At 45.3% G+C, this 56631-nt stretch overlaps 1 protein-coding gene across 4 annotated transcripts; it reads left to right on the top strand.

The window, feature by feature from the left end:
• Window positions 1-29466: 29466 nt before the first annotated feature.
• On the top strand, window positions 29467-51532 carry LOC115087169 (kynurenine 3-monooxygenase-like). Of its 4 annotated transcripts, none has more exons than XM_029594011.1 (6): window positions 29467-29522; window positions 37218-37300; window positions 46675-46776; window positions 47034-47093; window positions 49064-49241; window positions 51449-51532. In XM_029594011.1, exons 1-5 carry the CDS (start codon window positions 29498-29500, stop codon window positions 49223-49225), a joined length of 432 nt encoding a protein of 143 aa, XP_029449871.1. In that variant the 5' UTR covers window positions 29467-29497; the 3' UTR covers window positions 49226-49241; window positions 51449-51532. The 4 variants fall into 4 exon arrangements, with proteins under 4 accessions (XP_029449871.1, XP_029449872.1, XP_029449873.1 ...); XM_029594012.1 differs by having other exon boundaries at window positions 49064-49236; XM_029594013.1 differs by lacking the exon at window positions 51449-51532 and having other exon boundaries at window positions 48651-49360.
• Window positions 51533-56631: the final 5099 nt, after the last annotated feature.

Consider the following 56631-nt stretch of genomic DNA (forward strand, 5'->3'; position numbering starts at 1 on the left):
TAATTTGCATACCTTTCCTTAGTGAATCGCAGCCCAGGAGAGTGGCCTGGGCGCACGTCAGGAGAGCGGGCGCTTGCTGGCTCTCCTGCGCGGTTTACTGTATCGGCCCGTGTGTGAGCTGCAATGCAACTGCCTACCTGCCAGTTACCATGGTACCACACCCTCTCTCATATTGCCTTCTGAGACTGCCTCAAAGGGGTTATGTCCCATCAGGATAGGAAACCCCTCTCAGTAAAAAAAGGCTGTAGCTTCTTAAACCTCTTCTGCTCTTCCATTTTGGCTTGAGTACCCTGTCACCCTTAGCTGCAACAAACGCAATGATTTTGGTAAGTAAGAACAAACCAGACTGAAATTTAAAAGAGTATAATGAAAAACAAAATACACTGCACAGAGTATAAGAGTCATTATGGTAACGCAGTGTACAATAATCATTCAACAGTTTGTTTTTACAAGCTGTATTGAAGGAGTAGGCAGATGCTTCTGGAAGCAAGGGCAAGAAAATAAGTCTTCCTTCAGATTGACAGCCTCTTCTTAGCCTACCAGACCACCTCATCTCCTCCTCTCCTCCTCCCCCAGCATGCTCTCCAGCCTCGTGAGCCTCAGCAGGATTTTCCACCAGAAGCTTGTATAACAAAAGGAGCCTAGGGAAGAGGGGGATAAGAGTTCACTGGAGAATGGAGCCGTGTTAACATGTAAATATTGGCTCCTGTGCACGAGGGCCTGAGTCCTTTTAATAATGTTAACTATTGTACCGCAATACTTTAGATTGGGAGAGAATATTAGAAAAGGAGAATTCTTTTCAGGAAATTAAAATTTGACTCTGAGAAGTAGCACTTTGAGACATGATAGTCAAAATAAATATTTGTGCATTCCCACAATAGCTTTTATGTACAGTATAATTGTTCTTTCAAAACTGATAATTAAATCTAATTGCAAAATGTTTTACATGTTATCTACATGTGCCATAAAATCATATTTATAATTTTAAGATCTATAACAAAACAAGAAATCATTAGGCAAAAAAAGGGTCATTTTTCCCATTGATGGTTGGTTGGTTGGTTATAATAAACACTGATAAATTCCCATGAAAAAAAATAAAAATGAAGGTCCCTAAATATAATGCATACCATAATGAAAACCCCTCTTGTCTCAAAATGTGCACCATATGACAATATCCATAATTAAACACACATGAAAATAGTAAATTTGTAGTCAAACAATACATATTTTCCATGTTGCATAGCACTAACACCAAGCTTTCTGCAAGGAGGCCAGATTCTGAGTGCAGAAGTTTATACATGCAATAACAGTAAGTCTGCTGAGGACCAGTTTTTTTCTTGCAGGGGGCTAATGATCGTAACTTAACTACCTCTTCTTTCTAAATTTCTTGATTGGAAGGTAGAGTTTAAAAAACAAATATACTTGTTTTGTCTTCAATAAGACTAGAAAAAGTCAAAACTCCTCCTAAAATTTGTAACAAATCTTTACATTCACAATTTAATTAAGTTCCTATGATTCTTCATAGCAATTAACTCAAGTGTCTTTATGCACTATGCTTTCAGGAAACTATTCTACAGATGACATTTCACACACGGCTGTAATATTAGAGTGCAGAAGTTTTTCAGATGCTTTCTTCAACAAGTCATGGATCCTTATGGGCCTTGTGAGCCTGATGGTCTCAGGATACCTTTATCATGAAACTGAGACTGCTCTTCATCTTTCAACATGTTGTTATAGAGAGAATGTAAGATATTTTAGCAGCAACATGAAATGTAATACCCGCAGGGTGTTATGTAAATAACCAAAACAGATGAATATTTGTTCTCAGGAAACTAAATCAACCAAAACACTGACTAGGCAATGTCTTAACATAATTTAATAATTCTGGGGGCAATATTTAGTCTCACTGGCAGTTTGTAAAGTACCCCAAAACCTGCAAGCTGATGTTCAAAAAAACACTCTGTTTGAAAATACGAGTGTGCAGGGAATGCATGTCCTTTTGTTTCAGGGTACTTTTCACCTGCTTTGAAGCACATGTACACACGCTAAATTACTCACAAGGATTTCAAAATGAAATCCCCAATCACACCTGTGATCTAATCTCTCCCCATTTTCTTCCTTTGGTAAAAGTACATGCGTAATGAAACAGCATACGTACTTTTATACCCTCTGAGGGAGAAAAGGTAGTTTAGAAATTATGTTTTTCTCCTAGGACAAGCAGGATGGTAGTCCTCACACATGGGTGACATCATTGGATGGAGCCCAGCATGGAAAACTTATGTTAAAGTTTCTGGAGCTTTGACTAGGCATACTGAGCATGCCCAGCATGCCCTATACCACACGTCCACATGGGGTCCCTCTTCATCTCTTTCTTTCCATAGAGCTTTCACCTCGCGGTTAAGTGAGCTCTTGGCTTTTTCCTTAGAAAATTGCCTTTGGAAAACTTTCACGCTTCCATTGATGCAGGGTCCCTCTCGGTTCCTCCCTTAGGCTCCTTAGTCAGATTTTTCAGCATTTTTGGTAAGTTTATTTTCACTTCCGTTCCCTCCGTGGTGGTGGTGCCTCAGTGCCCACTGGCTTCGACCATCTGCTGTCACCACTTTTGTTTTATTCCCTTGTCATTCGTAATGGCCTCATCTGGTTTTTGTCAATGCCTCCAGTGCCAAGGACCATGTCCATCATGGATCCTCATGAGGTATGTGTCCTCTGCCTGGGAGCATCACATGTCATTTGGGGTTGCCTCATGTGCACCCAGTTGACCCCTAAAGGACATCACGCTCAACTCAATAAGATGGAGAAATTCTTCAGGTTGTGAAAGTACGAGCCATCGATGTCTGCATTGGCGGCATCTGCTCCGATGGAACTTGGAGCTGCACCAATGGACACCACGCCATCGACAGCGGTGGGGCCATCAGTTTCATTGATGCCACTGGCAGATAGGGACACTAGATTCCGGCCGATATCAGTTTTTTCCAGGCCAAGGGCGTCAGGTTCATCGTCTTTGACCTCGGCACTGGGGAAAGACCGGGCCAAGCACCAAGGGAAGCCAGGGAAACATTGGCACTGATCACCTTCAATGCATGATGCTGGGCTCGGGGAGGTGCTGGCTCATGCCATGATGCCCCTGAAGTGACCCCACAGTGAGGAGTGCCAATCCTCCCTTGATGCCGGGGGTCCATGATGGTCTCCACTGGTACTGGTGCCAGTTGCCGATCCAACTCAGGGATCCAAGAATGATCTGGCCACCCCTCCTGCCTCCTAGTCAGTGTTGACAGGAGCAACATTTGAGAAGGAGCTGGAGTGGTGAGTCCAGTGGTGGTGGAACAAGTGCTGCATGCATCATGCCAGTGGCACCGACAGTGCCAATGCCCATGTTTTCCGTTCTGGAACCGCTGTTGGAATGGCTCAATGTGCTTATTGTTGTGTTACCAACCCACCTGGCATTGGTTCCCGGAAGGCCCTCGATGCCTGGCTAGGCATCAATGCTTCCTCAACTGATACAGTGCTTGTTGCCAGTTCCTCCAAGGAGGAAGCTCCCTGTCCAGCTCCCTGTCCAGCTTTTCTGGGTCTGGCATCAGTGCTACTGGTGCCCATGCCTCTGGACAAGGGCCCCATCCCCTGAACTAGTGAGGATGAGACTCCGTAATACCCCTGGGGAGATGACACTGCAGATTCCCTCCTCCGAGGACTTGGAGGGTCTCCCCTCAGAACCTTCTCCTCCAGAGGAACAAAGAAAGTGTCCACTAGAGGACTTAACCTTCACAGGTTTTGTACGGGCAATGGCCAAGGTCATCCCATTTCAGTTATTGATGGAGGAGGACGCCATGCAACAGATGCTGGAATCCTCCAGTTCATGGAGGCTCCTAAGGAGATCATGGCATTCCTGGTGCATGAGATCCTTAAGGAGTTGCTGCTGAGGATCAGGGAACACCCCTCACATTACCTCTCGTGAACAGGAAGGCAGATGGGATTTACCTCGTCCAGAAGGCTACAAGATTTGAGGTGTATCAGCTGTCACATCAATCAGTGGTAGTTGAATTCACCCTCAAGAGGGATAAGTGCTCTCAGACTCACACCTCGGTGCCCCCAGGGAAAGATCACAGAGCAAAGGATGCTTTTGGGATGAAAGTATTCCAGGGAGCCATGCTCATTGCCCGCATTGTCTCCTACCAGTTCTACATGATCCAATACTCACAGAACCTCTGGAAGCAAATGCAGGAGGTGGCCAAGCAGATGCCTCAATAGCAGTAAGACCCCTTCAGGTCACTGGTACATAAGGGTCTAGAGTGCAGAAAACATGAGTTTCAACCAACCTACAATATTTTTGAGATGGCATCGAGAGTGTGCAGCGGGAATCAACACCTGCAGAAGGGCATGGTTGCAGGTCTAGGATCTCTGACTGGAGGTTCAGAAAAGACTCGCTGAATTGCTGTGTATGGAAAAGAATCTATTCAGAGATAAGGTAAGGGGTGTGGTAGCCCAGTTGCAGGTCCACCATGAGACCCTCAAACAACTCTCCGCTAGGACTTCAGACCCACCCTCCTCAGCAAGGAAGTCAGTTAGACATGGTCAGAGGAAGTCTTTTTACCACCAGAGGAAGTACTATCCTCTAGCCCCTCAATTCTATTCACAACAGGTGAGCTCCCAAAGCTGTCCCAGGCAGCAGTGAGCTCCCAAGCCCCAGCCGGCGCTCCAATCGAATCCCAGGACAGGGTTTTGACTGGATTGTATGGAGCATAAGCCAGTCACTTGTATCCAAGTTGCTGGATCCCCAAGCTGGGGGCAGGCTATGGTTCTTCACAGATCAGAGGCCCAGTATAACCTCAGACCAGTTGATTCTGTCCATCATCTGTCAAGGGTACCAATTAAACCTATTGTATGTCCACTAAATTGTCCTACATGCCCACTTTGGGGGCCAATAGTATCAGGAGGTACTGATAAGGAAGCTCTCCACCCTCTTAATGGCCAGAGCAGTCAAACCTGTCCCACCAAAGCAAAGAAGGCAGGGATTCTACTCCCAGTATGTCCTGATTCCAAAGAGAACAGGGATATTCCATCCCATCCTAGACCTGAGGACCGTGAACAAGATTCTAAACAGAGAAATGTTCAAGATGGTTTCTCTGGGCACCTTGATTCCCCTCTTGCAAAAAGTGGACTGGCTATGCTCCCTCAATTTGAAGGACAAAAACACTCACATCAAGATCTTCCCAAAGTCACAGGAAGTATCTCAGATTTGTAGTGGGAAAACAGCACTTCCAGTACAGAGTGTTGACATTCAGGCTCACATCAGGCCCATGTGTCTTCACAAAATGCCTGGCTGTAGTGGGGACGCACCTCCACAGGCAGGTAGTACATGTTTTCCCTTACCTGGACAATTGGCTGGTCAAGAGCTCATTTCAGGCAGGAGTCACTTGGTCCATGCACTTGACCATCTGGGTGTTGGAGTCACTAGGGTTGATCATCAACTACCTGAAATCTCATCTCAGCCCTCACGTTGATTGGACTTCATAGGAGCCCTTATAGACACGGCTCAGGCAAAAGCCTTCCTGCCACAGTCCAGGGCAGTTAAATTTACATCCATAGCTGTGGTGATTCAACAGAGCCAGCAGGTTTCAGCTCGGCACAAATTGAGGCTGTTGGGCCACATGGCTGAAACTGTCCATATTACTCCCATGGCACATTTGCACATGCGCAGAACCCAATGAACCCTAAGGTTGTAGTGGTACCAGGCCACACAGAGCTTCCAAAATTGCATCCGAATCACCTCGTCTCTCCAGCACTCTTTGTCCTTGTGGCGGGAACTCTCAAATTTGGAATGAGGAATATCCTTTCAAAGTCTCCCTAGCCAAATTACCCTTACCATGGATGCATCCACCCTGGGGTGGGAGCTCATGTGGGTGATCAGGTATGTGATGTGGGCTTTCAGAGATCAGTTGTCCAACAAAGTTTTCCTGATCCAAACAGACAACCAAGTAACTATTTTGTATGTCAACAAGCAGGGAGATGCAGGTTCATTCCTCCTGTGTAGGAAGTGATTCAGATCTGGTCCTGGGCCCTTTCCTACGGGATGGTGCTCAGGGCCATGTATCTGGCTGGAATGGAGAACGTGATAGCAGATAGGCTGAGTCATGCCTTCAGATACAATGGGTGGTCTCTGGACTGGGGGTAGTGTACCGGATCTTCCACCTCTGGGGGAGCCCAGATGTGAATCTGTTCATCTCCCTCTGCAACAGAAAGTAACTCAGTTCTGTTCCCTGTACAGAACAGTCAGCAAACCAGCCTCGGATGCCTTTGCCAACTATTGGGGCAAGGGTCTTCTGTACATATATATCCTCCGATTCCCTTAGTGGTGAAGACTCTCTTAAAGCTTTGCAAGGACAGAGGGACTATGATTCTCATAGTCCCTGATTGGCCGAGACAGGTCTGGTTTCCAATCCTTCAGGAGTTGTCCATTTGGAAACCATTCTGGGGACTTCCCCAGAGGTCATCACATAAGACTGAGGCAGGTTGCGACATCCCAACCTCCAGGCTCTGTTGCTCACAGCCTGGATGTTGAGAGGTTAATTCTACAACCACTTGATCTTTCTGAGGATGTGTCTTAGGTCATGGTGACTTCCAGAAATCCTTCCACTAGAAAGTCCTGGAGGCTGGCTTAAAAAACAACTCCATTAGAGTTCATCTCAGTGCAATTTTCACATACAACTGAAGCCTCCCCTAAGGCCTTCCGCTGTGTCTTGGAAGCTCAACATGGTACTAACTCAACTGATGAAAACTCCTTTTGAGCTACCTTGCTCCTTTGTACCTGACCTGGAAGGTCATAATTTTGGTGGCAGTCACCTCAGAGCACAGGGTCAGTGAGCTCCAGGCCTTAGTGGCTTATCCACCCTACACTAAGTTTTTCATGATAGGATGGTCTTAGGTATGCACCCTAAGTTCCTGCCTAAGGTGGTGATGGATTTCCATCTTAACTAGTCAATCATCCTGCCAACATTCTTTCCCAGGCCCCATTCATACCAAGGCAAACAAGCACTGCACAGTTTTGACTACAAGAGAGCCTTAGCCTTCTATCTGGAGCAGACAGAAGCCCATAGACAGTCCACCCAACTTTTTATTTCTTTTGATAGGAATAGGTTAGGTTGGGAGTTGCCGATGCCAAACAGACACTATCCAGTTGGCTAGCAGATTGCATCTCCTTCTGTGATGCCCAGGTGAGACTGCATCTTGGAGGTCAATCAAGGCTCATTCTGTCAGCGCCATGGCAACTATGGTGGCCCACTTGCAAGCAGTTCCCATGGAGGAGGTCTGCAAGGCTGTAACATGGAGTTCTCTCCACATATCCACATCTCATTACTGTCTTGATAAGGATGGCCGACGTGACAGTAGATTCAGCCAGTCTGTCCTCCAGAATCTCTTTGTGGTGTAAAAGTCAACTCTCCTTGCCTAGGATCCATTGTTTGGGTTCAGGCTGTCTTCCCATCTGTCACCAACAGCACTGTGGTTGTTGTGCCCTTTGGCACTTGTTTGGTGTCTGTTAGACCCTTTTGTGTTGGGGAGCATCGTGTGGCTAGGGATTAACCCATGCGTGAGGACTAACATCTTGCTTGTTTTAGGAGAAAGCAGAGTTTCTTACCTGTAACAGGATGTTAGTCCTCATGAAACCCGCCCACCGCCCCCCGGAGTTGGGTTTCTTCTTATATTTTTTATTTATTATAATTCTATGTTCTGAGATTGAAGAGGGACCTCACTTGGACGCATGGTAGAAGGCATGCTGGGCATGCTCATTGTGCCTAGTTAAAGTTCCAGAAACTTTGACATAAGTTTTCAGTGCCAGGCTCTATCCGATGATGTCACCCATATGTTCTATAACGCCTGTTACAGGTAAGCAACTCTATTTTACGCAGGTAAACATGTTTACCCATGTGAAAACCTATGAAAATTACAAGCCTCAAGCTGTGAATCATTCTCAGTATAATGCATGCAATGTACTTACAGAATTCATTTGACTTGTGTATGATCATCAACTAAATTATATCCAAATGTTCTGTATAATATATAATCACCTCTAGCCTGTATGGCCCAACAGATTATTTCAGTACAGAGTTTGCATGCCAGCTTCTGAAAAGGATACTAAAAAGATTTTATATAATATATATATATATATATATATTTATTTAGGATAGCAGGGTTTCAGCTGAAATCAAAAAAGTCAGATAACAGTGCTGCATCCCTTCAGCCCCCCCCCCTCCTCCACCCCACACACATCCTTGATATCAAGTGATACTTTCATATTCAACCATAAAACTAAATTATTTGAATGTCTCTCTATCATCACTGACCTCCTGATGTTATTGTTCCTTCCACCTCCTGGCAAATTCCATTCTCCAGATCTCTTTCTGCTACTCCTTTGCTTGTCTGGCACTCATGCTCCAATGCTCCTGCTCACTCTGATGTGTGAGACTCAGTCAATCTGAACTGACATGAACCACAAGGATGAGAATCATGCCAGATCAAATAGACAGAAAGCCACACAGCAGAGCGAGCTGGAGCTTTGGAGCATGAGGACGAACTGGAGCTAATGGCGGGAGTGGACCAAGATGCATCTAAGAGATCCCAGCAAGGCTGGCAGAACAGGAAAGATCACACTACTGCCTGTGTAACTCTCATTGGCAAGGAGAGGGTTTTCCTTTGAAAATTAACTTGCAGGCCCTTGAGTACAATGTACCCGCAGATGTGCAACCATCGCAGGGAGTATGCTTCCCATGCACATTTAACATTTCTCAATGTTGCCCCACACTTTTTTGCTGTGGAAATAAGTACCCACACTATTTTTTCCCATCATTGGGTGGGGGGGGGGGGCGGAGAAAAATTTCAAATTCTCTTATTCTTTCGGTATAAAAATACTGTTTTAATCATGGAAATGGCTTTCAAGGTTGCTCTCCCCATGTTTCAAATCATATCATGCTTAAACTTTAAATATATAGTATAATATGTCTAAATTTTATAGACAGCGCAGTTTGTAAGCCATGAAATATTTCACTGCAAAACATCAAACATTAAAGAATGAAAATAAATGACAAAAATATCATGAGCAGCACCAAAGATCCATTATACAAATAGCTGTCCAAGCCCAGTGCCCCTCAGTTACCGTATATCCGCCTCAAGATTATGATTGCATTTAAATTAATCTGTCAATCTGCTTTATATTGTAAGAGTTCCTAAACTAACATTTCTAGACTATTTTGTAATGGAAGAGTGCCTAAGCTAAAATAAGCTCTAAATTAGACTTCTAAAATGAGTCTGAGTATGGTCTCGAATGCCAGAAAGTAGGATCATTTCAGCCCTCGCAGCTACACAACCTTTGCTGCAAGTCACAGATCAATGTAGATGCTAAACTTGATATACTGGATGAGCCTAACTTCTAAACCTATCCACAGTAAAGCATTTACATGCATATGTGGGCATGTGGAGATTAATACTAGTATTTTATATAACTGTGCAATGGGAGCTGCACAGTTTAAAAAATACCTTGTAGTTCTTCCCAAAATTACACATGAATGTTTCAATGCATGAAAACACATGGGGCCAGATTTTAAATGTTACGCGCACGGCGCGCATAAGTGTACATCTGATTTTATAACATGCGTGCGCTGCCGCACACATGTTATAAAATCCGGGGTTGGCGCGCGCAAGGGGGTGCACACTTGTGCACCTTGCGAGAGCCGAGCCCAAGGGGAGCCCCGATGGCTTTCCCCGTTCCCTCCAAGGCCGCTCCGAAATCGGAGCGGCCTTGGAGGGAACTTTTTTTTAGCTCCTCCCATTTTTCCCTCCTTTCCCCTATCTAACCCACCCCCCAGCCCTACCTAAATCTCCCCCACCTTATTTTGCCGAGTTTCGCCTCTGGCAGGCGTAACTTGCGCACGCCGGCCAGCTGCCAGCGCATGAACCTCCAGCATGACTACTGTGCTGGAGAACTCAGGACCACCCCAGACCGCCACCCTGCCCCCGGACCATCCATTTTTGAAAGCCCCGGGACATACACGCGTCCCGGGGCTTGTGTGCGCAGGGATAGGTTTTCGGGGGTTACGCGCGTAACCCTTTGAAAATCTACCCCATACTTTATCATTTTTGTAAACATACATGTGTATAGTTCAGGTGCATAAAAAAATATAACAGATATGCATATTAACCCAAATCTATAAGCGGAGGCAGGTATTTTATAAAGTATGTGCATATAACATTTTGAAAATACTTGCGTGCATACGGCTCAACCTTCGATATGGGGTAAGCCCTGAAGCTGGAGCGGGTTGGCCCTGGAGCTGGTGCGGGTTGGCCCTGGAGACAGCTGGCTTGCTGGAAAGAAGACGATGGTGCACAACAAGGAAGGTTCAGAAAGACACCCACTGGCAACTCTAGGGACTAAAAGGTGTCCAAAAACAAACACAGAACAAGGACTAGCGAGGGCACCATGAAAACAGAAAAATGAACCAAACGGGTCAGGAGAAAACAAAGGCCAAGGCTAAGAACACAGAGAAACACAAGATTATTCACTAAGGCACACAGAAGAGTACAGATAAGGCTAGAAATAAAGTTACATACGATAAAGCTAGAAACAAAGGCAAGAAACTCAGAAAAGCAAGTGGCCATTATAATGGGGCCAGAAACAAGGAGCTAGAGCTATGGCTAAGGACAGATAAAGGCCACAACTAGGAATACTAGACTCCAAGCTGAAGCAGGGTACTCATGGGGACAGCCTTTTTCCTGAGGCAGTGCTGGGACATGGCCACAAGCAGGACCTCCAAGCCATAGGGCTTGGAGATCCTGCTGAAAGCGTAAACTGAGACTTGGAGGTCCAGCACTGGAAGTGTAAACTGAGCACAGTTTACGCTTCCAGTGCTACTTATCAGAAGCAGCATTGGAGCCGCTGTGAGCGGGTGAGTGAAGACCCGGCAGGGATGGGTTTTGGCTATCAGGGGATGGGTGGAATGGGGGGAGATGGGGGAGGGGTGAGTGTTTCTTTTGTGACTGTGGGGGGGGGGGGGGAATGGGTATGAAAGACCTTGAGCGTACCAATTGGAACATTATTATCAAACCAGGGAAAGGTTGCTGGGGGTGGGGGAGAAGAGGAATTGGTCATGTTTTGGGACTGAAGGGTGTTGGGCCTAAAGGAGCCATTTATATATAAAGTGGAGATGACTCACATTCAGGCCACAGACCCTTTGATTTCTTTTCTTTTCTTGGTGACACTGACAGCACTACTTAACAGTAGATTTCCTTATTGTCCACCCTCCAGTTATCAAGTCAAATTTGATCATGTTATCATCACTATTCCAATTGTGGATAATAAGCTGAAGTTCTCTGCTCGGTATGCAATGGCAGCCAAGAAAGCAAATAGAATGCTAGGAATTATTAGTAAAATAATGGAGAATAAAACAGAAAATATCATAATGCCTCTGTATCGCTCCATGGTGAGACTACACCTGAAGCACTGCATCTCACAAAAGATATAGCAGAATTAGAAATGTACAGAGAAGAGTGATCAACATGATAAAGGGGATGAAACATTTCCCCTATAAAGAAAGGCTAAATAGGTTAGATCTCTTCAACTTGGAGAAGAGATGGCTGAGAGGAGGTATCGTAGAGGTCTATAAAATAATGAGTGGAGTGAAATGGATAAATGTGAGTCAGTTGTTTACTCTTTCAAAATGTACAAAACTAGGTGACACACAATGAAGTTATTAGGTAAAATATTTAAGACAAGAGAAAATATTTTGTATACAATACTTAAACTCTGAGGATGTGGTAAAAGCTATTAGTGTAGATGGGTTTAAATATGTTTTAGACAAGTTGCTGGAAGAAAAGTCCCTAAACTATTATTATGTTTGACTTAGAGAAAGACACTGCTTATCCATGGGATAAACAGCATAGAATCTCTCAATCTTTTGGAATCCTGCCAGGTACTTGTGACCTGAATTGGCCACTGTTGGAAACAGGATACTAGGTTTAATGGATTTTTTGGTCTGACCCAATATGGCAAACTTATGTTTTATGTTTTCGGATATCTACACACAGATTGAACTGAAGCGACACATAGTCAGGCCAGCCTTTTTGACTCTGTTTCTAACAGTTTTTTTTGTGTGTACTGAAAGAGTCAATCAGCAGTGCACACACATGCTCTTTGTGTTGTGGGAGTCTCAGTTTAGTGGACCCTTGGGCCAACCTGCTGGAGACTAGGAAGAGATGGACAATGTCTCTGATGAACAGCGGGCCGGGAGGCAGATGTTCAGGCGGGATGTAGATGCTCTTCACCCTGGAAGCTGGTGCTTCCCCGGGAGGAGCCCGAAGGAGCCCAACCGCTGGGACTTAGGTGGCTTCACCCTTGGAAGCTGAAGCCCCCCCCGGGAGGAGCCCGTAGGGACCCAGCCGCTGGGACTTAGGCAGGTTGTGGATCAGGACAGGTAACTGGAACCAGACTAGGACAGTGGTGATACTGTAATGATTATGGGTTCTGGAACCAGGCAGGAACTGTAGCAAGACTCGGGTACTGGAACCAGGCAGGAACTGTAGCAGGACTCGGGTACTGGAACCAGGCAGGACAGCACAGGCAGGCAAGCAGGACTGTAGCAAGCGGGGAACCGAGCAGGTAGTGTAGCAAGCAGGCAGGAACCAAGCAGGTACTAAAGCAGGAACAGAGCGACGTAGCCAAGTGGGTCACTCCGGGGCGCAACGCAACAGGAAACCAGGATGCTAACCCGTTGCAAGGCAAGGGCTGGATGGCCATGGCCGGCTTATCAAGGCCGCAGCATCTGATGTCAGGAATTGGGCGGAGTCTGTACTGGCAGGAAACGGGCTACAAAGGCGCCCAAGTGACTCGTGCATGCGCCTAGGGACAGGGCGTCCACCGGACCTTCCCGGCGGCGCTGCCCCAGCGGGGCACCGCCAAACAGGCCACAGGCCAGGACTCCGGAGGCGGGAGCAGGTCCAGGAATCAAGAGGTAAGGGCGGTGCCTGTTTGGCATCAAGATAAGCAACTGAGCACAGTCCTGATGCAGGAAGACTTTGCCCAAATTGGTATCGAACCTTGCTCCTAAGAAGTTGAGTGTCTGAGAGGGAGTAAGGCTACTCTTGGCAAAATTGACAACCCATCCGAGAGAGTGGAAAAGATGCAAGTCTCTGTTGACTGGCCGCTGGCAAAGGTCCAGGGACTTTGCTCGAATGAGCCAGTCGTCCAGGTAGGGGTAGACTAGAATCCCCTCCCTTCGTAGGGATGCTGCCACCACCACCATAACATTGGTGAAGGTGCGTGCGGTCGCTAGGCTGAAGGGTACAGCCTGAAATTGAAAATGTTGACCGAGGATTTTGAAGCAAAGGAAGCGTTGATGTTCCTTGAGGATGGGGGATGTGGAGATAAGCCTCTGTCAAGTCCAAGGAGGCTAGGAATTCTCCACGGTGTACCGCCACTATTACGGAGCGTAACGTTTCCATCCTGAAATGTGGGATCCTGAGGGCCCTGTTGACCATCTTGAGATCCAGGATTGGACGGAAGGAGTCTTCCTTTTCGGGGAAGATGAAGTAGATGGAATAATGGCCTAACCCTTGCTCCTTCGGCACCTAAGTCCATGAGCCGGTCCTGATCTACTATATGTTGTTTCTTCACTGTGCCGCAGGGAGAGAAGAGAAACCTGTCCCTTAGGGGTCGAGCAAATTCTAAAGCATAGCCGTGCTGTAGAATATCCAAAACCCATCAGTCTGAGGTAATTTTGACCCACTCCTCGTAGAAGAGGGAGAGATGTCCCCCTATCCTGGGGGTCGAAGAGTGGGCCGGAAATTCTTCATTGGGAAGACTTGGTAGAGGCCCCCTGAGGGAGGCTGTCTCGAGCTGGTCTTCGACCGCTAAAGGAATGAAACCAGGACTGCGACCATGAGGAAGAAGGTCTTTGAGAGGCCGGTCTTGACTGTCAGAAACACTGCTGACCCCGGAATCAGCTTCTAGTAGAATTGAACATCCTGGAGGTCCGAGGACGATCCTCCGGCAGCTTATGCACTTTGTTCTCTCCCAGGGATTTGATGAGTTGTTCAAGATCCTCACCAAACAGTAATTTGCCTTTGAAGGGGAGAGATCCCAGCTGAGTCAGACGAAGAATCAGCCGACCAATTACGGAGCCAGAGGAGACGCCTGGCAGAGACTGCTGATACCATTGATCTGGCCAGAACGCGGAGTAAGTCATATAGCGCATCCACTCCATAAGCTATTACCACCTCTAGGCGTTCCGCCTGTTGTGCTTCTTCTTGTGGCAGGTCTTGAGCACTGAGCAGCTGTTGGACCCATCTGAAACCTGCTCACTGCATTAAAGAGCTGCACACTGTGGCTCTTACCCCCAAGGCTGATACCTCAAAAATCCTTTTGAGGTAGACTTCGAGCTTCCGATCCTGGACATCTCAGAGAGTGGCTCTACTTGTGACTGGGATGGTAGTCCTTTTTGAGACCGCCATTACTGGCACGTCTACCTTGGGGACCTTGAGGAGTTCTAGGAATTCCTCTGGGAGAGGACAGAGCTTGTCCATAGCCTTTCCTACTCTCAGACTAGACTCTGGCGAATCCCATTCTCTGGATAGCAATTGAAGGAGCATAGGATGAAATGGAAACGTTTTCGCTGGTGGATACATTCCGGCATGGACAGGGTCCCCTTTCACAGCCCCCAAACTGGTGCCAGGTGGATCATGTGGAGCCTCAATATCCAACTCTGCTAGGACATGGGGGATGAGAGGATCAAGTTCATCCCTCTGAAACAGGCATAAGACCCTAGGGTCATCCCCTTCCATGTGCATGTGAGAAGTCAGATCATCTTGGTCCTGGTCCAGCCCCAGAGCACCCTGGGAGAAGGATCCGGATGGGTAACCACCCTGACTTGGGAGGATCCCTGAGGAGATGCAGTGGACCCCTGAGGAACTGCAGCGGACTGCAGAGGATCTGTCAATCTAATCACCTTAGGAGGAGGGGGACCTGAAGATGCATCCTGATGCTGTTCCAAACTAGCCAAATAAGCATTGTGCAACAGAAGCACAAAATCCACTGAAAAAAGGCGGGGGGTGGAGGTCCCAAGTGAGGAATGGCAGGATGGTCCCCTGGCTTTGCCCCCTGGCCCGGGGGGTAACCAGATTTAAAACCGGTGGGGAAGGAGAAAAACCGCCGTCTGAATCCTCATTTGGCTGCCTAGGAGTGCCGGGCTCTGAAAACAAAATGACCGCCATGCCCATGGTAGACGGGATCGGGGGCTGGCCCTCCAGTGAGCAGTCGCATCTGGGATCGCAAAGCCTCGAGGGACCCTCCCCGCCAGGGAGGCAAATCGAACCAATTCCTTTGTGGGAGAGACGCGTCCCGGGCTCTCTGCAGGCAGCACATTGCGCTGAGCACGGTATGGGAGAAGGGAAAGTCTAGTAATACATGAGAAACACCCCCGGAGCCTGGCAGGAGCGGGTAAGAGAACGTCCGCTCAGAACACAACGACTTGGCTTTTTACAAAAAGCAGAGGAATGTCGCCTCTCTGCTAGCGCTGCCCTGAGGAAGGTGGCGTCTCAGGGCAGCGTGCCGTCGTGAGGGGGCAGGGATTGGACCACCAACATTCACCCCTGGAAGTCAGAGAAGCCTGAGAAGGAAAAGTACAAAAACTTACCAAATCTACTCTGAAAAATGCCAGGGAATACTGCTACCAGTTCTGCCTGCAAGTTTGGAAGTGACTGAGAAGCTAGAAACCATTTTTTTTTTTTTTTTTTTTTTTAAGACTTGATCCATTCAGACAGAGAAAGAATTGAAGAAGGAATGAGAGAGAGAATCTAAACTTCTATCCTGCTGTAGCTGAAATGGGGAACCGCATGTTCTGCAACCTTCATGTGCTGGAGTCAGAGAAATACTGAAGGGACGCAGAGGGTGCTCCAGGCTATAAGAGAGCACACTTCAAGCTTTTCTCTGACTCCATCTGCTGGAAGGGAGACACAACCCACTGTCTGGACTGATCTGGGTACTTATAGGGAATCTTGTTTAAAACAGCTAATGATTTAACACCACAAATCATATTATACATAGCTACCTTAGCCACTCTAGCGAGAGAGTCATTAACCACAATAGGGGCCAAGAGTGGAAGCCAGTTCAAGCCATAAGAAATTGAAATTGGGAAAGAATGTGCCACATCCCTCTGTTATTCTCTCTTTTGTTCTGAAGCAGGTGAAAAAGACAGGAGAGTAATCAGAAGCTGGTGTTTAGGCAGGGACAAGGACTAGAGATGTGCATTAGGGTCAATTGAAATAGGAAATGAGAATGAAATTTCCTATTTTGTTTGTGTTGTTTTCAAAACGAAATGATTTAAATTCCAAAAAAATTTCAGCAGAATCTCATTTTGTTTTGAAAATGGAAAAAAAGGTCAACTACCAGGTCTGGAGGCTGGAACCTTGCCTATGGGATAGGCCGAAACCCAAAGCAGAGGCCAAGGCTTCTGTGCCTGAGCACAATGCTGGTGCTTTGACCTAGGCCTAGGCCCAAAGCCAGGGCTTCAACTACTTATAGGCCATAGCCCAATGCAGGGGCCAGGACCTCTGCCTGATTGCATCACCAAGATCTCAGCTTAGGCCCAGGCCCAATGCTGGGGATTCAGCTGAGACATGAGCAAAGGCCAAGGCTTGAAAAAAATTCCTAGGTCGGGAAATTTTCTGACTGCCACTTACCTTTCTCTGTTGAGGATCTGATGCCGCGAACAGGTCCATGCCTAAAGTTGGGGCTTGACTCAAAGGCCAGGTCCAGAGACTGGGTTCCAATGCCTCAGCTGGACTCCCTTTGGCTCCAGAACTGGCTTGTCTCTTTTTCCTACACATCTTCCGACTCCACGGCTTACTTGAACACATTCTCTCTGACTGAGGAGTACAATTTACTACAAGGTTCTGGAGAAGCCTATGCAAGAAATTTGGGATTTCATTGGATTTCTCTACAGCATATCATCCACAAACTAATGGACAGATGGAAAGAACCATTTAATCCTCAAAGGATTTCTAAGGGCTTATGTGAATGAACAGCAGGATGCTTCTTCAATATGCAGAATTTTGCAATAATAATCAGAGAAACTCTTCAAGTCTTCCAGATCTTATATTTCAGACACTCAAAGGGTTCACTTCCCATACCGGTGACAGTTACGTGTCTAGCAGCTGATGTAGTGGGCCAAACTCTTAAGGAACTGTGGCAAAGGACCCACCAACTTCTCACCTTGGTTGCTGAAAGTTACAGGAAGCAAGCTGACAAAAGACGCTGGCCACCACTTCATCTCAAGCCAGGAGATTTGGTATGGCTAAATATGCGCAATCTTTGACTAGAACATCCATCTACGTTTTCACCTCATTTCGTCAGCCCATTTCCAGTCACTCATTAGAGTGAGCCAGTTATATATCAAAGGAAGCTGCCTCCTTCCCTCAAGGTCCATAACATTTTCCTCTACTTTGTCTTAGTCCTCACAATCTCTTCCTAAACTGACTGAGTAGGATGTGACAGACAATGAGAAAATATGCTAAAGGCAGTAGATGAGGGGTTTTCAGGGTATCCCTTGCTTTGCACACTTGCTGCACCTGGAAATGAGGGATGCTTTGGGACTGGGGCCCAAAGACAATGAAAATTTATTCCTGAAGGACCTTAAAGAGTAGTGCAGGAAAATAGTGGGGCATTTCCATTGAAGCATGAAGGCTAGGCAGCATCTCCGTGAGAAGCAGGAAGAATTGGGATGCCTCATAAGCATATAGTTCAAATTGTTGACCCCCCTTGGAATTCCACTTATCTGATGCTGCAGAGGTTAGTGGAGAAGCAAACACCCCTTCATGATCTGGAAACAGAGATAGGGGTAGATTGCCCCTGGGGCATCATGATTGGGTAGTGATGAGGCAGCTCATACAAATCCTGAAGCTCTTCAAGTATACCACAGGTAATCTGAAAGCCAGAAGTACCACCTTGGGCAGGTTCATCCCTATAGTAAATATTCTGAAGGAAATGTTAAAAGGATTTCCATGAGCAAGAGGGAATGGAAGCAGAGGTGTTACTGTCTGTGGACTTCTTGCAACAGCAGATACAATTAAGATTGAAATCTTGATAGAAAACAATAAGTGTATGCTTGCCACAGTTTGTAATCTATAGGTTAAAGTGAGAGCCACTCAAATTCATTTTCACTCAACGCACAATAAAGCTCTGGAATTTGTTGCCAGAGGTGTGGTTAGTGCAGTTAGTGTAGCTGGGTTCAAAAAAAGTTTGGATAAGTTCTTGGAGGAGAAGTCCATTAACTGCTATTAATCAAGTTTACTTAGGGGCGGATTTTCAGAGCCTGCTCGCGTAAATCTGCCCAAAACCGGGCGGATTTACGCGAGCAGGGCCCTGCGCGCCGGTAAGCCTATTTTACATAGGCCTACCGGCGCGCGCAGAGCCCTGGGACTGCGTAAGTCCCGGGGTTTTCGGAGGGGGCGTGTCAGGGGGCGTGTCGGGGGGCGGGCCCGAACCGCGCAGCGTTTTCGGGGCGTGTCGGGAGCGTTCTGAGGGCAGGCCCGGGGGCGTGGCTACGGCCCGGGGCGGCCCGGGGGCATGGCCGCGCCTCTGGACCGCCCCCAGGTCGCGTCCCGGCGCGCAGGAGGCCCGCTGACGCGCGGGGATTTACGCTCCCAGAGGGAGGCGTAAATCCCCGAAAGGTAAGGGGGGGTTTAGACAGGGCCGGGCGGGTGGGTTAGGTAGGGGAAGGGAGGGGAAGGTGAGGGGAGGGCAAAGGAAAGTTCCCTCCGAGGCCGCTCCGATTTCGGAGCGGCCTTGGAGGGAACGGGGTAGGCTGCGCGGCTCGGCGCGCGCCGGCTATACGAAATCGATAGCCTTGCGCGCGCCGATCCAGGATTTTAGCGGATACGCGCGGCTCCGCGCGTATCTACTAAAATCCAGCGTACTTTTGTTTGCGCCTGGAGCGCAAACAAAAGTAGGCTATTCGCGCTCGTTTAAAATCCGCCCCATAGGGAATAGCCACTACTATTAATTGCATCAGTAGCATAGGATCTTCTTAGGTTTGGGTAATTGCCAGGTTCTTGTGGCCTGGTTTGGCCTCTGTTGGAAACAGGATGCTGGGCTTGATGGATCCTTGGTCTGACCAGCATGGCAATTTCTTATGTTCTTATGTCACCCTCCAGTCACAGCATCTCACATACATGTTAGCTAGGGTTCATGAATAGGAGAGCCAGAGGTAGAGGTACAGTGGGGATGGAGTAAAGGAAAGAGTGGCCACCCCAGAGAACACATGAGCATGAGCAGCACTCTGTCAGCTACTACTTCCTCCTCCACCTCAATACACAAAACACATATTGCCCCCCACAGAACCATCTCTCCTGACACTGGCCATAGCTAAAGCAGTTGGCAAGACAGACCCTTGCCCACACCCAGCAAAAGAAACTCCAGCATAAGTTTCTATTACACATTATCTAACAGAGCCCATCAAATTGTGTGCCCAATATGCCAGTGGAAAGAAATCCACTGGTATATTGGGCACACAATTCCATAGTATGACCAGACCTGGACAAGGTGGCTCAGCATATTATCTTTTCTGCCTACTAACCAGCATGTCTAGTAATTGTGTCTTCTCAATAGCAGGGGATATCATGAGACCTCATCATTCAAGTCTGGTGCCAGACTTGATGGAAATTTGATCTTTTGAAAATTAATCTACCTTTGCTGGGTTTTCCAAAATTTCTATGAGCATGGCAAGACAATTGGAAGATTGGGCATCCAAATTGCAGATGAAATTTAATGTGGACAAGTGCAAAGTGATGCATATAGGAAAAAAGTAACCCTTGCTGTAGTTACACACTGTTATGTTCTATCTTAGGAGTTACCACCCAGGAAAGAGATCTAGGCGTCAAAGTAGATAATACATTAAAATTGTCAGCTCAGTGTGCTGTGGCAATCAAAAAAACCAAACAATGTTAGGAATTAGAAAGAAGGGAATGGCAAATAAAAGGATGGATGTCATAATACCTCTGTATCACTCCATGGTGAGACTGCATCTTGAATACTGTGGAAATTCTGGTCACCGAATCTCAAACAGGATATAGCTGCACTGCAGAAAGTGCAGAGAAGGGCGACCAAAATGGTAAGGGGCATGGAACGGCTGCCCTATGTGGAAAGTCTAAAGAAGGTAGGGCTGTTCGGTTTGGAGAAGAGAGACTGGGGTGTATATGATAGAAGTCTCCAAAATCATAAAAGGACTTGAACAAGTTAATGTAAATAGGTTATTTACTCTCTCAGATAATAGAAGGACCAGGGGGCACTCCATGAAGTTAGCAAGTAGCTCATTTAAAACAATCGAAGATTTTTTTTTAACTCAGCTCATAAGCTCTGGTCATTTGCTAGATTAAGTGGTTACAGCAGTTAGTGTAACTGTTTTAAAAAAGGTTTGGATAAGTTCCTAGTGGAAAAATCCATAAAATGCTATTATGGTAATTAATAAGCAATAGTAGCTTGTGATTTATTTAATGTTTGAGTACTTGACAGATACTTATGACTTGGATTGGCCACTGTTGAAAACAGGATACTGGGCTTGATGGATCCTTGGTCTGACCCAGTATGGCATATCTTATATTCTTATGTTCTTATACGCACATATGGCATGAAATGGCTATACTTGTGTACTATGCACATAATCTTATATGGATGCACGCATGTGCATGCAAATTCATCTGTACCTCATAAGTGGGGGGATTTTAGTAGACACACCCGCCAAAGCAATTACCAGTTTTTCCAGTTCATTCCCTGTTTGCCCAGGTAAGGGATAGGACTTCCTAACCCCCTATTTAAATAGCCTCCATTTTACCCTGTTAGCACCAACCTTAACACCCTGCTAACTAGTGAGAATTTTTTATTGCTTACACACCATCCATTGCAGTAGTAAAGTTACATGACAGCGGAACCTGGCGCTCACTTGTGCACATAAATACTTATGCGCGGAGTCACGTGATGTGGTGAGCCGGGGAAGACGCGACTTCCACGGCTCCGTGCAACCCGCTGCCCATCTACCCCATCTTATCCGGTTTTACGCTTCCCACTCGGCGCCCACAGCAACGGTAGAACGCCGCTTATGTCCATTGTTAAATATATGCAGCGTTCCTCACCCGCGATGGCTGCGAGGAGCAGTAAAAAAGATAAAGACAAAGACCCGCGGGACAGATGCTAAAATGGCGGCCGGCAGCGAAAACTAGCGGAGATCAGCAAGATACAGGGCTCACCCTTGCAGCAATCGAGGGGGTGATCCGTACAGCACTCGATGATAAATTAGCAGGCATTCATGCTCAACTTACTGAAGTAAGTGCCGCAATCGGAGAAATTACCCCCGCGTCTCGATCAGAGCAGAAAGTCGGATCAGCTCTTTGGAAGATGATGTTACAGCCTCGCTACAGACTGTGGAGAAGCAAAGGAAAACTCATAGCTGACCTGACGGAGAAACTTGATGATATCGAAAACCGGGCACGGCGCTCAAAATCTGAGATTCTTGGGGTTCCCTGAATCAATCGACGATAAAGATCTTGCGGGCCTGCTTGAAACAATGGCTGCCTGAAGCATTAGCCCTCCCGACTCTACAAGGGAAACTTATTGTAGAACGCGCACACCGCCTGGGGGCCAAAACGAACCTCGGATACTCGGCCACGGCTGGTTATCGCAAAAACTGCTAAATTATGCCCAGAAAAGTGATATTTGGCGGGCATATCGGAGCCACCCTGATCTTACCTATAATAATCAGAAAATCAGGATTTTCCAAGACTACTCCGTGAGGGTTTCGGAACAACGGCGCAGATTTTCGCCAATCTGCACGCAATACTACAACAAACAAATCAAATTCTCCTTACTATACCCGGCCACATTGAAGGTCTGGCACAAAGAGACCCAACATACATTTACAACCCCGGAAGCGGCTCAAGCATATCTGGTGGCCATACCGGACTAAGAAGGGGACATCAGCTCTAAAGCTTTAAAGGGAGCCTGACTGCGTTACTGTTTGTGTTGGTTATTATCCAGCGATTCTGGCTTTACAAGGGCCTAACCTCCTACCCACTTGATGTTCTATATGTGGTAATAGGGATCCGGCTCTTTTCGACAGCGGATAAGACACCATGGTGCGGCGCTACTGGGCTTATATTATGATTTTTTTTTTATATACTCATGGAGTCTGTATCCCTACCCTACAATGGGATGTCTATTTACCCGGACCCAGCCCGACCACGCACATCTACCATCGATGGTATTTACATTTGTGAGCGTACTTTATGTATCTGTCGGGCATGGTGCTCGAGCACAGGACACGTGCCTCCATAACTCCCGAGAGGAGTTTTTCTTTACAGACAATGCAGGGGAGGTTGGAGGAAGTTGGGGGACGGGTTACAGGGAAGGGGGGGTGGAGGGTGGGGGGGAGGGAGGCATCGCGAAGAACTGGGGATCATGCGGTGGGTAGGGAGCAAGAATCTTTCATATTGTTTTTTCAACTTCAGCTCATGCAATGTTTGTATGTGATAGGGTGTGTGTGTGAAATTGTTGACTTTTGGTACTCTATGCAGTTTGTGTCCGGAGAGACAGAGGGGGGAGGGCTAGCTGGGGGCCCTGCCTCTATCTATAGACGATTCTATAACTGTGTTTATGATCTTCTACTATTAATGGGCTATGGCTAAACTTATATCCTGGAATGTCAATGGTCTGGGGTCACCAGTAAAGCGGAAGAAAGTATTATCGCACCTTAAGCATTTGCGGGCTGACGTGGCGTGCATTCAGGAGACACACCTTACAGATCCGGAAAACCTTAAGTTACGCCGGGAATGGGTGGGTTCTTGTGTGCACGCTGCGGCGGTTCAGCGAAAAGCAGGAGTAGCAATCCTGATTCATAAAAATGCTAACCTCCAGGTCACGAAAACCATACCTGACCCAGGGGGACGCTATATTATTCTTATTGGTGTGTGGAACCAGCATCCTATTACCATTTGTAATACTTATGCCCCAAACGAATACAGCCATGAGTTCTTTGTGCAGCTTAGTACCCTGCTCCATGTCCATGCCCAGGGAACCCTTTATTTGGTGGGAGATTTCAATTGTGTACATGATACCCTGGTGGATAAACAACCTCCTCAGACCCCCACTAAGAGGCAACAGAAAAAAGGGATCGAGTTCTTGTGTCTTCAACTGGGGACTCCTTGATGTTTGGCAGCGCACTCCATCCAACCGAAAAAGACTACACCCACATATCACGCTCCCACGGGACACTGTCCCGTATCGATTATATATTATTATCTCATGACCATTTCTTTGAAATCGCTTCGGCGGATATTGAGCCCCAGGCTATATCTGACCATGCTCCCATTTCTATACTCTTCCATTCTCATACCTCAGCCTATAAAGATAAGCTATGGCGCTTCCCCGGGTACCTTAAAGATGACACTCACTTTCAATCTTTTTTAAGAGAGAAATGGGCATCTTATGCTGCTAATAACAAACAGCATATGAACACCCCACACCTTTTTTGGGAGGCGGGGAAAGCCGTAATACGAGGGGAAATCATCGCATATACCCACTTCCGTAATAAACAGCTGACAAAAGGGATCCTCCATCTAGAGGGCTTGCTTAAACAGGCGAAGGACATTATGATCAACGGAACTCAGAACAAAGCAGGAAAGAATATTATGGTATCCTGGGACGTCTGAATACCCTTCTTGGTACTAGAGCCCAACTTACTTGCAAAGGGACAACAAAACTTCTTTCGGTTTGGGAATAAACCCAGCCGCTTACTCGCTAACTTGACAAAAGCTCGTAGATTGAAAACCCATATCCATAGTTTGAAAACCTCCACAGGGGCGATAGTGACTAAGGCGAGAGACATTAACGACATTTTTCGTCAATTTTTCACTACACTCTATACGGCTGAACAGCCAGAGCATGTTGGGGCAGAGGACGTCTTTTTTCAAAATTTAATCCTTCCTACACTCACGTCTTCTCAGATTACATTCCTGAATCAACCTATCCAACCTTACGAATTAACACAGGCGATTACCGCAGCTCATCCTGGGAAATCTCCTGGTCCGGATGGCCTCCCTTATGATTTTTACAAAATATTACTTTCTCCCATTAGTACACCCCTGCTGGAATATTACAAAACTGGGCTCGAACAGATGCGCTTTCCAACTGCCTTCACTGAAGCCTTTATTACGGTTCTCCCTAAACCGGGTAAAGACCCACTACTTCCCCTCGTCTTATCGACCCATTACTCTATTGAATTGTGATTTAAAACTTCTGGCGAAGGTACTAGCTACCCGACTGAATGTCTTTTGCCGCATTTGGTTTCTCCCTACCAGGCAGGTTTTGTCAGGGGCGGAAGCCTAACGCAAATATTATTAAACTGCTCACTGCCATGAAATTTTGTCAACAACAAGATATACCAGCTTTAGTGGCAGGACTAGATGCGGAAAAAGCCTTCGACAGGGTCGCATGGCCATACCTATTTAATGTCCTACAGAGATTCGGCCTACGGGGCGATTTTCTACATTATCTCCTTTTGTTATATGATAATCCCACCTCGCGTGTCTTGGCCAATGGCTGCTTATCTGGAGCCATCCCGATTCAGAGAGGAGTCCGACAGGGGTGTCCCCTCTCCCCTCTATTGTATATTCTCTCTTTAGATCCCCTTCTGCGGACCCTAGAGGCCTGCGGGGAGGTGAAGGGCTTTGGAGGCCCAAACCACGTTTTTAAAATTGCTGCTTTTGCAGATGACTTGCTAGTCTTTCTCACGAGCCCACCTCACTCGCTTCCACACGTATTGAATATTTTGACCCAATTTGGCGCCTTCGCTGGTCTTAAGATAAATCATGAGAAATCCGAGGCCATAGATGTCACGGGAGCACTTCGTACTGCCTGGCCGGGAGCGTTTCCGTTCCGATGGGTGACGGACACACTAACATATTTGGGTATGAGGGTTCCAATGCGGATGGGTGATCTTTACAGAGTAAATGTCCAACCTCTTCTGCTCCACACAGAATCAACGTTACGCCACTGGTCCTCCCTCCCATTGTCTTTGATGGGCCGCATTCACCTTTATAGGATGGTCCTCGTCCCAAAGTGGATATATATGCTACAATTGGTTCCCATTTGGATTACCAAACGGGACCATCATCGGTTACAGAGGGCTTTGCGGCTTTTTCTCTGGCGTGGTAGGAAGGCCCGTATCCCTCTGGAGACACTTATGAACCGACAAAAAGGGGGAGGCCTGGGATGTCCAAACCTCCTTATGTACAACTTAGCGTGTTCTCTACGCTATGTTAAAGATTGGCTCTTTGCTACCTCCACATTGGTCCCTAGCCCATGTCTTTTGGAGTGGTATGGAGTGCGCACCCTTAACCCTTTATTGCAGTTAGACAGCCGGATGCTGCCTCACTCTCTTACGCAACAACCCCTCTTGTACGTCTGCCGGAAAGCTTGGCTCCTATTATGTAAACTATGCCAAATACCGAGTCGATTAACTTCCCTTCTCACACTCACAGGTCATGATCTATTCCCTCCTGGGCAGGATAAAGGGACCTTCTTTCGCTGGAATCAAAAGGGGCTTCGTTTTCTCTCTGATTTGTATGATCCGGGGACTGGGACTCTGCTTACCTTTACGGCCCTTAAACTGAAATTTGCCCTTCAGGATTCGGATCAGTATGCTTACATACAGATTGCACACTTTTTACGGACTATGCGGTCTCGCATAGCCCACTCCCCTGCAGTTCACAGTCTCAGCGATCTGGTCTACGGGAGGAAAAATACAAAAGCTTCTATCTCTTATTATTACAAAGAGATGGTGTGCTTAGCGCCCCTACAGAGTTTGGAACCTTTATATACCAGATGGGTGGCATGGCCGTTATTTTCCTTAACCCAGGCAGAATTTCAAAAATGTTTTGATGACATACCCTTTGTTTCTGAAAATGTATTACTCCGCGAGACTTATTATAAATTTCTTTGGCAGAGCCACATCACACCACTTCGAGCCAAGCGCATGCATATCACACAGTCCTCGTGTTGCCCTAAATGTGGAGAGGAGGATAGTGGTTATTTTCACTGTTTTTGGGATTGCCGGCACATTACACATTTTTGGAGACAGGTGTGTAGGGCATGTACGACCTTTCTTCATATCAAGTTGCCGCTTACCCCTAATCTCTGGCTTTTTGGTCGAGACACACCTCCTTACTTATCCCTCCCTCCGGCAAGTGAACTTTTTCTTAAGAAAGCGGGGCTTGTGGGGAAACAAGTGATCTTGGCTCACTGGCTTGATCCTCAACCCCCTAGTCATGATCACTGGTTTCATAAAATGATGTGGCTCTGCTCTATGGAATATGCTATTGCCAAGGACACTATTATACGGAAATCTATAACCACATCCCATGTGTGGGCGGGGTTCACGTCATCCCTCGCTCCACACCCTGGACCTTATCATGATCCCTGGAGTCTGGACCAGACCCCAGACCGGGATACTGCCTCATTTACGGACACTGAGAATGCTCTTCTGGATTCATAGTTGACTATATTGGAGGGGAGCGTGTCGTTTTCCCCTCTACATACCTGGACACCCCCCTTTACGGATTGCATGAGCGGAGTGGGATTGGGGGGGGGGGTCGGGGAGGGAGTTTAAAACTGGGAATGTTATTTGCAGTTTGTACTGTTTTTTGGTTGAAAAAATGAATAAATACAAATTCAAAAAAAAAAAACAAAAAAACCCCAAAACAGACCAAACTATGTGCTTATCAATAAATTAACAGCAAGATATAAGAATGGCAAAAGCCATGCATTTACATGAATAAAACACATTTCTATACATGTAACTGAGTTTTTGAAAATTGCTGGGCATAAAAGTGCACATAGAAGCTATTCACACAGCAAAGAGGCATTCCCGGGGGGCATAGTTGAGGGCAGGAATAGCATACACGTGAATACATTAGATTTCTGAAAGCATGCGTGTAAAGCTACTCACACACATTAACAATCTGCTAAGGAGTGGGCGGAAATGTTTGCGTGTAAGTCATGCTGGGTGCTGTGTGTAGCACCAACTTTGAAAGTGGTCTTGTGCGCAAGCCTCTTTGAAAATGTTGGCTACGTTGTGCATGTGTTCTGAACACAGAAACCTTAGCCCTGTGTGAACTACTGAAAATTATTCTCCCCATTGCAAATTCCTATGAGTTCTGATGTAGCTCTTGAAAAGACTATGGCTAATAAAAATATGATATTTCCTGTATAGCAATCTATACAAATAAAATATCCTGTGATTTTAATTTGTATGTACAATGCTTCAATAAGAGAATTTTAAATGGTGTCAAATCCACTCTTTTCTGACTTTTCTACATTTTATTGTATTTTTTTTCTTTTCTGTTGTGATAATCTGTCCCTGGCAGCTTTTTGATATGTATCTAACCTCAGGGACAGATTTTCAAAGGGGTACGAGTGTAACATATGTGCGTACCCCCGAAAACCTGCCCCAAGCTTCCCCTGCCCGCGCCGGGCCTATGTTGAATAGGCTCGGTGGCACGCGCAAGCCCCGGGACGCGCGTAAGTCCCGGGGCTTTGCTAGGGGGGCGTGTCGGGGGCGGCGCGACGTTCTGGGGGCGTTCTGGGGGAGCGTGTCAGGGGGCATGGTGCTGGCTCGGGGGCATTCCGGGGGCGTGGCCGAGGCCTCCGGACCAGTCCCCGGGTCGGGTGATGGCGCGCGCAATCTACCTTTGCCTTGGGCAGGCGTAACTTATCAAACAAAGGTGGGGGGGTTTAGATAGGGCTGGGGGAGTGGGTTAGGTAGGGGAAGGGAGTGGAAGGTGCGGGGGGGTGGAAGGAAAGTTCTCCCCGAGGCCGCTCCGATTTCGGAGCGGCCTCGGAGGGAACGGAGGCAGGCTGCGCGGCTTGGCGCGCACAGGCTGCGGATTTTGCGCAGCCTTGCGCACGCGATCCTGGATTTTAATAGATACATGCGGCTACGCATGTATCTATTAAAATCCGGTGTACTCTTGTTTGCGCCGGTCGCGCGAACAAAAGTACAACCGGGCGTACATTTAAAAAATCTGCCCCTCAGCTTTCATGCTGAAAAACCAATTGATTAAAGCCATGGTCCCCAGCTTTGGGGAGGCATCAGGGGGTGTTTTTAGCTATAAATCCCATGCCCTGAATCTTCTGTCAGTGCCCCAAGTCCCAGATCTACTCTCTCATGCCTCATTTAAACTTGTTCCTGTGGGAACTCTGAACCATTTATCTGGCTAGTCAAAACTAGATAAATGTAGGAATTATGTTATTTTGTTATCTGTCTGATAAAGCTTTTAAAAAGAACCTAAGGGGGTTATTTTCTAATGTTATCGCACGCATGCAATAGCTAGCTCGGGGCGGAGTTGGCCCCGGAAGAAGAGGAGTCAGGGTGGCCCCAGGGACGACTCTGCAAAGACTTCTCTGAATAACTAGTTATTTGGCGCGGCGCCGGCAGCGATCGCACCGCCATGGTGCGATCGCTCCCGGCTATCGCAGGACCGCCCCCCCCCCCCCCATTAACGCGGGATTCAGAGAGCCCGGTGGTGTTGGTGAATCCTGGCCTAAGTTTGAAATATTATCTTGAAACATGCTCTGCAAAGACATCTATTCCATCCATTCTTATGATGTCCTAGATACCTTGGAGATCATGCTTTACTGTATCTAAAAAGTCTTTAATAATTTTCAGGATCTACCAAATACAGTTTTGACTGCAAATTGTCTTCAAGTTCCAGTTTGAGGTGAAGCCCAGTGAGAGCAGATCTTTGCTAAATGAAGCTGCCAGAATTGGATTTTCAGTGGGAATGTGCATCATAGATTGTTGTTTCCCAATTTCATCTTCACTTTAGGAACCTCAGAGTCCTACTAGTTTTAAATATTCATCTGTTCCAAGATGTTTTTAAGTGTGGCGACAAAGATGTCAGTAAAGCCCACTTGAGTTTTTGTCAAATTTACAATAACCTTTATTTCCTCCAAGATGGAATATAAACATGAAATCAGTAATATTGGCACTCTTCATCTATTATTAGAAGTACAGCTGTTTGTGGCAGCTGGAAAGAAAATGTGTAAGCAATTTGCAGCAATTATTTCAAACTGTGCTATTCAGGTCTGATTCATGATACTCTACTCTGTTCATGCAACTTAATAATTGTGGGAGACAAAAGTCATTTTTTAATAGTGTAAACTATGGCCCCTAAGAAGGCTGTAATAATGCTGCTATTCACAGCTAGTGAAAAGACTACAGGACTAAATCACATTTTTTGATCCCACAGCTGCTAGGGGTTCATTCTAAACTGCTTTCTTATGTAATAGAGTTAGTGATATAAAATGGCTAAATAAATAAATAGTGGTTGCATATCTAGAGGTGGCTTATGATATAATAAGGATTCTGCATATGTCTTTCAGGGCTTTGAAGACTGCATTGTCTTTGCAGAGTTAATGGACCAGTACCAGAATGATTTCCGTAAGCAAATCAAGAACCTTGTTTCAGACCAACTTCCAATATATATACGAAAGTTACTTGTAAGAATAATGCATATAGACAATTTTTTGATTTTTGAAAAATAGATCAATTACTTTTTTTACAGATGCCTACAATAGGCATTATATAACTTACTTCCAACTTTCTGTTCCGTTCTGTTTTAATTATGCTCTTGCATTGTCCTAGTAGCAGAATTGCTAATGAATAATGATCCTCCACCATTCCATAACACAAAAGAGGAAGACTGGAGATATTATTGTATTGTGGCTTGAACTACTAAGGATATCTCTGTTTTAGAATTAATTTTGTGTTCTTGATATTCAGTGACGATACTTTGTACCTGAAAGTACTGATTAGAGAGATGTGCAAACAATTTGAAGTTAAACTGAAGCAAGTAGGATTTTAGCTTGATTCAAGTTTGATTGCATTTCAGATTTTTCCCAGATTCATAGAGAAGTCTTCAGATGGGATAGGAAATGGTGTATCATGGATTGGTGGTCACTGGTTAATGTTATGTTTTGTAGGGTTTGGGTGGACCCTTGGACACTGTGGCAGCTGACCATGTCCACGGGGGGAAGACCCGTGAGGGGCCACAGGTCAGGCTCAGCTCCGGACACACAAACACAGATTATATATTTTATTAGACAGTTTATGAAGCCACCAGAGGTGGTGGTAGTGAGTAGAAGATGGAGCCCGGCTATTCCTCAGGGCGCTGGAATAGCGGCTTCTCTGGTAACAGTGCTGTAGGAAGAAGAACTGAGAAAATGAGTGCACTGAGATATTCACAGAATCTCCAGTATGGAGAAGCCCCGAGATAGGGAGAGCTGGCCCTCGAGGAGCGAGTACCAGATCCCTGGGCACAGAGACTCGTTGGCAAGTACTCACGCAGCAGTTCTCCGTGGAAGATGGCACTGGCGCTGGAACGGAGGCAGGCCCTCGAGGAGCGAGTACCTGGTTCCAGGGAAACAGCTCTGAGGAGTAGATGGTAATTGTATTCACAGATGGTATCTGTAGCGAATTCTTCCAAGTAGAAGAGGAGATGGACACAGGCAGCGAGTCAGGGAACATGGGTCCTCGAGGATCGAGTACCGGTTCCTGATAGCGACCTGAAAGAAGCAGAGAGGCCCCTGAAGAGTAGGTACCTTATTAACAGCAAAGAGTCCAATTAGAAGTTGGAGGCAGAGTAGCTGGGTACGGAGAGCGAATCCCATCCGTAAGAATCACCCTTGCTAACTCCACGGCTAGCAATAAACAACAGGCTTAAATATCCGGACAGCCTGACGTCATCACAGGGGGACGCCCCTGAGGTTCGCGCCATAGAGGAAATAAGAGTGAGGGCCGTGCGGCGCGCGCGCCCTAAGGTACCTGAGGAGCATGGCGGGAGGCAGCGCCCAAGCCGGTCCGGGGACGCCGGAGAGGACGGCGGGCAGACGCCGCGGCAGCCAGACATCCACAGAGAGCAGGAGTCGTCGCAGAAAAAGAAAGGTAGGCGGAGTGAAGCCGTCAGGCCATGACGGTTGCAACAGTTAAAGGATAGGACTAAACTGTCAGGTTTTCCAATGGTGAAAGGTAAATAGTAGGAGTGCCCCAAATCTGTACAGGGATCAGTGTTTAACATATTCATTGATCTGAAAAAGGGAAGCATCAAGTGACGTGATCACATTTGCAGATGACCCAAAAATATTCAAAGTACTGTAGATTTACAATCTCATCTTTGTCCTTTTTTCTTTTGCTGCCGTACCTGAAAAAGTCCCTTGTAGGGTTGTTGGAATTTTTTTTTTTTTTTTAAAGCTTGGGACAAATGCTGACAGGGCAAAAATTAAAACCAAAACATTATGACGGTAACTTTCAAACATGCGCGTGGGCATCCATATGCGCATGGTTCCTGGCGCGCACACATGGAAGCGCCGATTTTATAACCTACACACGCCGACGCACTTGTGTCATAAAATCTGCTACCCGCGTGCACGTGTGCCCGATTTTATATTGGCGCGCATCTGCGCACGAATGCTGACTTGCACACATAAGGGGGGGGAATTTTACAAGATGCGCGTCGCAATAGGCAACACAATAGGCCCTAAACCCCATTCCCTCCCAGTCCACTCCAATAGGAACTTCCTAAACCCCCTAACTAACCTGCTTCCCTTTACCCCGATCTGATATCTCAGATCGAATGTCGGTATATAAGAAATAACAAATAAATAAATAAATAAATAAATCGGCCTCGGCCCCTAAAACCACGCTACATTTTTTGCTTTGTTTTAAAACTTACCTGCTCTCCGGAGCAGTAGCAGGTTGCGCAGGCAGGTCGATTGCCAACGCACGCGGCAACGGCACTGTCCCAGCCCGGCCTAGACCCTGCCTCTGGCCCGCCCCTTTTTTCGGCATGACTTCTGCGCATACCAGGAGATATGTGCGTGACTGTGGGCCTTTGAAAATGCCGTGACGCCCACTCGGCCTGGCCATGCCCATATCTCCCAGTATAGGCTTTTTAAAATTAGGCCCTATATTTTATAAAGGACAGCTTCAAAGTTCTGCACACTTTGCTAGACTTTGGTAAACTAAAACAGAATTTATTGCTAAAGACATTAAAGGGAAATGGGAAGAAAGATTTGACGTAGTTGCCGCAATTAAATGAATGGCACACTCTGAAAAAAAAAAAAGACTCTCAAATTCTGGACAAAAAGCCCTCCAACTGATCTGGTTCATAAAAAAAGATAATTATTACCATCAATTTTAACTTGCATTTACATGGAAATCTCAAAACCCTCTCTCTCATCATCAAAAATAGCTTCCTTCTCTGTTGTGTGGCTCTAGCCACATCTGGGAAGATGGCTGTCTTATCAGCCAAAAAGAAAATATTAAGTTAAAAAACAACTTTAAGTTCCACATCTTATCTGGTTCAAGAGCGTAATTGATCAAAGGAGTTGCCCTAGTAGAAACTTCTAAGACTCTTGTAGACAAACAATTTGATCACTGCTCTCCCCAACTTCTTCTGGGTTGGGTGAATAATCCATCACCGATTCCCTCATAGGAAGATTTAAAAAACCTAGAGATCGGCAGGAAGAATCTCTTCAACTTATTCAATGGTGAAATCAAACTAACTTTAGGAAAATTCAAATATCTAAGTTTAGATCTCACATAATTATCACTATTTTCTAACCGGCAATGAATCCTGTCTCTATCCATAATCAATGATTGAAGACTTTTCTGGGGAACATAAGAACATAAGAAATGCCATACTGGGTCAGACCAAGGGTCCATCAAGCCCAGCATCCTGTTTCCAACAGTGGCCAATCCAGGCCATAAGAACCTGGCAAGTACCCAAAAACTAGGTCTATTCCATGTTACTATTGCTAATGGCAGTGGCTATTCTCTAAGTGAACTTAATAGCAGGTAATGGACTTCCCCTCCAATAACTTATCCAATCCTTTTTTAAACACAGCTATACTAACTGCACTAACCACATCCTCTGGCAACAAATTCCAGAGTTTAATTGTGCGTTGAGCTCTGAGAGATAGAGATGGTAACTCACAGATGTTATAAGGCAGCTGAGTCTTCCTGGCAGAAGTGGAGTCCATGTAGCGAGTCCAGGAACATGGGCCTTCGAGGAGCGAGTACCAGTTCCAGACTGCAACCTGAAAGATAAGAAAGAGAGAGAGGCCCCCTTAGGAGCGGGTACCCCAAATAGAGTAGGTCCAAAGGAGGCAGAGTTGCAAGGTATGGAGAGCGAATCCCATCCGTTCGGAAACCTTTGCTAACTCGATTAGCTAGCAATCGTGTAGGCCTTTTGTATCCTGGATGCGTGGCGTCATCACAGGGGGACACCCCTGAGGTTCGCGCCACTGAAGGTACTTGAAACAGGGCCACGCGGCACGCGCACCCTAAGGCAGCTGAACAGCATGGCGGGAGGCAGCGCCCAAGCCGGTCCGGGGACACCGGAGAGGATGGCAGGCAGACACCATGGCAGCCAAACGTCCATCAACCGCAGGAGGAGTCGCCAGAGAGGTAAGGAGGGCAGAGTGGAGACGTCGGGCAGCGACAGTCATAACAGTACCCCCCTTCAAAGGGCGGTCTCCTCTGCAATTCTAATTCTTTTAAATTCTCCTCATGAGTCTTAAAAGTTTGATCATGAACAAGAAGCTGACCTTTAAGATTCCCATGGCCAGACAGAGCCACGTTGATCTTACTAGACAATGATCTTTCCAATTCAGAGATGGCCTCTTTAAATGTGTCTAAGGTAATTAAAGATGGTTTAACAGGGAGAGAGTCATGTGGAAACTGAGGCTCCCAGGGCATCACTCACAGGATGCCCTTCCAGATTGAACAAGGCCTCTACTTGACCTACCACCTTCCCATCCACAGGGCCAGAAACGGTCATGTCAGTCACAAAACTCCCATCCCGCTGGGCCTCATGCTGTTATGCCACAGGTAGGAGGGGTCTCCATAGTAGTGTAGTGCCAACTTTGACTTGGTGTTAAACAACAACTACTTCAGGCACGGTGGAGCTGACTCATCCCAAATTTGGAGGAGAGCCAGCAATAGGACTGAGTCCCTGCAGAAGTGGCACTAACAGAGCCAAGCTGAAAACTTCCTGATCCCATAGCAGGCAAAATATTTTATATGGAGGGTTGGGTAGAGATGGCTAAAGTAGTAGTTCCGGATGGGAGAGACCTTATACTCCCTTTCCTCTTCTTCCCCATATCTCAACAGTCAAGAAATCTTGTAAGGGAAAAGACGCACTGCAAGATGTTAAAGTCCAATTCTGTATCCAGGGGCATGCCCTTTTGGCATGCAGCTTCATGCAACAGGCCTCAGATTTTGTACAAGAACTTGACTTCTTTAGATAATGTCAAATGCCATGGCTGATTCATACACAGTCAGGAGGAAGGAAGACAGCCAATCCAGGATAGCAGCTCAGATGTCAACCTACCTATTTTATAAACATACGCATGTGTATTTTATGTGTGAAAAAATCATAAAACACTTATACATAAAACCCTTGATTTATATGCAGAGTGGGGTATATTTTAAAGTGTATGCATATACCATTTTCAACATACTTATTGGCACGGGTACCTGAAACAACATTTCAGTTCTCCAGTTCACCTAGACAGTCTAGCACTTTAACCTGAACCCCCACATTACTCAAAAAGCAACAAGGTAGGCAATCTAGAAAAGCCGTGAGCAAACATTAGAACGTAGATGCCGAAGAATGTCTTTTTCAATGTCTTTATTGGCTGGAGACGTATGAAAACAATAAAAACGCCCGACTCAGGCCGAGTTTCGCCACATCTGTGTGGCTGCCTCAGGGGCCACTGTGCCGGAGGCCTCGATCCCACCCCCGGACCGCCCTACCCTGCCCACTCCCCGCCCTATGCAAAATAGGCTTGATGCACACAGGAGCAGGTACTTGTGGTTATGCGCGTAATTCTTTTAAAATCCGCCCCACTATGTTTAGGCCAGGGAAGAGAATAATGTGTGCTTGGATGTGTGAATGAGGGAGAGAGAGGGTTAGTGAGTGTGTAAGAACCTGATGGGGGGAAAGAACCTGTGAGTGTGCGTTAATGAGGGGGACACATCCAGTGCGTGTGAGAGAAGCCTGTGTGTGTGTGAGAGAGTTGTTAGAGCCAGTGAATACATGAGAGCCTATATGAGAGAGAGCCAGTGAGTGTAAGAGAGCATGTGTGAGTAAATGTGAGAGATCCAGTGTGTGTGTGAGGGAAGGAGAGAGAGCCAAGTGTGAGAGAACCAGTGTGTGTCTATGGAAGAGAAAGCCAGTGAGTGTGAGAGCTTGTGTGTGTGTGTGTGAGCTTGTGAGTGTGTATGTGTCTGTATATTTGAGGGAGAGAGAGTCAGTGAATGTTTGAAAGCCTGTGTGCGTAAGGGAGAGAGAACCAGTGAATGTGTGAGAGCCTATGTTTGTGAAGGAAGGAGCGAGAGACAATGATTGTGTGAGAGAGATGAGTGTGCATGAGAGTTAAAAGTGTGAGAGAGAGAATGAATATGTAAATTAGGAAGTTTTTGTAGAGGAGAGAGGATAAGGTGTGCACCCTACTTCTCTACCACTAATCCACAACAATCTGAAGGTGACTGGAAATCAAACGTTCCCAGGTATGGAGAGTTTGAGTTATTTTTTACTCCTGTTTGTTTTAACTATTGTATGTTATTAGATGTGTCTGCTGTTTTGACATATTATATTGATGCTTGGTAAATTTTTTAAAATTTTAATATGTTATTAATTATTGGATGTTAGTTAATTCATTAACTATTTTGAAATATGTATTTGTATTGGTATGGTTTCAATATTATGGTTTTATTATTTGTTTTATGAGGAATGAAAATGTTTATTCTATTTTTGCTCTACATACAGAGGCTGGCTTGTTGCAGTTACCAGTTCAGTTTTTATCTGCACATTTTATTTATACTTTATGGTCTCTTTATTCTTTATTTGACAAGGGTCTGTCTATGTCTGCATGTGTAAGCAAGGTTAGGTATTCTGTTTGCATGTACTTTCTGTGCAAGGATCTATAGCAGCTTGGCTTGTTCTGCTCCCCTAATAGGAGGTGTATTGGTATTTTTGGACCTGGTATAATATTTGCAGTGTTGCCTTTTTTTAAGGTAGGTTTTTTATTTTTTGAGCTCTGGCAATGAGTGTGGTTTTGGTTTGGGAGGTGTCCTTTATTGTAATTGTAATTCAGTTTACGTATGGCTTTCTGGTGGCCAAGCCCACACCCAACACACATTACAATAGGCCTAATAGCATATACGTTCCAAGTGTCTTTTCTGGTTGGCACCACAGCAGTGCATGGAAATATAAAATTGATGTTGTGAGTGATATTTTTACCTCAGAAGACTGTAATTTGAATGTCCTTTTCCATGTAAAATTTGTTACAATAACTACAACATTTTTCATTGTGTGTGTGGGGCGAGCTGGGGGGACAGGATCACACAAGGCTGTAAGCTTTGCCTAGGCCCTAGGACATCTGATATCCTTTCACCAGTCTTGGGATGGCAGTGGTGGGTAAAGGAGTATGATATAAGATTAAAAAAAAAAAAAAGAAATGTTTTCCTAATGGTGGGGTTGGCAGTTAAGTAATTGTTGGCAGTTAAGTAATTTCTTGCTCATTCTAATGGAATGCTATTGGTATTTTTATATTTGGGATCATTTGGTCGCACCACACTTTGTGCAGTTTTCTAGTAATAAGGCAAGTAACAGAAGTTTAAAATAGTTGTGTGGAAGGACATAGGTGAAAATTTTTCTCTGCTCATCCAAGTATTTGTAATTTTGACAGATGAAAGTTGGCAACCCTAAAATCAGTGAGTATTTGAAATATATGTAAACGGCTAGACGCTGTCTTTAAGTTTTGAAATAGGAAAGTAATAGTGCTCATAAGTGGTGTATGTGCCTACAGTGACATCACAAATCACTCGCTGATTATGACATCACATCACCAAAGCTAAAAAAAAATTAGAAAGTCCTACTTAAAACGACTGCAAGATAATGACCTCGGGTGGTAGCTAATTACACAGCCGTGTGACAGCCTCCTTGGTCTCTTGCAGTACTGTAGCTCTTTAAAGAACGTATACACCAGTGATGGCTAATTGCTTTGTCTATTCTGTCTGGAAGCAGAATTTGAAAGTGTCTGGCATGTAACTGGTTCCCTTCCATTCCAGGGATTTGCCTTCCTGAATTTTCAAGACTTAGGGTACCAGATACTCACGCCATTTCGGACCTGGCCATGTATAATTATAAAGAGGTAAGGAGCAGTGCTTTGGTCGCATGTTATCGCAACCGTAATGGAATAAGGGGGAAGCTGGCCGAGAGGCTATTCTAACTGCCCTGCCCCCATGCAGGGGGAGGGAGGGGGAAAACTAGCTCTTATTAATATTCAGATTCTCCTGCTATCAAGTAAAAATGCAGAGACAATATACTTTTTGCCTTTGAGCGTTTCAGACAAAAAAGATGCTCGGTGCCAGCCAAGCCTGGCATGTTTTCTCATGGCTGAGGCTCGTCCAGGTGGGCAGGGAAGCCCTCCCCCCCACTCCCTGGTGTTGTGTATAAGATGCTTTCATCCATTAATAACAAATGTTGCACTCTTGCCTATAATGGGGACTTTGGGGGAAGGGGGTCCTCTCACCTGGAAAAAAAAATGGTAATTCGGCTACTCTGCACTATAACAAAGGATAAAAACCAAAATGATCGTGTTTGCTACATGCCCCACCCACAGAACTGTGATGTTACATGCGGGGATATCACAGTCACTTCTGTGGTTCTTATGAAGTCTCAAAAGTCGGATTATGGTATCACTATCGAAATCTACTAGGAAACCTCATTGGATGATAAATTTGATAGTTTCTGGCGCACACATCAGTCAAAGGAATTTGACTTCTGTATTGGAGAAAATACAATAAAACAGCATATTTGTTGTTGTTTTTTTTTAATTTTTAGCCCATACCTGTGATCTTATTGTGTTCTAAATGATATTAAAAATGCTATAAAGTACATCCAAGTACACAAAAATGCATACATTTATTGTAACAATTTAGGGCCTGATTTTCAAAGAGTTATGCAGGGGTTGCCTGAATAAATTTGGCATATATGCGCATACGTAGCAGTTACCTACGTATATGATGTTTTGCAAACATTACAAGTAAGCTCATACTTGGGGGTGTCGCATGCAAATGCTAGCAGAGGGGCGTTCTGGGGCAGGGCTCAGAAATATGTGCACAGTGCGGTACTTTGGAAGCAGTTTACATGCATACTTTATCGTACTTGTCTGTACATTTTTACACCTGCTGAGTTGCAGAACTGAAATCGCAATTTTTTTTTATCTGCAGTTTTTGGTTGAAAGGTCTGAGTTAAGTGATGCGGGGGTCAATCTGATGTGCTGAAGGGCCTAGATCAGGGATACCCAACCAAGGCCTGCAGGCTACATCCAGCCAACTGACACATTTTAACCATCCCGCTAAGTCCCAGCGAAATGCAATTACCGCAGCCTCTAAAGCATCTCTGATTGCCCATCCAAGTTCTCTTGTTTGTGGGCGGTGTCCGTCCCCCCCCCGCCGGTAGCTTCTGTCCCAGGTGCATGGTTTTCGTCCACTCTCCTCCTAACTCCTATTGGCCTGAGCAAGTAACGCATTAAGAGCAGATGTCAAAGCATGATGGGGAGGAGTGAGGAGGGAGGGGACAGTGGAAAGAGGCTATAAGGGGCTGCACAGTGCTGAGAGAAGTCGCTGCCGCCGGCATTACCATGGCTGAGATTTGGCTGCTGCTGCCACTGCTAGTATTAAGGGGAGCTGCTACCACTGCTGACCCTGAGAGATGTCACCATCTCCACCGCTAAGAGGAGCTGCTGCAGCCCCCCGAGGAGGAAGGGAAAGGGGGAGACCGGCATGCAGGAGATTCTGAGGAAGATCTGCTGCCACTAAGAATAAGAACTAGAGGGAATGATGTGCATCATGTAGGAAGAGGGAAAAAATCAAGCCACTAGGAGTGGGGTAAAAAGGGGATGCTACTGCTGCTGGTAGGGCCCCTGGTCTCCTGTGAGAGGTAGGGTCGCCAACTGAACTCAGGTCAACCGAACAGGCTGATCCAGTCCTGGCTTTGCCCCACCTCGTGATGAATTTTTAGTTCTGTGTCATTGGTTTGCCTATGAAGGTCAGCATTATAGGATCAGGCATGCAAGAGGACTAAACCAGGACTGGATCAGCACAACTGGTCAACCTGGCATCAGTTGGCAATGCTGGTGAGAGGGTAAGAGGAGGGGGAGGGAAGAGGTGATAGTCAAGGGAGGGGAAGGTTTAAAAGGGGAGAGGAGGTAAGTGACGTGGAAAGGAGAAGTATGTGAAAGGGAGGGAGTATACCACACATATATTTACACACACATTCCTACACCTCAGGGGGCAAATGCAGGGGGGGGGGAGGGTTCACTTGAGTGTGATAAGAGTTGCCATCTTCTAAGAAATCTAGAATCTAGAGTGTAGCAGATGACTTCTGCCATCTGCTGCACTCCTGGAACCCTGTTCCCTCCCCCTCCCTTTCCCAGCATTTCAGATCAACGAAAGGGCCAGTCAGGCTGCTCCCTACCCTCTGCTCAGCAAATTCTGAGGAGACACCCCCTCCCACGCTTCTGGCCATCTCGGTGATTTGAAATGTTCTAAAAGGTCCATCTCAATAAAGTTTGGGGACCCCTGTTCTAGGTAAACTGGTGGAGGTGTCGGTGAACTGGTGATTCCAAGTACAATTCCATGAAGTTAGCAAGTAGCACATTTAAGACTAATCGGAGAAAATTCTTTTTCACTCAACGCACAATAAAGCTCTGGAATTTGTTGCCAGAGGATGTGGTTAGTGCAGTTAGTGTAGCTGGGTTCAAAAAAGGTTTGGATAAGTTCTTGGAGGAGAAGTCCATTAATGGCTATTAATCAATTTTACTTAGGGAATAGCCACTGCTATTAATTGCATCAGTATTCACTAATCTCCAACCGACCTCTTCTCCCTTTTTATTCAATTCTCCAACTGTTCTCTATTACAAGGGAACCTTGTTCGGTGGTACTTGTACGGGGGTTTTATATAAGGATAACCAATTTGCAGTTATCCTTTTTGTTCACCCCCATCTATTATTCTTTTATTAATTCTGAAAACATTCACTTTTTTGTTTTTTAATTTTTCTATCTTTTTTCTTTTTCCTTTTAAATCCCTTCTCCCTGGCTGCTTGTCCGACCCTCTTGAGCTTTTATTTTATACTTATCAAGGTCGCCGCCTCTGTTGATGTTCATAGGTACGGAGCTGGATGGGCAGCTCCGTACCCATTTGCACATGTCCATTATAAAATTGTGCACATATGTATGCGCGTTCAACCTATTTCATAACATGTGCACATGTTATAAAATGACCGCGTCCTTTTGTGCAAGTCGGCATACGTGCGTACATGTGCACCTGTGCGCAGGTTTTAAAATTCACCTTTATGTATACTAATGCCCATAGTATGGGAAATAACATCCTGGAGCTAGAGCAATCATGGAAGAAGCTGATTTGGATGTAATGGCTGAGGTACATGGAAAGCAACAATGGGATATGATTATACCAGACTACAATCTATTTGGGAAGTACAGGATAGGAGGAAAAGGAGAAAGAGAGTAGAAGAGGCACTGTAGTTTAATCAGGAAAGAGAGAATGGAACATCTATTTAGGTTGGGATAACATACATACCTCCAATGCAGACAGAATAAATGGATAGAGATTTAATGGAGGATATTCACAAAATAGCTATGAAAGGGAAGGTACTATTGCTAGGGGATTTCAGTCTGCAAGGTGTTGATTGGGACATCCCAGCTGTGATGTCTTCTAGAAGCAGGGAATCCTGGATTTTCTGCAGGGAGAACTGCACCATCAACTGATAACAGAACCTACACAGGAATGGGTAGAGATGTGAATCGGGTGCCAGAATCGGTTCCAGTTTCGGTATCATGGACCCGTGGGAAATTCCGTTTCCCATGGTCCGGATGGTTTTTTTTTTCGGCTGTCCTGAGCCGGAAAAAAAACCCCCACCTTCCCGACCCCCCAAAATTTTACTAAAGTACCTGATGGTCCAGCGGGGGTCCCGGGAGTGATCTCCCGCTCTCGGGCCGTCGGCTGCCAGTAAACAAAATGGCGCCGTGGCCCTTTGCCCTTACCATGTGACGGGGGCTATCGGTGCCATTGGCCGGCCCCCGTCACATGGTAGGAGCAATGGACGGTCGATTCGTCCATTATTTTTATTTATTTATTTATTTATTTAGAGATTCTTATATACCACGGTACGTATAGATATACATCACCTCGGTTTACAGTAAACAATAAATTAGCAACAGGCTTTACATACAACAGGTAATACAGGAAGTAAACAAATAACAGCAACAGGCTTTACATAAATAACGGGTTTCAGAAGTACATAGTATAACTCCTTTAACTATAAAAACCAATGCATATTCTATTTCGACAACGAAGCAGGAGAGAAAATATGCCATTAACCTGTTAAAGGCCTAATCCAATGTCAAGTTAATGACATTGGATTAGGCAATGTCAAGTTAATGACATTGACATTAGTTACGTATGGTATTCGTTTCCCATTAAAGTTAAAAAAAAATCCATCCCAATCCTTTAAACTTAATTAACTACAACCCCCCACCCTCCTGACCCCACAAGACTTGCCAAAAGTCCCTGTTGGTCCAGCGGGGATCAAGGAGTAATCTTTTGCCCTCGGGCCGTCGGCTGCCAGTATTCAAAATGGCGCCAATAGCCTTTGCCCTTACTATGTCACAGGGGCTACCGGTGCCATTGGTCGGCCCCTGTCACATGGTAGGAGCACAAGATGGCTCCTACCCCTTACTGTATAAGGGGTAAAGCTAGCGTGTCGAAAACGCGCGGCCAAACCCGGGCTAACAGTGCGCTCCACCGGAGCCAGAATCGTCTACACTGTACTGTATCGGCCCGATAGTGATAGGAGGAAGTACAAAAGCGGCAGTGTGAGACTCATAAGTGAAGGAGAGGAATATATACTGGGTGACGAGGGAAAAGGCAGAATTGCTTAACAAATATTTCTGTTTGGTGTTCACAGTAGAAATGCCAGAAGCAGCTGGACCACATAAACTGTACAAAAATAGGATTGGAACTGACATACATTTCAAACGATTTTCAGAAGTCTGTGTTCATGAGAAGCTAACTAAACTAAAAGAAAATAAAGCAATAGGGATCCATCCAATGGTGTTAAGGGAACTTCGAGAACTTCAGGCAGCTCTGCGATCTGACCTTTTCAGTGCTTCTTTAGTCAGTAGTAGTTCCTGAGAACTGTAGACAGAAAGCTGTGGTTCCGCTTCACAAAAGTGGAAGTAAGGAGGGGGCTGGGAACTAGAGGCCAATTAGTCTGACCTCTGTGGTGAGTAAAGTAATGGAATTGCTGCTAAACAGAGGATAGTGCAGTTTCTGGAATCCAATGAATTATATGATGTGGGGCAGCATTGTTTTACCAGAGGAAGGTCTTGTCAGAAGAATCTGATCAGTTTCTTTGACTGGATGACCAGAGAGTTTGGATCCGGGAAGACGCTAGAAGTAGAGTACTTGGATTTCAATAAGGCCTTTGACACAGTTCCACATAGGCAACTTATAAATAAATTGAGCATCCTAGGTATGGGCCCTCAAGTGACTAACTGGGTTAGAAATTGGTTGTGGGAGGCAACAAAGGATAGTGGTAAATTGAGTCCACTCCAAGGTCAGGGGTTTTTACTAGTTGTGTGCCGCTGCAATCAGTCCTTGGACTGGTTCTTTTCAACATTTTCATCAGCAGTACTGTAAAAAGTCTATCGGGAATGATTTGACTTTTTGTGGATGATACCAAATCTGCAACAGGGCAGACACCCAGGAAGGTGTCTAGAGCAGGGGTGGGCAATTAATTTTCCCATGGGGCCGCATGAGAAATTGGGATGGTTTTAGAGGGCCGGACTAATATAATTAACTCAGTTCTCAATAGCCCTACTTATGAAAAGACAGCAGTTTACCACCAATGTATGTCCTCTGAGAAAACACAACAAATAAGACCGATACAAACGCTTACATGCTAGCAAAATATCTCATCTCGGTAACAGACACAGAACCGACATAACATACTCCCAGGATCTGTAGTAATGCACATAAACTAATCCGTACACAGTTACACCTGTATTATGGAATACACTCAAACAGGAGCAACCCTATCTATGAAAAGGCAACACTATAAATATTACATCAGACCCTAAACACCAATACACCTCTTATTAGGAAAACAGAACTAACAAGCAGCTATAGATCCCCAAACAGAAATAATTGTAAAACTATACTAATAAGCAGAATAAATGTTTCTAAACAGCTATGAACAGAATAACATCCAACAATTAAAAACTCATAAAAACTATTAAACATTCTCCAAACACCAATAAAATATTTCAAAAAAGACATCACACAATTAAAATGGCAGTCAAGAAAAATAAACTTAAAGCCACCTTTACTTACCCCCTCCAGCAGCTCTCCTACTCCCCTTCCCTGCAGGCCATGGCACACACCAGAAGCAGCAGTAGAAGCTAAGCTCTATACTTATGGACCTCTTCCTTAGTGCCCATGTCTCTCACACACACACCATACCAGTCATGCCCCCATGACCAGTTTCTGTCTCTCACATACCAATCATCTCCCAAACAGTCTTTGGCACACACACACCAGTCACCTTCCTGAACAGTTTCTCTCATGCCATACACACACACACACACACCCACCCACACACAGGCTTCCCACTCCCGTGTTCTACTTGCATATATGGTCTTCTCACTCTCATAATCACTTTCTCTGTCTCTCTCTCTCACACACACACACACTCACTCACCAGTCTCTCACTCCCATGCTTGTTCTCTCCACATGCACAGGCTTCTCATTCCCAAAATCACTTTCTTTCTCTCTCTCTCACACACACACACACACCAGTCTCTCACTCCCATGTTCTCTTTCAGATATACCGGCTTCTCCCTCCCATGATGTGTCTCACACACACCCGGGTTTCTCACTCCCATGCTCACTCTTCACATGCACAGGCTTCTCATTCCCATAATCACTTTTTCTCTCTCTCTCTCTCACACACACACACACACACCAGTCACCTGATCTCACTCATGCATACACACACACACAGGCTTCCCACTCCCAAGTTCTCTTTCAGATATACCGGCTTCTCCCTCCCATGCTGTGTCTCACACACACCCAGGTTTCTCACTCTCATGCTCACTCTCTTCACATGCACAGGCTTCTCATTCCCATAATCACTTTCTCTCTGTTACACACACACCAGTCTCTCTCATTTCCATGCTCACTCTCCACGTGCACAGGCTTTTCATTCCCTGAATCACATTCTCTCACATTCACACACACCAGTCTTTTTCTCTCACACACACAGTCACCTTACCAAGCAGTCTCTCTCTCTCATGCATGCACACTCACCCAGGTTTCTCACTCCCACAACTCCAGGCTTCTTATGCTGCTTTCCCACATACCCAGACTTCTCACTTCCATGCTTTTTCTCTCACACACACACATCAGTCACCTCCCTGACTAATGCCTCACACTCTCACATACACATCAGTCATCTCCCTGAGCAATCACTTTCATTGTCTCTCACATACAAACACACATCAGCTCTCTGACCACTCAATCACACACAGGCTGGCTGGCTGCTTCTCACTCTCTCTTACTCACTTCCTCTTCCCCCTACATATGTCACGGAGTTTTTTGCCGGTCCGCGGTGCGCGCTCCCGGTCTCTCCCGCTGCCGTTGCCGCTGGGCTGTCAGCACGTTCAAGCCCAGTGGGAACGGCAGAGGTGTTGGAAGAAGCTGTGGCACCCGCGGCTGGCCTTTTCTTCTTCCCGCGCCTGCCCCCCTCCCGTGACCCGAAACAGGAAGTGATACACGGAGCGGTGCGCGGGAAGGAGAAAGAGCCGTGCCGCGTCGGCTGCAGCATCGGCCCCCGAGCAATTGAACCAGCCAGCAATCGAGAAAGGAGTCAGCAGCATGAGCCCCTGCAGGCCAAGAAAGAAGAATCCCTTCGGCCGCGGGAGGCTCATGCTGCTGACTCTTCTCGATTGCCGGCTGGTTCAATTGCTCGGGGGCCGATGCTGCAGCCGACGCGGCACGGCTCTTTCTCCTTCCCGCGCACCGCTCCGTGTATCACTTCCTGTTTCGGGTCACGGGAGGGGGGGGGGGGGGCAGGCGCGGGAAGAAGAAAGGCCCAGCCGCGGGTGCCACAGCTTCTTCCAACACCGCTGCTGTTTCCACTGGGCTTGAACGTGCTGACAGCCCAGCGGCAACGGCAGCGGGAGAGACCGGGAGCGCGCGCCGCGGACCGGCAAAAAACTCCGTGACATATGTAGGAAAGAAACTCGAGCGAAGACACGCTGCCCGATTGGCCGGTGCTGGGCAAGGCTTGCCCAGCACCGGCCAATCGGACAGCGTGCCTTCGCTCGAGTCACTCCCTCCTCCCCCCCCCCCCCCGGACGCTGTAAAAAAAACAAACAGTTCATTCTCCACTCCCTCGCTCCCCGATTGGCCGGCCAATCGGGGAGCGAGGGAGCGGAGAATGAACTGCTGCCTTCCCTTGCAGAGGGAAGGCAGCAGTGCCTCATTCCCCGTCTGCTCTCAGCAGTGGGCGGGCCGGATTCAGACCGTAGGCGGGCCGGATTCAGCCCGCGGTCCGCCCCTTGCCCAGGTCTGGTCTAGAGTCTGGCAGCTACGATTTAATGCTAAAAAATGCAAGGTCATGCATTTGGGCTGCAAAAACCCGAGACCACAGTACAGTGTAGGGGGTGAATTTCTATGCAAGAATCAAGAGCCGATCCTGGTGGCTACCAGCATGATTGCACGTGTGAAATGCTTACATTGCATGGCATTTTCCCAATAATGAAAGGTGATTAAGTGATTCCCTGTGTGTGATGAGTTTAGTCTTGCTTTTTAAATTCTTAAACCAAAGTATTCTAGGGTGTGTAGTACTGAATTTTATACTGTCATGGGATTATTAGCTATAGAATACTTTGTAATCAGAGTTAAAAATACTAGAGGGATGGTGTATGGCTGGCTCCATGGGAATGGCTAAGTAATACAAGACGTTTATCTCATGATATCAGTTCACTTAAGTATTATGGAAATGAGATTTTAAGGTGTTTATTTTTCTTCAAAAAAATTTCAGGCCTTATTGCAAAAAAAAAAAAAAAAAAAGATTAACTACAAAACTCTGAGGTGTAATTAAGTTTCACAGAAAACTACTGAATTGTGTGATTTTTTTTCATGTGTATTTTTGCAATGTGTAAATTGCTAATGAACTGATTTGCATGATTCTTCAGCTCATTAGTGATTTTGCATGATTTTTGCAGATTCTTTTGCAAGCACAAAATTTTTACCATGGGTAAAAATGCATGTTTGCTATTTTGCACATTATTGTGTTTGCAAATTCATTCACACATTAGTACAATAGCCTCTAGGATTGAAAGAGAATCTCTCATTATTGATAGTCATCATGCTTAAAGTACATCATGCAATCACTGACAAGCTTCTGTTTGAACTATCCTTTTTTTTTTTTTTAAGATGCGTGCACATGTCAATTCTAAGTGGTTCCTTTTCCGGAAATATTTAGACAATTTCCTGCATGCGGTCATGCCTTCTACCATTATTCCACTTTACACAATGGTAAGATTTGTATTAATTTTTTCCTTCAGAGATGTTCTTTTTCCTTGAATGCTACAAGCCAGTTGGGTTTTCAGGATATCCACAATGAATATGCATGAGATGCATTTGTATGCAGTGGAGGCAATGCATGCAAATGCATCTCATGAATATTCAGTGTGGATATCTTGACCACCTAACTCGAAGACTGGAGTTGGCTATCCCTGTTCTATTTTCTCCAAAAATATCCAGTCATTGCCTCTTTTCTTAATCATTTTCAGGTAACTTTTAGTAGGAGACGATACCATGAAGTGGTACAGCAGTGGAAATGGCAAAATAAGGTTAGTTTAAAATGTGCAAAATGTTTTTTTAACTGATAGGTCGAAGCCTTGACAGGTGCTGCTGTTCACTCAACCCCTTGGCATGTAACTGGCTCTAAACCAGAGACATCTTGCTAAAAATGAAACTTGTCTTTTAACAGATGGAGTTATACATATTTAAAATTAGATAGCAGAACATTTTGTTGTCCATTGATTTCTAGGTTAAGAAATATGGATTAAACATGTCAAGATATACAATAGAATCAGTAGAAGTATAAAATATTGCACCACTAAGTGACAACATAACCTTTGCCTTGGAGAATTAAAACCCCTAAATGTCACATTTCACTCTGAGACTTAGCGCCTATCACATGCTGTTTGAAATTAGCATGCACAATTTTCTTCACATAAATCCATCAAAACACACAATACATTAATGAGCTGCCTCACGTGCAAATGCATGCGAGGCAGCTCATTAATATTAAAATAGCTTATCACAGATTGCCAAAAAATCTGCAATAAGATCCGCAATAAACCTTGAAAAGAAAACTACAGCTCAAGAGATGTTGTAAACTTTCTGCCTGGAACAGCACCAAGCTAACAAGCTTACTGATATTCTTGGGGGCCCCTCCCTCAAGTGGCAAAAGTGTCATATAGCCTTAACTCCCTCTCCCATGACCAAATGCGCCTTCTAAGAAAAAACAGGCCTTTTGTAGCCCCTCCTTTCCTCAGCCACCCTGGCATAACCCCCTACCCCCAGCCTTGCCAACAGAGCATTTTTAAAGCCCTGATCTCCACCCGCCCCCATGTTTGAAAAAGTTGTATATTAGCATCAGGATAAGCTAGATATTTATTTGAAATATGGAATGTTTAAGAGATTTATTCTTGAGTTGAAATTTATGAACTAGGATTTTTTTTGAATTGTATTATGCTGCCAAAGGCAGCTCCTCATGAGTGAAACATGGCTTGTGCTGGCAAGGCTGATTCTAGTTGAGTGCAGAACCAAGGATGAACCAACTGGTGTGGATCCCTCTTAACATTTTGTGCCATGTGGCGCTGAGGCTCTTTCTTCCTCCCCCTGCCCCTTCCCTCTCCAAAGAGGGAACTCTATGAGCTGGAGGAGCCCTCCTATCGCACCAAAGAAATCCTGAGATGGGATGGGGAAGAGTTGTGCAGGTAGCGTCAACACTTACCACCTCCCTCAGTGGTCCACAACTTGGGAAAAACTGCAGTTCTTTGACCTGCGTGGGCTATATCAGAGGGCACTGCGGCTACATTGGAAAGGAGTTAGAGCCTGATTGACATTGTGTCCAAACACCTCTAGGAACTGCATATCAGCCCACAGGGCCGGAAGGTATATCTCTGTGGTGTGGGACCTGGGACAGTCACCCCAATTCCCTCTTCCCACCTACTGATGGCCTTGCATGCAGGGATTTCTGTTCTCTGAGGGGATGATTTTTCATAATGGCATTTTAAAGAAGAATTTTTTACTCCAACTTGGCTACCCATAACCTGCAATGTCATTAGCTCATGTTTATTTTTATCTTCCCCCTGTTTTCTCATCATAATGCTGCACAGTACTCAGCCAACACCAACCTGTCAACATAAATCCAGCTGAGTTTTGGGGAGATGTAACCAGCTGGTTCCAATCCAACTACCCAACTCTTCCTCGTTTCGAAAGATATGTACAAAAATATGTTTCAAATCATTTTTGTGGATATATTTTAACTATGGCAGTCGGTCCTTTTCTCTGATTTTTGCAATTTGTAGTCTCAGTATTCTGGGATATAAGTCCTTACTGGCTGAATAGTAAAGATATCTTTTTAATAAAGCTTTGAACTCTGGAAATTATTTAAAAAAAAATAGGGAAGCAAAAAAGGAGTGGACCTAGGAGGGTTCCGAAAATGTCCGTCTTGCATCAAATCGGGTTGGAAATAATGGGACTGTCAATGTTTTATCAAAGAAAACTGGAACCTCTTCTTTATTTGTAGGTCATCAACAGAGGCCTTTTCTTGGTGGGAGTGACAGCGGCATTCAGTATCATGTACCTGTTGATAAAATATCAACCGTATACCTCCACCTATGTGGAGGATTTATGGAGCTGGGCAGCTCACTTAAAGGAATGCTTTCCAATAAGACACAACTGGAATTGAAGCAGCTAGTGGTGATGTACTGGTATTTTTATTAGAGCTATCTTGAGCCTCTGAAAAGATGTACTTATGTTTGTAAATCTGCATACTACAAATGTTTGAATGCTGCAAATTAAACTTTGTGATGGTTGAACCTTGCTCACAAGTATACTACTCAGTTATTGAAAAGATTGAGCAGATGCATCTTTGGAAAACATTTTTATTCTTGTTTTCTTGAAATAGCGGTTGGGATAGAATGTGTTGCAATGATGGCAAGGTTACAAAATACTTCTGCTTGAGTCAGTTAAGGACTGCACACTTTCACTGTTTCACTCGGGAGCTTCCTCTAGTTTATAAATGCATCAGGCCTAGGCCTAGGTTCAGGCTCGAGGCTGTGGCCTCACCTAGGGCATGGGCCGAGACTCAAAGCCAGAGCCTCGCCTAAGGAATAGACCCGAGCCCCCCAAATCAATAGCTTACCTGATCCATCAGGTATCCAAGGACCAGGCTGGGTCCTGACGCCCGGGCCTCAGCCTGGAACCAGGCCCGACACTGAGGCCCGGCCCAGAGGCTGGGTCCCGACAGGCCTAGGTCTTTGGACTTGGGCCCGGGTTCAGGCCTAGGCCCGATGCCAAGGATCGGCCCGGAGACCAGCTTCCAACACCAGGATCTCGACCCAAACCCAGGACTGATGTCCAGGCCCAAGCACAATGCCACGGCCCAGCTGCCAGGTCCTGATGCCAGGGCCACGGCCCAGCTGCCAGGTCCTGATGCCAGGGCCTCGGCCAGAACCTAGGCCTGACATCAGGCCTGGCCTGGAGGCCCAGGACTTGCAGCGCCATCAATACCATCCTCTTCTTTCTTCTTTACACTGAAGCTGTGCACTGGGGTCGCTTCAGAGTTAATTAACTCTGGTACATTCAACCCAGTTGAGGGTGCCATTTTGATGTATGGAATTGTAGGGCATTGTTGTACATCCAAATGGAGCCATTTGCTGAGGTGAATGCGCCAGAGTTAATTAAATTCTGCGCAACCCCAGCGCATGGTGTCAACTTAAAGAAGAGAACAGTGATGATGGAGTTGTGAGGCTTGGGATTTGGGCCTGGGCCTGACCCTGACCCTAGGCTGAAGCCCAGGCATCAAGACCTGGCCTCCAGGCCAGGTCCTGGTGTTGAATCTGGGTCCAAACCGGGGCTCAAGCCGAGGCCCAGGCATCAGAACCCAGCCTTCAGGCTGGGCCACAGTGTTGGAGAAGTTACCAGGCTCTGGTCAAGGCCCAGACAGGACTCAGCTTCTGGCCTGGACTCGGCCTCAGGCCTGGATAAGGGCGGAGGTCCTGTCCTTAGGATCCGACCTCCTGGGCCATTCCGTGGCGTTGAGCCTGGACTTGGTATTTGGTCTCCAGCCTAGGCCAAGGCCCCAGTATCAGGACCTGGCCTCTGGGCTGAGATCCCAGAGTTGGGCTTTGGGCTGGGGCATGGTTCAGGCCTGTGTCTGGTCTCCAGCCTAGGCAGAGCTTGCGGCGACCTACCATGGTCTATGCAAGGCTGAGGCTTTGGCCTGGGCCTAGGCCTCGCTGGCAGATCCTCACCAGCCTGGGTAAGTGGAGGCCAGGGGGGATACTGGCCCTGGAATTTTTATGGGTGGGAGGGATAGGTGGTGGGGATGGGTTGGGAGGCCTTGGGAGGCCTTGTTTTTTTGTTTTCTTTGTTAATGTTTAATTCATTTTTTACATGCCTAAAATATTCCATCTCTCGAAAATGAACTGATAAACGAAAATTTTTATCCCTGCACACCCTTATCACTCAATCAGTTAGCAAGCTTGAAATCTATTTGAACTTAGCTAATCCTGAAAAACTCGCAAAACTTTTAATTTTTAGAATTTTGCTGGAAACAGGCTAGTTTTCCTTCAAACCTACTTTTAAAGATTTGCATATCTGTACTGCAAGCCAAATTAGCTCCTAGGTGCAGGATCTTCATCATCCCCTCCACACACAAATATGCTTACCCTACCCCTTTTAACTAACATAGCCCTGCATGGCATGGGTGACTGCAGGCACATGCTTCCTGGGAAATCTAGCTCCATCTCTACTGAAGAATATCAATTCTTAAAAATCTGAAACATTCCAGAGGGGACAGACTCTTTAATATGCATTTTGGCAACTGGACTTTAAATCGTATTTGTAAAATAGCCACCCAAGCCAAAACATTTTTAACATCTGTAATGATTTTTTTTTCTGCATCTAGAATCAAAGTCATGGAAGGAGCCAGCCTCAAACTGAGATGCGACATAGTAGAACTGTCTGGCCTTGTCTGAAATATGGAATCATTTCAAATATTGTGGGAAATATGTGCTTGCCAGCAAGCCATTTCATCAGGGTTAAACACTAACTTCCCTTCTCCCTGACAATTGCCTGAATAAAAGCATCACTTGTGCTTAAGTCTCTCCCTAGGAAAGGATACCTGACTTCATGTATTTTCTGGCTTATAATTAATCCTGATAGCCTGAAAGTAGGGCTGGGTGTTCCCTAGTCAGAGGCAGGACAAAGTCAGGAGGTATAGATTTCAGCAGCCAATGATATGATCCGTGCACACCCCCTGAGCCAAAGCCAATGGTGTAATGACTCTTCTGTTGCTATGGGAAAGTAGCCAATCATGTAATGACACATCATCTGCCTTTGTATGAATGTACAATAAAAGGAAGAGGCTCGGGAGGACAAACCCTCTTTGCCCTCTTTGCCCTCTTTGCCTTCTCCCTCTTCCTGCCTGCGATGAAAGCTCTTCATTACTGCTACATCTGGTGACCCGCGACAGTGATGATAAACTCCATGCTTATTTCGGCTGGTCATAGCCTAGATACGTATCGTTCAACAGATTTGCAATCGTAAGTATATTAAAGTACTTTTTAGTATATTTAAGTATTTCTCAGCAAGTTTGTTCCCCACACTCGTAAGAATGGGTAATGATTTGACTGTACAGCAGCGGCTACATGCCAGAAAGTTGCAGCAAATCATCAATAATCATTATTTCATCACCAGAAGAAAAATAGCGCAAGTCAGCCTGGGGGACTTAGAAAAATTAATAAGTGAAATAGCTTGCCGTTGCCCTTGGTATTCCATGGAGTCTGGAACTCTAAATACCCAGAATTGGATTTCAATCGGCAATTATCTTCATACGGCTCCCAGAGCTCCCATAAAGCTAAGATTAATCTGGCAAAAATGTACAGAAGCCATTGAACACCATGTGCTTTTAGAAGCAGGCAGACATACCCTTCCCCCATCTTTTCAGTCTTCCTCAGAGACAGCAAATTCTTTGTATCCTCAGCTCCTCATACCTACACCCAAAGCACAAGCAATTCACACCTTCCCCATTTCTTCAGAAAAGCAACCCTTGAGAACAATAGAGCCACCACCTGGCCTGGGTGGGGCGATTAGCATTGAATTTCAGCAGAAACTGCAGAAAGAAAACCTTACAGAAACAGAATTATTAGAAGGACTTCAAGCCTTCCCCATCTCAGAAAAGAACCATGAACAAAGGGGGACAGAAAATGAAATAGAACATCTGGGGACACACACTCACATGGCTCCTGTGGCTTCCTCTGCATCCACCTCAGAGAAAATGCCCCAGGAAATAGAAAACACTGAGGTCAGAAAAACTAGCCTTCCTCCATCTTGCCTGCAAGCCCTTCCCCCACCAACCACCATGGGATTTCACCTAGAACATGGAAATCTCACAAGAGAGGAATTATTGAAAGGGATTCAAGCCCTTCCCATTACAGAAAGAAACAAAGAACTAGGTGTGGCAGCAATAGAGTTGAGTGCCATGTGCAGTGACTATGCCCCCAGGTCTTCAAAGAAATTAGCGTGTAAGATCTTGGGCCTGTGTTACAAGCAAAGAAAATATCATTATGAAAAAAAGGATTTAATTAGACTCCTGCGTTACAAGCAAAGAAAATATCACTATGAAAAAAAAAAAATAAAAATGGTTTCTCTTTACAAACAGTACAAATTTGGAAAAAATGGTTTCTATTCCTATTTGAATTGTTACAAAAAATCTGCATACTTTGAGAATATTTTCCCCCACAAAGTGTATGCAGAGCTTATGTTACAAACTGTACTGAAATTTGAATAATATTCTGTGTAAATTACATGTGAAAGTTTCCCTTTTGCAAAGTTTATTTGGCTCACATTTAAAATGACTCCATTTCTCTGAGATTTAAGTTTATAGTTTGAATTGCCAGCGCACAGTTTCTTATTGCAATTTTCCTATAGGAGAAAAATAGTATCTGTCTGCAAGGAATCAGTCCTTGCCAAGCCATTGTCTGTGGTCGATGTTATCTAATTTGTTAAACAAAGCTATCTTTAAGTTTCTATTGACTGAAGGATTAACTCCTTGGGTGCAGTTCTTTTCTTTTGGGAAACACTGCTCCTCCCCCCCTCTTCTGTAACTCTTGCTAGCCACTCATGGGGGAGGGAGGGAAAACTTTTGAAAAGAGAAAAACTGGACTTAGTCCTGCAATTTCTCTCTCTACTTTCTATATGTCTTTAATCTTTTAATACTTTCAAACTTTAGCATGCAGCAGACAGAGCTGAGCAAACAGCGTGTTTAATTTCCTATTCTAATAATTATAAGAAGAAATTCTATTCTGATACTCCACATTGAATTTAAGCTCAGAGTATTATTGATTGCAACCTGGAACAATAGTTGCAATCTATAAAGTAATGATGGGGTCTCCACTAGGAGGCGCTATGTTATTCTACAAGTTATATTATATTATTGTTTTAATAATTCTGTTGTATAATAGTTTTTATTTTTCAGACCTACAGACCTTCTGTATTAAGGACACTTCAGTTTTATTTTCTTTTTCACAAATTTATACAGAATTCTGAACCTTATAATTTTTACTGACAGAGGTTGCTACATCTAAAGCAATCCCTCACAAGCCTTTTCTTGCAAATCCAAATTGATTTTATTAAATTGAATCATAGAATTGATTTCTTCAAGGTTAAAAAAAGTAAGAATTTCACTTTTATCCTTACCTTAGTAATTTTTTGCTGTATGCCAGTTTTTAATATTTTCCAGATTTACAGCCTTCCTGCCATGAAGAGATGTGAAGATGGACACTTTGCAGTTTATTTTAACATTTTCAAACATTTTTCTAACGCCTTTTGACTTTTGATTTTTGATCCTTGATCTAATTTTGTTTTTGATAACTTTTTGATAAGATTTTTAGCTCATATTATGTGTTATCTGTTGTCTGTCTTGATGCAAGAAATATTTGCAGGATGGATGAATATGTGTCAGTTTTGTGTAAATTAATATTTGCAAGATGAATGAATATATGTCAGTCTTGTGTAACATATGTTTAATGTAATGTCTAATATACTTGTCATTTGATTCTGCTTACTGCAAATGACTTTTCCTTTAAATGATTAATTTACATTTATTGCTATTTTACTGAATGAAAATTGATCACTGCATAAAAAATTCTTGATAATGGGCCTACCCTATGTTCTGAAAACTAAAAATGGCTCTGCTTACTGCAGCCATTCCTTTGCATGAATTTTGTTAATTGAATATTAAATACTTATTTGGCATCCCACACCACAGGGCAAGCCATTGTGGAGAGAGCAAATCATACCCTTAAGAGCTCTGGACCAAACAAAAAGAAAAAGGGGGATTGCCCCTGGATTTTCCCCTAAACAGGATTGGCTGAACAAAGTATTGTTTTAAATCACTTAAAATAAATTTAAGACCACAGCCATGAGTAATCATTATGGGACTGGGGTTAGTCACCCACAGCCATCAGTTTTGTATAGAATATGTAATGTCTGGTACGGTCCCGTTCCCTTAAAATGGGGAACGAGGATATGTTTCTCTGCTTGCTTCCACAGGTATCAAGCCGTGGAAAGATGTAAAGGTGTCCAGGTCTACAGGACCCGATCCCAAACTTCTCCCTGAGCCTCCACAGCCCTCAGAAGGACAGAGACCGGACTCCTTGCAAAAAGCAGCACCACATGACCTGGGGACAGATCAAGGCCCTATCCAACCAATCTGCACAACTCTTAGAACAGCAAGGCCTTGAGAAAACTCCAGAGAACTTATTAGCCGCCTTTTCTTGCCTGAATGCCAACTCATTAACAATTGTGTTCTGCATCCTCCTCCTTTGCCTTATTTCTCCAGCTATGGCGATTTCAGAACAAGGACTCTGACAGGACAACATGTACATCCTCGAATCAGAACTTTTCACACCTGTTGAATCGAACAGACTGTTGGATCTGCACACACATGCCAACCCAAGCCTGCGGAGAACTACTGATGCATGCTGTACCATTTAACCTTACAGTATGGACTAATTATCCTTTACAGAGAGGTTTTCATTAACTCTCCAGTTAATACTACCATACTACACATTGGTAGCGGTATTCAAGAGACTGCCGCTCTTTGTTGGGACTATGATACAGGGGATGGAAAGGGAATTCAGGTGGGAAATATCCATATTGTAACTGAACTTTTGTATTAATCACTGAACACTTGCATAGTTATACCACATATATGTATGCAATTGGCAGATTTCAGGATGTGCAGTGGGAAACCCAAGCAAGTACAGAAAGTATAGAGGGGATGAAGGATTTACCTTTTGTAGTTATATAGCCCAAATGATAACCAATGACATGTCCACTAATCTGTTAGGAAACATATGGATGTTATGTGGGCGTAGAGCATATATGTACATTTCCCCAAGATGGAGAGACAGATGCACTTTAGGCTACATCCTCCCCTCATACTATGCAGTCAAAAATTTACCCAAAGCAAGGCTCCGTAACAAAAGGGAGGCGATAAATAATCCCATAGAAAAGTATACAGAAACTCAGATAGCTAGAAGCCTGTTTCCTCCAATGGGGACAGCTATAAATTACAGAGACTTACACATCCTAGCTAACTGGACGACTGCCATATTTAATCAGACAGTTCATGCATTAAAACTACTCACATCAGAAGTTTCTCAGATTAGAGAAGTAGCATTACAGAACAGCTATACCTTAGACACTATTTTAGCTTTAACCTTAGACAACATTTTAGCCTTAAAGGGTGGTGTTTGTGCATTAATTGGATCTCATTGCTGTGTGTACATATCAGTTTATAAAGCAAACCTCACACATACCACAGAGCAGATAGAAACCATGGTTGCTGATGCACCATTTTCAGACAGAATACCTACTTCTCCATGGGACTGGCTATGGTCCTGGCTCCCTGATATTTCTGGTCTCAAAAGGGTGATTTTTATTATAATTACTGTAATTATCTTAATTATTTGCCTGTGATGCTGTATTCAGTGCATACCCAACCCTCATATCCATATTGAAACCTTGCTCTCAGCCCGGATACAAAGATGTCTTGTAAGATGCCTAATAGGGAATCCGGAGCCC

The sequence above is a fragment of the Rhinatrema bivittatum genome, chromosome 3 (assembly GCF_901001135.1).
Source record: "Rhinatrema bivittatum chromosome 3, aRhiBiv1.1, whole genome shotgun sequence".
NCBI lineage: Eukaryota > Metazoa > Chordata > Amphibia > Gymnophiona > Rhinatrematidae > Rhinatrema > Rhinatrema bivittatum.

What these genes read in the sequence shown, in the direction of transcription:
- LOC115087169 (XM_029594011.1), top strand. Translation starts at nt 29,498, where the DNA reads ATGGACCAGTACCAGAATGATTTCC. An exon ending in TTATTCCACTTTACACAATG is followed by an intron (nt 46,777 to 47,033) that starts GTAAGATTTGTA and finishes AATCATTTTCAG; the next exon opens with GTAACTTTTAGTAGGAGACG. An exon ending in AGTGGAAATGGCAAAATAAG is followed by an intron (nt 47,094 to 49,063) that starts GTTAGTTTAAAA and finishes CTTTATTTGTAG; the next exon opens with GTCATCAACAGAGGCCTTTT.